Source organism: Diadema antillarum, unplaced genomic scaffold (genome assembly GCF_040938485.1).
Source record: "Diadema antillarum isolate AM-2024a unplaced genomic scaffold, OU_Dant_1.0 seq00001584_RagTag, whole genome shotgun sequence".
Lineage (NCBI taxonomy): Eukaryota > Metazoa > Echinodermata > Echinoidea > Diadematoida > Diadematidae > Diadema > Diadema antillarum.
Window position 1 is genome coordinate 878,132 of NW_027272302.1, and position 64,469 is coordinate 942,600.

The window sequence follows — 64,469 nt, forward strand, 5'->3', positions numbered from 1 at the left end:
GAATATGTGCTGTTTGACTTTGATCACTTGGGGCAATATTTGCCAGCAAAGTTTACTTCACAAGATTAAGTAGCTTGCGACATTTCGATTCAAGTCTTTTATTTTGTCTTTTTACCACAACTTCAAGAGTCAACAGCTTATCAGGTGTGCAAACTGATAAAGGATTCACTGGTTTGTCTGAACTTCGGACACCAAGTTTTCAATTTTCGGAGCACATTACAGTTACCATTTTCTCACAGCGTCTATAACGACTTGGGTTATTACTTACTCACAGCATCTAGAGGAAATTATCTTCTTCGTTCGGGGCCCATCAATCAATATCGAACAGCATTTGAACAACCTTTACATTTCCAATGTTCTTTCAAACGTTCCTTACGGAATCTGTCGATCTTGCTTGATACTGAAAAGGCGAAGTGAGAATAAATATTTATTTTGCTCTCAGATGTTTTCCCTCACAATCATCATTATATGCAAAAGATGAATCGTGGAAAATAAATCGTCATAGTAAGATTTGTTTCTGACTTTGAATAAAAATGTCATCCAGACTTTTTCTCGTGATATTTATTTGAAGAGCAATGATGAAAAAACAAAAGGTAGCAACTAAATTAGCATTAGCAATGTATGTAACGCCATTTTCATAATTAACAATATCAATTACAACAACCCGGGATTTGTAATAAATGTTTGAAAAGAGGCATATACAATCCCCATGTGAATATACATGCCGTTCAATAATTACATGATTGCATTGTCTATTTTTTCATATTTGTATTTATTACAGTTTTCATTGCATTGTTCCGTGACAGCGATGCGTAAGTCATTTCAGATGCACTAAGCAGAATCTCCTGATTTTTTTTTATAACGGTGTAGAAAAATAGTAGACCTAGGTAGCTGTACTAAGACAGGCCTTTTCAATCGCTATAGGAGGGAGGACGTGTGTGTGTGTGTGTGTGTGTATGTGTGTGTGTGTGTGTGTGTGTGCTTGTATGTGAAATAGAAAGAGAGATAGAAAGATAAAGAGAACTGATTGCATAACCCAATTTTTCGGACACTCCATGCCACTAATACGACAGTAAAATCGTCACAATATTACAAATTAGTTTAGATCATTTTTTAATGAATGAATTTGGAAAAAAAAATAGGCCTTGAAAAACCAAGCGCACAGTTACAAATTGTACAAGAACATAGTTCCAGGCACTAACCTATCCACCACGATGAATCCGGAACCCCTTCTGTACTCATTACTTTGATGAGCCAGTCGAGCTCGTCCTGGTCATCGATGACGACGAGGTCGGATCCGACGGTTTCGGCACACAGACTCCGTGCCGCCTGCCACGACGAACCCTGTGTTGAAGTGGAGACAACCCTGTAACAATGACCGGCGGGCCCTTCAATGTAAGGACTGTCGTCTGGACATGCTATTATAAAGAAGAAGAACATTTGAATTTGATCATGATTACAATATAAGATTACGATTTTAATCATGATCATGATTATGATTATAATCAAGATTATTATGAAGATCATAATATTAATCATGGTTATGATTATGATTTGGCTAACATTGGAATAATGGTTGATTTCATTTTTTCCAATGTACCATTATTGCTGCAGTTACTATCATTGTTTTTGTTGTCATTGCCAATAATCATTATAGACCGTGCATTAGTATTGTTAGCTTTATACTATCGTATCGTGCTTTGTCGAGGATATAACTTTTGCTGTTCTTAGTAGTTATACAAGATAAAGTGAAGTTTCGGTTGTGGTAGACAAATAGAATAGCAAGCCTGTAATATAACACGTGCGTGGTGAATCATCGATGTTTGATAGTATGAGCTCTTTTAGTATGTATACATATTACCTTATTTCTCGCTAATTAATAAAGGATTCAACGGAGATGGAAATAGAAAACATGCCTCCAAAGTATTTTAAACATCAAACACAAACATTACAAATAAGCAAGTAGCACACTTCTCGTATAAAGTGAACTATTCAATTCAATTCAATTCAATTCAATTCAAAACTATTAATACAAATGCACCTAAACACTATAAAGGTATATACGTGGTACAATGCTACGTGGTATGCCACACACAATCAGTAAAGAAGAAGAAAATATATCATTGTTTATGCGAAAGAAATTTAAGAAATGTCGATGAATACAATTTTGGTAGCAGTGCAACTGAACAGAAATGAAACGAAATATTTCGTATTCGATAAGCAAAGGAAGGAAATGAAGGACTTTCTTCAAAACGTATTTTCTTTTCTTCCTTTTACTTCGTTTTCTACCACTGTGACTACAGCAGGGAAGCTGAAGAAGAACCCAAAACAAGAGTTTGAGGCAAACGAGTATTATGTAATTCGTTGGGCGTAACATATGGGTTTCACTAAACTTGTTGTGCTTGAGCCTATGCTTAGAGGGTAGTGATTGCAATATCGTCGCGATACCCATTAACTTACCTGCCTGACTTGCAACAAATACCAGGCAAATAACGGCCAAACTCTTTAATACAGCCATCCTTTGCTCAAATTAAATCCATGCCGTCCGTTGTTGATAAAGGCGAGGCGTGCAACTAGCAAAGCCAATGGCGCACGTTTAAGATCGCCGCTCTACACAGGTAATGGGCGAGCTACAACAAAGTCAATATTCCACGCAATCCTGACAGCGCCATAAAGTTTATCTCTCACTGAGAACGACGTTACCACTGAGTGATACTCTTTGATATGTGTCTATCAGGTATGTCTACCTGATGGCACGCATTGATCAAATCTTGGAGGACTTCATGGACAAAATAGCACTTCTTGAATGTGACATGATCATAGTCTGGCCTCTCTAGGAGTATGCATATAATTATCTCAAAAATCCAAGCGTATATCGCAGGAATATGTAAAGTTTAGAGCATTGAACAACGTCTATAATGATAATCGAAGTTCATCTCCAAAATCTTCAGTACGGTAACAAACTTCCTCCAGGAGGTCGTAGGTTCGAATCCTGCTCGAGTATGTACGCCCATGATTTTTTTATCATGGCTACTACTAAACACTGATCAATTCAGTGCTTATTTACGTCGATGTAGGGCAAGTTGTCAATCAGTTGCAATGAAAACATCTCGACGGAAGAATTTCATGAATTTGAATAACAAAGCAGTACCCGCTGCATGCTATAAGGATTAGAACCAACACTTGCTGTCGGGCGAAAGCTCGGTGGTCTAGTGGAGATGACGCCTGTACGGTGATCAGGAGGTCGTAGGTTCGAATCCTGCTCGAGTATGTACGCCCATGATTTTTTATCATGGCTACTACTAAACACTGATCAATTCAGTGCTTATTTACGTCGATGTAGGGCAAGTTGTCAATCAGTTGCAAACTTCCTCCAGTCGTAAAAACCAAGGGGTGTACTAAAATCATCCTCTAGAAATGATATAATATTCTTCTTCCAATCGTCTTCTTTCACTGAGTGGATACCACAAGAGACGATTAATCGTATGAACAATATAGCTGAAATAAAATGTAAAAAAAAAGAGTTGATAAGTTCTCACACAGAATGATAGCGTTTTCTGGTAGTCTTCTGCCAAGGCATACTTGACTTATCGATAATAAGATACTCAGTGGAGAACATATTCCCGATTTTAGATGATATCGTAAGACCCTACATTATAAACAGTAGGATTTCAGGAAAACACATTTGCTAGCTGCAGTCTCCGGTAGATATCATACTCATCAAACTTAATCATATAATTGAAGCATTGTTGCAGCCCCCCCCCCCCCCCCACACACACACACACACCATGTCAACAATCCTCCTCGCCTTCCTATCGGGGTACCACCCAGTGGGGATTCATCGTGAACAGCTCCCTCTAGCACTGCGAAGTAAACATGTTGGCAACGAACCACGCCTTGCAGAGAGCGATACACTTATTGATAACGCAACGAGCAGACTCAGAGGTTGATGGAAAATGAAGAATCTTTTTATGCTTTTTTTTTGGGGGGGGGGGGGAGGAGATTGTCCGTTTGTCTGCCTATGCTTGTACATTTCTATTTTACGTTTACTATTACTTTAACTATATTTATTTATCTATCTATCTATCTCTGCTTGATTGATCCTGATATTTGTTTAGTTTACGTTAAATATACTGCGGGCGTCCCAGGTTTGGGGGGGGGGGGGGTAGTAGGCAACAACAGTGTCCAACACCCGCTCTTCATGCAACTCTGTTTAAACAAGTGTTTTATTGGCCGAGCTTTTGGTCCGTTGGTGGACCTTCATGCGATTAAATCATCTCACTATATAATATTCAAGTTATGTACTGCTTCCATATCTAAACCTGCCTATTTTATATGTAAATCTGCCAAACAGATTATCACCCCCTCGTGAATAGCTAATTGATTGCATTACTTGCAGAAGGAAATGACGGTTTTGTGTGTCCCCGTTTGTGCTCTATGGAAAAAAAATCTATAAAAATATATTTATATATCACCCACATCCTTTCCCAGCATCGATTGACATCAAGTATTCTTTACTATGATTATCTGGTGTCTTGCAGTGTCACCCATTTAATCCCATAATCGGATCTAATCTCTGTAATGTGTACTTATCTTATCGTTCTGGAGAGGTGATAATCAATATATTTCCACACATACTCTACCATCTTGAACTGTACTCTAGACATTGAGAACGGTCAAGTATCATCACGCAGAGTGTAAGGGACTTGAACTTGCATGACCTAGCTAAAGATAACGATGTTATGTCACATGTCTAATGCGTCAAAATTCTTACCATTTTCGTTAATTGATTTCGATGTGTTCACGTGTGAGTGTGTGTTTCTGCTTTTTTTAAATATAGTTTTTGCAAGTGAGAAATTTAGTTTGTTGGTTCGCTTTATTTTCAGTTCTATAGTCTTGGTGATAGCACGCTTGGTTATGCTAGACAAGATTCAAGATTCAAAATTCAAGATTCAAATTTATTTTCACTTCCATCAAATAAACAAAGAAATTATATACATTGAATACGTACAGGATATTTGTAATAATTGCAGAATGTGATTTGACAAAGTAGGGGCAAGCATGGTATTACCGGACGCATGGTATTACCGGACACGCACATTTTTGCGTACTAATGACATTCTGTACGCGCGACTTCGTAGAGTAGCCTCACAGAACTTTGTGTGGACCGAAATCGCAAAAAAACACCACATAAGAATGTGAAAACACGAAAAAAAATCACATTTTACCTCAAATTTATAGTTGAGTGACCCGCACCTCGTATATAGTTAATATTCATGCATGTTTGAATCACATTTCACGACTGAAATTCTATGAAATCCCACTCATATACAGGAAAAATGCTGAAGATTCCAATATAGAACCAAAATTTCGCTGATCGATATCGGAAATTTGTAGCTATCGTCCTCAAACGCGAACGATGCGGAATAGTTGTGCGCTAAGGGCCCCGCAACTCATCACCCGCGCGTGCAGCTCCCATAGACAAAGCACGTAAACTCAAGTAGAGTCTATAACCAGTTGTCGATTTTCTCACAAGGTTTTATTGCGTGAACTGTTCGAAATGTTCGAGACAGACATTTTACCGTAAAATACGAAATTTGAGCCTCATTTGCCGATTTTTTCTTTGTCATCCGCTCGGTGAGAATGTGTACGGTGATTTTTGGGATGAATTGTGATTCTCGTGCAAGGACTAGGTGCGAAAGACCTCGATTACTCGATTACGAAAATCGCGTCCGGTAATACAATGCGATTTAGCACCGCGCAAAAAACAACTATTTTAAAAGGGGAACGTTTGAAGCATATTTTCTAAAAACTGGAACGAAGAATTGACATAAGTTGGCTGAATTCGTAATTTCCAGGAGTCTGTGAATAAGTGGTGTTATTTTTAGCCGAAATTTCATCCTCTGAGTACAGAATTCAAAGCTACGAAAAAAAGCGTCCGATAATAGGATGTACCACCCTACATATGAAAATGAGAAGGAGATGAAGAAAAAAAAAACGCAATTATATCTTAGTGAATATATGCATAAAGCGTGTAATACAAGTCAACTAATGATGAGGATGAAAGTGGGGGGGGGGGTCCCACTATAAGGAGCAGAGCTTGTACGATATGGGACCCTCAGAAAATACACAAGACAGCAATATAAAACAAAATAAAACGAACCGATGTCAACTGACATCAAAATAATTGCGAAGGGAAAAAGAAAGAAAAGAAAGAAAAGAAAAAAGGGGAAAAACTACAGACAACATTTCTTTTCTTTTCAGGATTCACTGATAGATGAAAACAAACAATCATAGAGGTGTATACGAATGTACCAGAGCCACAGATCACAGTATGCTTCAACGCTTATGAGAGACGGTTAAAAAACGTAGAATTGGCTCACATTCGACTGTATACTGTTGTACTTATGTAAGTACAAAATATATTTTTATACATATTAAAATATTGCAGTTCTACCTTCGATGAAACACATTTTTTGAGTGCCGTGCACATATTGACGATTCTACAACACAGCGCAATTTTATATTACAAATATAAAATGTTAACGGATACGCTCTATACATTTTTGTAAACTACACAACTTTTTAAAGAAAGGTTACACCTAATTGGAAAATAATCATTTAGAGTATCCCCCCCCGTTAACCCCCCCCCCCACCCACACAAAAAAAAAAGAAAATGAAGGAGAAATCATTGAAGTTGTCTCTTGCGCAAGGTGATGGTGATAACCATTTACAAAATTGGGGACACAGCCAGAATAAAAGAACAACAACGTCAACGCGACACCGTTTTTTAGTGTTGTTGAGTCTGTCCTCTATCACATTCTGTATTGTAGCTTCATGATGATCAATCACAATTGCTGCACACATTTTCTATGCTGAGGGGATCTGGGATTGGGGCAAGTCAGTGCCACCTGTGCATGGACACGATAGAATGCGTACAGAACGTCTGGCTCTGGGACCGCGTAATTATTCTTTTATACTGCCCTCTATCGACAATATTACACAGCTCTGATGAAGAATAAACCCCTCCGTTGCTAGTTGATGCACAGTAAGTCCCTAACACCATCAAAATTTTAGTAATCTCCCATATGATATAAAATCGATAAAAAATATATAATTATATCATTTACACAAGATTCAAGGGGTTTACATAGTTCGATATCCAAATAATGAATATTATCAATTTGTTTAATTTCGATAATTGAATTTGTCTCATGCCTTGTATTAACGCAATCTCTGCACTGGATTTCCTTAAATTGAATTTAGAATAATTGACGAGGCACTTTAAACTGACCCTCATTAGAGTACCTGCATTCACGCAAACAATGGAGAAAAAAAAACCCGTATTTATCTCCATATGTTTGGGAGTACTCCTTCATCTCCTACAACCAAAATCTTTTTCCAAAAAAAACTAGACATTATCTCTTTTTGAATAATTTGAATTGTGTTCTTAGGGGGATAGTTCATTCTGGAGGTACGACATTGCGCAGAGGCCAGAGAGGTTCCATTACACTCCCGGCATTTCATTTCATTTCATTTCATTTCATTTCATTTCATTTCATTTCATTTCATTTCATTTCATTTCATTTCATTTCATTTCATTTCATTTCATTTCATTTCATTTCATTTCATTTCATTTCATTTCATTTCATTTCATTTCATTTCATTTCATTTCATTTCATTTCATTTCATTTCATTTCATTTCATTTCATTTCATTTCATTTCATTTCATTTCATTTCATTTCATTTCATTTCATTTCATTTCACTCTTACAGGTGTGAGACCAGCGAAGATTTCTACACACTTGCAACATTACAGTTACTTGAAGGAAATGGTAATTTCGATTTCCGAACACACGTGCAGTAGGCCTATACCTTTTACAAATCTTTATTCATCTCGATACCATCTCTTATGTCGTTACTTCCTTTTACGATGTGCTCGATTTCACTCAAACTAATTTCTCTTAACCATCGCGTTGATGTGAGTTGTGTGTGTGTGTGTGTGTGTGTGTGCATGTGTGTGTGTGTGTGGGTGTACGTGTGTGTGTGCCCGCGCGTGTGTGTTTATGTGTGTGTGGTTTCTCCTTGAGTGAGTCAGTTTAAGTTAAATACACGATGAATGTTGCTTGAATGAAATATTGTATCACATTTGCAATGCCGCCCTCTTGTGGTTGATGAAATTAGTGATTTCTACGGTTGAATAAGCTGGGAGCTCAGATTGTAATGACGATTAGTATGATGACATTCAAATCCAGACGTAAATATAATTATTACCTCTAATAGAATTAACGTTGTTATTGACGGTTATAAAAATAATCTAAAGTGCTGGTAATGATTGTCATGATGAAAGCAATTACTGTGATGCTTGTAATTCATCATCTTCTTCATAATATTGAATATTTTCCATCAATTTAGTACCTTTTGTAGCTTGCGCATGATTCTGCTATGGTCACGGTGATGGGGCTTTATGAAAGCCACAGATGAGAAAGAAAATAGCCCAAGAGTGCTAAATGATTATACTCATTCACTGATAAGGGCCACATTTCGCTCTCTCGTCGGTCGCTCGGCGGTCTCTGCTAAATTAATTTTGGCACATTTTGTTAGTGGATGTCATAGTAACGTTTGCTCTCTCGGATACATAATAGGCAATTAAGTAGACAACAATGTGAAAATAGCAACTGACATTCTCATAACAATAAAGCTTGACACTTTCACAAAGTCTGTATACATTTGCTTCATTGAGTAATAAAGTGGGTCGTCATAACTACCCTTGTCATGTACATCTAGCAACGTTCAGAACAGATGGACAGTTCAATTCACTTTTCTAGCAAAATGAAAAAGCACTTGACAAATCGATTTCAGAAAGCAGGGGGAATAATCACTGAATACTACCCTTAAGATTATGTCAGTTACAAATTGATGGAATGTGAAAAATGATTTTTTTTTTTTTTGGGGGGGGGGGGGGGTAGAATTCCCTTCATATTTTCTTTATATTGTTGTCCGCACATGACGACATAACCTCTAGTAGTCTTCTCATCCAGCGGTTCCAACAAATATATTTTGAAAATTCATAACTTTTGCATCGATTGTCTGATTTTCCTAAAACTTTCACTGATGTGTTCTATTAATGTTTCTGCTTTCACTCAATCCACATTTCTCTTTGGATTTCGATTTCAAGTCAGAAACTAGGAGACGTGTACAAGTTCCCATCGCATTCGTGAGCAGAATTGTGCTCTCGGTTACATTTGCTGCTGCAACTGGCAGAAGGCTCTACAAAATGGATGTATTTTGGCCCCTATGATTTCGTGTCCTAGATTTAACTCTGTAGGCCTAGTAAGTTTGGTGCTCTCTGCGGGACTCTCTCAAACTCGGCAATACGAAAATAAGCAGATCACCGATACGAAAAACAAAAGAATGACGTTTCGCTCGGAAAGTTATACCTGGCCCCGTTTTATCAAAAGATAAAATCGATTTTAGATGTCCTTATCGCACAGGCTGCCATAGATTTATAGTTGAAATCAACTATTATAATCAATTATAACTCTTCATAAAACAGGGCCCTGGGCCCTGTTTTATGAAGAGTTATAATCTATTATAATCATCATAGTTGATTTCTATCATAAGTCAATGGCAGCCTGTGTGGTAAGGAAATTTATTATCGATTATATCTTTTGACAAAACGGGATCCCCGTTATACACAATTACCTATATCTGGCTCCCACATGCACTGCGTAAACCATTCACTTGCAATGTATTTCCGCAAAATGTCTACTTTCACCCCAAAATAGAAAGAAAGGGGTTGTTATTTGTAAGTTTGTGCTATAGAGTCACGAGGACATTTGACGCTATTATTTGCGGTATGCATGCATGGAGAGGCTCGACTGCACAGAGCAGAGCATCTTTTCAGTCCAATCCGATGGTTCTTTGTTAGTGTTCTCTGGTGTGATACTAACAAGCTCTCAAACTAGTCTTCTTAAGAAGTCGGACCAATACAAGCGAGTGCCTTTGCAGTTTTCGCGACGGATGGTGAAAAATGCGGCATTTATAATGATTACCCTTTTAACTATCAATTATATCTATTTTCTCTTATTGCATATGCGCGTATATCATTGTATTTCTGTAAACTCTGTATATTTGCAAAGTCATTGCATTTGTATTTTTTAAGATGGAAAATAAAAACAAATAAACAAAAAACCCTTTCTCTTTGTGTGTGTGTGTGTGTGTGTTATGACTGTTATGACACCCCTTGCTTTCAAGCCTTCAGAAACTTTCCTCGAGGAATCATAGGCCATGAATCTAGTCTGGACACAAAAACATTAAAAAAGCAAGTCTGTCAGGTTTGGTAGTCATAGGCACCCTTTCGAAACGCAAATTAATGACACTGAACATTATCTCCAGGATTATCACGAATGACTGCAGTGCAAAGTTCGTGCATACTTTGTGAATGATCGTCGGTTACACCTGTCATGCGCATGCGCAATAGATTTAGCGGCTGCTGCAGTACAACGCAAATCCACTTTCAGGCGGTCTTTATTGACAGACTACTTGGGAGAGGCCTAGACACACTTGTGGCCTCGTACGTTTGTACCGTACCGCGCTGACACATCAAGTGACAGTGCTGTACCGAATTTCCAGGCGGTACGTGACGAACGTGCTTCGTTCCCAACCCGATTCGAGGCGGCTCAGCTGGACTTGGCTTGGCAACTATCGAGTTCAGTGCTCGTCGTGAAGCCTCGCCAGCGATGTCGGCGGATTCGAAAGGGACGTGTCGGCCCGGTGAGCTCCGTGGTGTGCACGAAGACCGCATCGTCCGTGACCGAAAGCCTGACGGCGGCTGGGGTTGGGCTGTCACCTTCGGTGTCTTCATCGTCTACGTGATCACCACGGGCTCCAGCTGGGCGTTTGGCGTGCTCTACATTGCCTTCCTCGATGCTTTCGGGGAGAGTAAGGCTATTACAGGTGAACTAACCTTAGAAACTTATCTTGAAAACATTTGCAAGATGTCATTTCCTTCTTGTAGACACACGCATCAAAGTTGACTCCAAAAAGAGAATCGTAACAGCAATCTTTTTTTTTTGAAAAACATTAATTTGGACCACACTGATTGATTAACGAACAAGTGCCAGAATGTTCATATAGCAGCTTTTCATCGGCAGGCTTTCCCATTTCTTTCTTTCTTTCTTTCTTTCTTTCTTTCTTTCTTTTTTTTTTTTTTTTTTTTGCTTTTTTTTGCGTGAAATTTAGCGCCAGATCTATTGTCAGGATTAAAGATTGGTCTTTGGCCAGTATCGTTATCAATGGTCGACACTTTCATTACTGTAATCGCATTATATGTTTCATCATCATTTCCAACTTGTTTTTTCTTCTCATCATGAAGTTATAAATCAAGAGTAATCTGTAGTGCAATCATTTTGCTGTGTACGTGGAATTGTAGATCTAACTGTCACATTGGTTCTCTAGTCTATTCCAATGTAGTAACTTAAAAGTAAGGCAGCTCTAGTCTGCCATGTATGACAGTTCCAGGGCCAAAAATAACCACAAGTGACCAGTGCTCACGAGAAACGCCGAGGATGATGAAAGTGCCTGACAGGTTGTGTGCGAGAAACACCTTTATTAGCCGGCGATTAGGGGGATTCTTTACAGAGATCATAGTCTGAAAACTAGGGCTCATTGTTCAGTTAGCTGTACCCTGAGTGGCCAATATTTACACAAACTGAAGATGTAGGGCACGATATCCCAATTACGCTGTACGTATATCCTGCGAAGCGTCTGATTAGAACATGAATAAAGGTGAAGAGTAGCAAATAGTCGGGACGAAATGCACTATATAGTCGCAATTATGGTATTTGTCGCTATCATACGGTGATATTTCTAATGATAGCCAGGTAGAGGACATCAGTTGTCAAGGCTGTCCATGATTGCTGATTTTGTTTTCTTTTAAGATCATTCAGATTTATTCCAAAATAATCATGGTTTCAAAGATGACCGCTGTTATTCATGGAATCAATAAAATAAATTTGATAAATATTGTATATCTTAGTTTTCAACACATTTGATAAAGATTTATGAAACATGCTGCAGATTTGAATCCTTATACAGAGCATCATAAAGGGACAATTTCTAAAAATTTGCTCGTATTTGGTATTGCTGAACCAATGGCTACTGTTTTATATGTCCTTTTGTTTCATCTTCAAAAAACATTATCAGCTGATAATTAGACCGAGATGAGAAAAACTTGCCGAGGTATATATGGAGGAGTTACATATAATCCTTCAAATCATTGGAAAAGATTTGTTTTTCAATAATTGTTATGCTGTTTAACCTTTTAAAATGCCACTAGTACTACCGTTAGTTGGATTATGGACGTCAGATGAGAGTTGTAACCATAGAAATTATTCCATCATTTGAATTCCAACATTCCAGCAGCCTTGTTTGAAGCTCGACGAGCATTATTAGTTTTAAGTTGACGGAAGTGCCCGTCGCGCAATTCAATTGCTGGTACCTGGATAGCGCGATAATCTGGTGGTAAAATTGCGATAAAATGGTTTAAGAGCAAAGAATGTATTGCTGCCATGCATGCATACCACATATATTATGGAAATGTTGTTCCCATGGTAAGTATGAATACGTCTTCATATTATTGTAAGATAAAGATATGCCGAGAATTCACGACATGAAAGTCCCGTTCATACGTACCACAGTGTGACTGTACTTGACTTCCTGTTTTTATCTTATTTACACCATTGCTGACACAGAACAGATGGTTCAGAAGCCAAAACATGCTGACCAAACCATGTCGTTTACTACCAGGCAGTCTCAGCTGCTTTGTGTGCTTGTATGGAAAAAAAAATAGAACGAGAAAGATGAAACATTTCAGTTCGGGTTATTGATATGTATGCTCATCTGTGCCCTATGGTTGTCGAGTTTCCCTGCGCAAATTCCCAGTTACAATATCTACCGCTTGTTTTCTTGCAAAGCTAGAAATGTGATATCTATCAATTCATACGTACTGTAATATTCGCCCCACATCATGTTGTGAAACCTCTTCTTTTTTTTTTTTTTTTGCTTTGTTTTCTGTCTCGACAAAATTAATATAGATATACACGGAACAGAAGAACAGAACAGCAAAGGGTTAATCTGGTGTCTCACAGTATTTCTAATACATTCCTAAAGTTGGCACAACTGAGGGAAAATGATTCGCGAATTTTGTGCTTTCCTGGACAAGTGAACGTTACTTCTACTACTCATTGTAGCATTCTCTTACGAACACTTACAATTACACTCTCTGCTGTTTTCAAACACATAGTCCATGGGCCAGGCCAGATATTGGTACCATCTGAGGTGGCAAACCTTTTTGGTGTCGTTTTGTTTGTCGGGCATAGATATGCTTATCAAGCTATGATAGCATTTCCAAATGAGTAGCTTAGTCATAGTAAATGAATTTTTAACCAATTTGGTCTCGTTGTTATATCCCTATACTTCTGAATCGAAACTAACCGCCATACAAAGAAGAGCACAGTCTTCTGTATGTTCCATAGAGCTGTAAAATGCAGCTCTATGGTATGTTCACAGGTGTTCTGTTGTAAACGCGGTGCGCTTAGTCTTTATTCAAGGCAGCGAAGGGAATATCCAAAGGTTATGATGTCCACAGCGCTTAGTCTTTATTCTAGACGGCGAAGGGAATATCCAAAGCGTGTGATACAGTGTATATCCTTTTATCTAAAAACAACAACAACAACAAAAGCAATTCCTAGTGAATTTTACCGTATTTTTCAATCATTTATCATTTTCCTGTGAAAACGCTACGGTGAATATGCTAATACCACGCCAATGTCGCTTTATTTCCCTCCAACAATATAAGATAATGCAAAAACAATGTACCGGTACACTACGATACATTATAATGAATGATATTGTAAATGAACAGAGTGATTTTTGTTTAAAACTGATGTATTTGTTGATAGGGTAGTATAAAAACAGTATAGATAATCCCTTTTATGAGGAACTTTAGATATGATAACGGTACATTGGTCTAGATAAAGAACTAAGCGCACCGCGTGACAGCTGTGGACATCATAACCCTTTGGATATTCCCTTCGCTGCCTTGAATAAAGACTAAGCGCACCGCGTTTACAACAGAACACCTGTGGACATACAGAAGGCAGTGCTCTTCTTTGTATAGCGGTTTAGTTTCGATTCAGAAGAATAGGAATATAAATACGAGACCAAATTGGTTAAAAATTCATTTATTATGACTAAGCTACTCACTTGGAAATGCTATCATAGCTTGATAAGCATATCTATGCCCGACAAACAAAATGACACCAAAAAGGTTGTGCCACCTCAGATGGTACCAACAACCCATTTTTCGGGCCTTGGCCCATGGACTAACAGTGTTCTGCAAAATCGGTCTTCGCTATTGTCTGCTTTGGTATTTTGACTAGCATTGCTTGCATAGACCGATTCAGAAACCAGGCGAAAATGTTGTGCATTTCATAGAACCATTGATGCATACATCTTGCCAACAAAAGCTTGTCGTACAACTCAGTGGTACTTTACAACCTGTAAATGCCTGCATGCCAGCTGGATTCCAGCTGCTGAAATGACTTGTTTGTAACGGAACAGGTGGACTGTAAATCATGTTGTTGTTCCTCACAGGGGGAAAAGTGCACGCATGTTAATACATATCATACATTATTATGCATACCTTCATACCAAATGTATTCATGACAAATAAGGCTGTTTAATCACAGTCAGTAATGCGTGCACGCCAGCTGGATTTGAGCTGTTGAAATGCACATTAAACAGGTGACCTGCATAATTCGTTGTTTCTCGAAGAAAGCAGTTCATACATATTTACGCATTGTTGAAGAATGCCTGTTGCGTTCGATCCGCTGGCAGCATTTGTATCACGCATAAACATTCTAGGACGATCGAAGAGTTAAATGGCGCTTTAGGCAACTTGCTTGATAGGTGAAATTGGCAATATGCTTCTACCGTGGACAGGCCGTTATGTCAGAATCACAGTTTTATCAGTGATAACAAACACAGAAATTAAAGAATGGATGCTAGCTTAGCTCTGATTTGAGGTGAAACATGGAGGTCTGACAAGTTTGACTCAAAGGTATTAAACATGATAGGAACATCGTTCACCTTAGAAAACTAGGTAGTAATTGCTATAGGTTTGAATTATTTTGCAAAGTCGACTTCAATCATCGAGCCTTGAATGTTTTATCGTAGATTTCGTTCCACATAGCGGTTACAGTCACTCTAGTGAATGCATTTCAGTAAAATTACAGAATCATATCTGGGTAGCATGATCACTACATCACGTAACAATTCTTTTGTTTCAAAAGGGATGAAAATACTCTCAGGGGGAACAGGTGAATTGGATCAATAGATTCATGTAAAGGCCTATTGAAATATATACAGTGTCCTCACCTAATGTCATCCCTGAGAGTAGCTGAATCATTTTGCTACAAAGAAGTATGTTGTTATAGGTCTGTATGGATTCTTAAAAACAACAACATGCACAGGAAATTCCAACTTTGGGGTGAGAAGATTTGCTTTGATGTGACGAGTTTTATATACAATTGAATATGCACTACACACACACACACACACACACACACATACACACACACACACTCAAATATGTATATATATATATATATATATATATATATATATATATATATATGATATACATGTACATCTATAGATGTGTGTGTAGGTGTAGATAGATAGATAGGTAGATAGATAGATAGAATGATAGATAGATAGATGAGAGAATACCTCGAATTAGTAGATTGGCCTATTGGCCATATATGATTGTGAAGCCAATACACTAGTACAGACATAATGACGGACTAAGAAAGCATTGTAATTGAAGTGTTGCGTGACAATAAATGCGTCAGATCATCTATGCCGGTATATCATCACATTGCAAGCGAGTATCGCACTCGTTTGATGAGCACTTATAAATTGACGGGTAGCTTATGAGTTTCAAATGGATTGCCATGTTGACCTACAGGAGACGGGTTGGATTTCATTCAGGGAAATTCGACATTTATGAAAAACGTTTTGATCATTTTTTGTTGTTATATAGTTTAAGAAATATGTCAGAATATGACGGCCAAATCAAAAAGATCTTGGGTCCATTTAGGGGGAAAGTCCCCCCCCCCCCCTCAAGCTCGAATCGAAGACGTTCCCCGTATAAGATTATATGACGTATAGAATCGCGAAAGATATATATGAGATGACTTACGTTATCGAATAAAGAATGTCTGCTGAAAGGTAAAGATTCAGGTGATAGTAATCTCCAATTTGTTTCAACTGAATTTCCAATTCCCTGTAGCTGTTTCATTGCTGTCTCTTGATCACTCATGCAGAGTCCTACGAGAACCTGACATATCCCGTAGGAGAGTGGGTTAAAGCTGGTTTCCCATCCCATGTTCGATTAGCTTTTGAAGAGGTGAAGAGGTGAAGAAACATTTATATCATTCCTTCTGTCATGGTGTCATTTATCGTTTGACAACAAAAATGATGTGTTCGATTTTTTTTAAATATTTTTAGTAGTGCTTTTTGTTTTGTTTTGTTCGTTTGTTTATGTAGTTGTTTGGTATAGGTTTACCATGATCAGACAGGCTTTTTTTTTAGCAGACATTGGGAAGCCTTGTGCAGAGGTTTACACCATGCAATCTGAGTCAAGACTATATTTTCCTCGTTTCTATTCTGGTTTTGTAATAGACGTTCTTCCACGATCACAAGGTGAGTTGTAACCACAGGTGTACGGCTCTCAGCAAAGCCCCTCTCTCAGATCGTAATTACATAATTGCACTCCTTACCCATGTTAGCATCACGGTATTGAATAGCATTGTAAAACAAGTTTGTTAGAGGGTGAAGCGAGGTACTGCAGTAGTAAGAGAGATAATAATATATTTCATGCGGGTGGGAAAACAGACATTATATACTCACAATAATTACAGGTGGACTAATCATGCATTGTCGATAATCATTTGAGGTCAAATTTGAGATTATCTTATGTTGTAATTGACACAATCCTCCATCAACGCCATGGTCAGTGGTCAAACACAAAGGGCTGTGCTATAAAAAAAAATGTTAGGTCAAACCATAATGGTCTTTAGTCAAACGTCAGTGTTTTCATAACCCCTTATGGCCAATGCTTTACCACCAAGATCTATTACCGAAACATAATCTGTGGTTAATTTCATGGTCATGATTGCATAACTAGATTTGATGATTATCCGTCGTCAGTTCTTAACAATAGATCGAAATGGCAGAGCTGTGCTGTTCTTCGTGGCTTGCCAAGGGGCCTATACGGTAAAAATCGTTTCTTCGGTTACGCCAAGAGAAAAAAAAAATGTGAAACAAAATCCCGGAAACATATCTCTATAATTAGAAGATGTGTTGTAATGTTCTCTCACGAACAACGATTTTATGGACAATCTGGTGTTATAATCTTGCAAATCTGTCACTCAGTTTCATACTTGCCAAACTGGTTACATAAGTAGGTAAACTCGAACGCTAATGACGAAAGTTTCCCTCGGAGGGAAGTGATCACAGTGATCAGGAGTTCAAAGTAAAATATTGATATCATCAATAGAGTCATGAGGAAACTTGCAAATAATCAAACAGCTGGTCGCGTTTGTATGATATTATACATGCAAGGGCAGGGGCGGATCTGGGAATCCGTAAAGGACGGGGACGCCTTTACTAAATTACTAGTACCCCCTCCTCCATTTTTTTTTTCATTTTGTTTCTTTTGCTTTAACCAAAAAAAAAAAAAAAAAAAAAAGAAATGAAGCGCGAGCCCGGTGCGCCCGCGCGTGGATCCACCACTGCATAATAATATAATAATTGTTTGGATATAAACTCCAAATTTTATTGTCCGAAAATGGAAATTCTTTGTGCCCAATTGATCGTGGGCCCAGCAGCCACTGAGCAGCGCCAGATCGATGTTGCTCTATAACCTGTTAAACTGTTGAACGGCAAACAAGGTAGCAGCAACTCCATCTTTTAACGTATTTTGGTATGACGCGGCCGGGGTTCGAACCCACGACCTCCCGACTGTGAGGCAGCCGCTCTACTTACTGAGCCAATATATCGGCATGGGGGTATGTTGTGTTGGAAGATTTGATTTGATTTGATTTGATTTATTTCTGCATTTTTCACGAAGTATATACAACATAAGAAACAATTTCCCAGTTCTATAACATATTGTATCCAACGAAAGATGAATAGAAATACAGTTATAATGTACCAATAATGAAATATTTTAGGTGAATTATAATCATACAAAAACAATTAAACAATCATTGATTATTCAATATCGAGTTCAACATACAAAATGCAGGAGACCGTCATCTTAAGCTGAAGCTTGAGTTTGATGGCGATGATGAAGAATGAAGATGAAGGCTTATGGTTCATGAGTAATATCTAACTCTTCAACCAGCTATTGATAGACATTTATGTTCAGTGATAAGACATGAAATTACATCCGTCATTGTAATCAAACCACCCACCTTTTTTTTTTCAATTGCAATAACACGCAACAATCTGCCACAACGCTGCCGTAACCGTTATATTAAAGTTCATTACCTACTGCAGCTCTTCATGTGTACTTTTACGCTTTTGTTTCATGTAGTCGAGATTTCTTCTTTATCTATTTCCAAAAAGAGCTTTGGTTATCAGATAATTATTAGGGTATCGATGTTAGACAATTATGTTATAATGATATAACGCTGTGGCCAAAAGCCATTGTCAAATTTCTCCTGACCTGGGAAACATTTCCCCATGGGAAAAATTACAACAACAGGACGTGCTCTATTCGATCCCGATGGGGAAACTGCCTACTTCCGATATCATCGCTTGTTCTTTTCATTGCTTTGTTCTTATTACCGTATAAGGAGGTCTCAAACGGGAATAGGTCCGATGCTCCTTAGAATTTTGCCCAATATAATTAAGTCACAATCTCTTGTAATGGAAATTTATATAAGCCATGGAACACTGGAATGTGCTGATGTTTAAAAAGAAGGAATAACAGAAGCCAGTAAAACATTTAGTTATAAACTCTGGCAAGCAATAGAACGTTTTAAAAAAAAGATGATTGCAAGACATTTTGAGAGCATTTCCAGGCAACCAATGGGTATCAATTCAAGTGTTTAAACATGAAATTCTTATAGCAAAATATAACATTCAAACAAACTTTCGTTCGGCTTGTACGGCAAGCCATATTGAGAAAGTCCGACTGCTTTGATAGGAAGTTACCGCGCGGCATACAGATTCATTCTGCTGATTGCCTCCGTACCCAAAAATTGCGACGTAGATATTGTAGACGTGTCACACATTCTGGTCGAAGGCAACCCCAAATTCTGTCCAGACTGCAATATATCTGACCAAGATGCATTCATTATTCAGGATCCAGGTATTATGGGTATAATAGATTTTTTTTTTTCTGGGACCCATCAGACTTTGGCAGTGTTCAGGGAGATTGATTAACCTGTATTGCCATTGAATGTTATTGCGTTGGACTTGGGCAACTAGCTACTTGCACTCATTGCAGTTATTTTTTCCTTTTTGTTTTTGTTGTTGTGTTTCTTTTTTTTTTGTAAATGGCAGTCTGCGATGTTTAGCTTAATTCGAATATTAGTGGCCACTAATATGAAGGTCTTTAGCTGTTTTTTTTAGCGTGTGATATGAGTATAGCCCATTGTATTTTTTCTCTTCTTTTTGTCATGTGGTGCATAACTTTCTAAGAGTATTACAGCGTTGGAGGTAAAGGCATGTTAAAACTAATTTAGAATTCGGAACATTGATTTGTAGCAAAGGTGATATAAAGGCTGCATGAATATCACTTTTCGAACAATATCTGGAAGCAGAGACGAGAACCTAGTCCCATTTTCTTTGCTCATTTTTCCACTAATAAGTTACTATTTCACTACAATACATATTTTAAAGAGTCAAGGAGACGATCCGTCTAAATAGCTTCTTCAAAGTACTGTCACCGTATACGAAACGTTTACAGAATAAAGAGATAAAGAGATAAATTGATAGAAATAGGATTTATTGATTTATTGATAGATAGATGGATGGATAGATAGATAGATAGATAGATGGAAAAAGATGAGAGAGAAAGAGAAAGTGAACATTGTTCTTCTTTTCTTAAATTCCTGGCTATGATGATGTTGATAGCTTCATCCATCCACACATAAATCTTCGTCTGTGTATCAAACCCTTCTTCTGTGTCTGCGCAGATTTGAATTTGACTGTTATCAGTATCAACCGGTATATTATACGCATATAATCCATACACTTGTATTATGATATGTTTGTGTTGGAAAAACATACATTATACAAGTATTATACTTCGAGATACAGAGGCTGAAGTGAGAGAAGGCCCCGAGCAAAACCACCGTAAATACACATCATCTTGCAATATCACAACTCCCGTATATTATGCATAACGGTTTTCAACCTCCCCCCCCCCACGTAATGGAGATATCATGCCAACCAATTATTATTTTTTGTCCTCATAACTGTCGACAGCCTAAGGTGATTTCTTCGAATAAGGTGGATGCGCCTTATAAAGACATGCAAATTGAAGAGAGAGAGAGAAAAAAAAATGTTTTGTGCCATATCAGCTCTCCCCAGTTTGTCGGTATCGCTGGTTCGGCGCAAAACATCATACTCTTGTCCGGGGATCAATGGGACGGCCGAAAGAGAACGTCCATTTATGTGGAGAGCGAAACATTGCCTTGAGCTAAGATATTCCATGACTATTACAGTACTTCGGCAGCGCCGAGAATGCATAATTTTGCAAAGTCTCCGAAGAAAAGAATGAAATGGAGTAAATATGCCTTTTCCATGCAGGTTATTCGAATACGTGTTTAAAAAAATGCAAAAGCTCATCAGCTGTCTTTATCTTCGTCTCTTTTTTCCCCGCTTTTTTTAATGTGCTTAAAATTTATCTCCTACACAATATCTGTTTCTTGATATTTGTAATTAAAACAGTCACTAACCGTCTTTTAAACAATTATGACCGATACATATTATGCAAAAATCCCAACTACTGAGTGTAATTTAATAAGACCAAAGTTCCAGCCGTTTTGACCTTGAAATGTAATTGACCTTGATATACAAACACTGCTTCCAAAATCTAGAATCTGTTATGAAAGAATGAAAGAGGAAAGAGGAAGAAAAAACTGGTTTAGACAGGTTGCGGAACACTGTAAAAATGTCAACAACTTATTTGCTGCCACAGGCACTGCAGGACGAAATAGGAGTTATGAACTTTTTAATGAGGTAAACTCTCTCTACGTAATGATTCAGATGTATACGTCTTGATCAAATTTTAAGCGCCAAAGCCCCCCGACATTGCACGCTGCGTGCATTGTGCTGGTTTGTGGAACCACCGGATGAGAACCTGAACTTATTTACATTATCAGATTTAAAGGGGAAAAAGGAAAACCCCAAATTGTATTCTGAAATGTTTTGTTCTCGACACGTAGGGATGAGCTAGGGCAGGTCAGGGAGGTGGAATCCACCTCCCTGGGCAGGTTGAACCACCAATGAACTACTTAGTATCTGACTTCTTCCTCGAAAATATGACAGACGATATCCCCATTAAACAATACTACTCCAGTCCGTAGTCATCTGGTTGTACTATAGACTCAATGACCCATATTTCCTTAAAATCTCCCTCCACTGGAAAAAAAAAATTATTGTAAGGACGTCTGAAAACAACATCATTTGCCTATTTTTTGTTGTGGTGGTTCATTCTGTCAGTTTAAGGCTTTTAAAGGCAGGTAAGTTATACACCTAGACATTATTCTGTAAGATTGATTTTGTGAACCTTTGATTCAAACAGGTAAGACATTGTTACGTACACTATTTACTCCACCTCTGTCTGAGCAGATATACCACTCAGTTGACCTCTAACAGAAACCGAGTCTCTAATTTCTCGAGGTACTGTATAATCTATTGTTATCGTGTAGTATTTTTCTTCTGTGTTCAAGGTAGTGTTATCGTTTTTCTTTTCGGGTTATGTTATTGTTTTGACTCCGGCTTTTGCTCGAACAGGCATAGTATCAGTTGGACTAAATTCCGGGTATGATTCCAATGCTTTCTCCCCACGTACAACCACTGAAATATTCTTTGGATTTATCATAGAATTGCATATATGCGATGTGTACTGATCTAGCACCTGAAGCTATATCATGTACTACACCGATAGGCTCTTGTCGTTCTTGGCCCCCACAAATCTACTCTGTATATAATCTTCAGTGTTATACAGAAATACCCTATTCTGCGCAGCACTAAGTTTTGCTAGAAACTGATGTTTTCGGATTATCTTCTCTCCCGCAACGGCTTTTTACATCAAAGTGTTGTGATGTCAACTTTGGGGATATCTGGGCTAGATATGGGAGAAGAAATCAATTGGTGACAACCTGCCGTCATTATCTTTTACCAAGATATAAAAATCACACTATCATAATGAATAAGCCCTTAATAGGTCTTCTTAACAGAGGTTAAAGGACCAGTCCTCCATCGCTACCTACTGTCTAGTATAATCATGGCCAAAAGTTCATTCAGTCCTTTCATTATTGAGCTCAGATCTATTCCAAATGAAATGACAGTGGGGCGAAAATTGCCTAAAATATAAAGATCTGAAAGAATGCAAGGATTATAATCGTTTCACTATACCTCGCTTCGATCTATAAAACATACTCTGCTGCATTCGCATGCGAAAAAAATTGAAAAAAAAAAAGTTGTGTACCGGTATTATATGGGTGGAACAAAAGAGTTACACAACCATAACGACTGGACGATAGTGCGCCACAATTCACTGTTCATGATTTTTGTACCTTCCGTATGGACGCTGCGGGATCAATGAAAGGGCGTAACCTCTCATATTTTGTTTAATCCAAGGAGGCTATTTATACAGACCATTTGGACTTTGGTCAGTGTGCGAGGTCCCGTTGACGGTTAGCGTGACCCGTGCTAAAATATATTGGGAATATTTAGTTTTCACTGTGAGTTCCTGAATGACTTTCAGGTGTCTCGTACGTGATAAAATGTCTGGACTATTGTACTTTCTGAAAAACTTCAGGCAGAGAGATTTAAAGGGATCGTATAGTTTTGGTTGAGACCTAATTTCAGGTTTCTAACATTTTTTGGTGAGATAATGAGAAACCTCTTATGAAATATGAAAGAGCATGTAATTCCACGAGGAATTCAACGTTTATTTGATGAAAATTGGTTTTGAAATGGCTGAGATATCCAAAACAGAGCGATTCAATAAAGTGTAGGACCCACATTTTATTACGATCGCTTTGTTTCACTTTGTTTTTGGATGTTTCAGTCATTCCAAACCCGATTTTCATCAAATAAAGTTTGAATTCCTGTTAAAATGGTATGCTCTGTACTATTTCATTAGTGTTTTCTTGGTATCTCCCAAAAAGTTAAAAGCCCAATTCTCGTTTCCACCAATACTGTACTATTCCTTTAATACCCCATACTTAGCTATATAGGCCTAGTTTTCTGACGCGAAACGTAGTGTAAAAAAAAAATAGCTGCCACTGTTTTATAATTTTGCCGTTATCATGACGTCATCCGCACCAATTTCTCTAATTTCACAAATTCATCTTTTTACCACAGTATTATTGTTACGAGTCGGGCAGTACGTCATCCATCCAACGGTCACCCATCATCAATGAAAACCACAGGCTTAGGCGGATTAGCAAAGTTGATCAAAGTGAATGCAACTTGCAATTATTAAATACAACAGCTAACCTTTACAAGTTTCAGCAAAATAATAAGAAGACATCTCACCAAGCTGTGCTCTGTGCAATGAATTGGAAAAAAAACAAGATAAAGAGAACTCCATAGCAACCATAATGAAGAGATTATCAGATTAGGCTAACATTTTGCCCCCTCTAGTTGCACATTTTATTCATGACTAACACTATCTGTCAACGCATCATCCGAAGAAAAGTTTTTAGAGTCAAAAGTGAAGTGTGTGAAAAGGATTTTTTTTTTAAATGGTAAGGGGCCTCTAAGACATACATAATCACACTATTCTATCTACAGTACAAACAGCTGCTTGTTTTGTTTAAAAGAAAAAAAAACCACCATTTCCAATTAGTTTTATGATCGTAAATTTTATGTGGACGGAGAATTGCTCTTCCAGAACCTATGAAAAATTAAAGATTGACTACGTTGACCCATTTCATCTATTTTGAATCTTCATGTAAAATCGGGTTGTACGACGTTGTGTTTGTTTTGTGATGCACGGTCACATAATAATAGTCACTTCATTAAACCTAACAATCACTATTTGAACAAATACAATCATACCATGTGTTTGTTGTTTGTTTGTTTTTTCCACACCGCGATGCATTATGGGATTACACAGTGAAGCCCTCGCTGTTCATGGGAATCCATTTGGCTGTGCTTGTTTTTGTTTTGTTTTTGTTTCTTTTTCTTTCATCTTTGGACATTGAGTCTTCAAATATGGCATTCCTTTCTACGATAAAAGAAAATAGTTATCTTTCAGATTCACCACGTTTTTAAACTGGGCTTACATGACCTACATTTGTCAGCCTAGTGATGTGGTGGACGATTTTGTTTCCAGTCAGAACCGCTTTTCTATTCGCCTTGTAGAATGCCTTCACGATTTAAGGATTGCTCATCACTCAATGCTGAAACCCCAGACTGAACTTTACCTGTGATTACCTGGTGAACGAGAAATGCCTATTCATCTTCCGGCCACTTCATCTTCGACGCAATCCTCTTAAAGCATGAGGAAGAAAGAATCTAAATCATTCTCACTTAACTTGGGAACAAGTTTCAACCTGACTGACAAAGTCATTTCCTTTGGATTTGCCATCCTTCTGCACAGACGACCTAGCCTGTGAATCAATTTCTTCATATCTCATCATTTAGAACACAAGCCGCTTTCTTTCCATCTCTCTCTCTCTCTCTCTCTCTCTTCCTCCCTTTCTCTAATGTTCATTTACATTCAGTCTGTCCCTACTTTCATCCAACTTAGCAAACTCTGCTTTCAATTCATAGTTGACATTCGCTTCATTTCTTTTACTACCACGACTATCGCTAGCATCATCATCATCCAACGCTGTAGGCGGGGCATCTCAGACGTATTTACCCCTTTGTGTTTTGCCATTGCATCGAATATTTTCTGCTTCAGAGCGCAATCGGTCAAATCAACGGTTGGCTTATATCAGCTACACTCTTAAGGGCCGGCGCTGCGTTTTTAAAAGTGGGGAGGGGGGGGGGGGGGGTCGGGCAGTTTATATTTCTGGTGAAACTTCCGGGTTTCATCAGCTGACAAGCAAGAGAAAAACAAGAAACAAACAAACAAATAAAAAAGGCCTTACCTGCACTTTTGAGGGCCCAAAGTGGTCGGATCCTATATGTGTTCCTTTGCATTATCCAAGAAACCCTGGTAGCAGAGACACGTCAGAATGACGTCTATTTCACGTCAGCGCTGTTGTCAGAAAGACGTCGTAAACTGTCGACAAAAGTCATTTTTCTCAAAGGGAAGACGTAAAAAAGACGTCATTTTTAGACGTAAGAAAAGGCGTCGTGATATGTCATCTTAACGACGTAAATGAACAAAGATTTAGGACGTCATTTAGACGTCTTAAACTGACGTCAAAACGTCGTATCTTTGCTCAAATGGACGACGTAAAGAAGACGTCATATTTGTGACGTCTGTCTGACGTTTAGGTGGTCATACAAAGACGTCTTAATGACGTTTAGATTACTTCTTAAAAGACAAAATATCACGTCAGAATAACGTCATAAACATGTTGTTTACACGTCAATTTAAAACCTTTCTACGTAAAAGACGTCTAAAAGACGTATTTTGACGAAAAGAAAAAAGACGTAAGTTTGACGTCGTTTTTAAGCCGAGATAGATTAATTACTACGTTAATTACAAAGTCTAATGAAGGTGTGGGTATTTTCAGCTACTCTCCTAAGAATCTAACCTATCTACCACTAAAGTCCTAATCCTTATGCCTCTGCCTTTGCCTGTGCCTATGCCTATGCCTATGCTTATGCCTATGCCAATGCCTACCACCTATTCCTAGTTACTGGATTGATGTAGCACGTTTCTATGGGCGAAAAGTTCTAATGCTTCATGGCATGGTTACTAAACTAGGCCATAATTTTGTGAGAAACCCAATTAATTATGAAAATATGTCTCCATAACACAAGTTAGGATTAGTTCGAATAAGATAAGAATAAAATGTACAATTTCTGGCACAGTTTAAGTCTAAACCCAGCATAAATACTGTAATTATCAATGCTTTCCATATTTTCACTAGTTTTTGCATATTAGATTCAATGTTATGAATATTCATGATCGATACTGTAACGAATCGTATGACGTCGTTCTGACGTCGTTACGACCAGTCACAAGCATTAAGACTGGTAAAAATCATGTCATATCAATTTGATTGTGAAGAGATTATTGATCTAGGCAACTGTGACATATTCAATTTTAACTTCATAAGTATTTTGATGTCTTTTATCTATTTCCACTATTTTCCAAATTATAGATTCTCTTTTATGTTGTTTTATAAAATTCATTTCGATTCCATCATTCATATACTCGATTACAAATTGAGTATGTCGTTATTGTTTGCTAGCTGCGTGATTTTTCAAACATCTTACAAAATACACCTAGTACAAAATAGATATTGGGACTATCATTGTGTTTAATTCCTATACATTAAGATACACTTCAGAAATATCATACACGATAATTGCATGCATATACTCGTCCGGTGTTTTTTTCTTTTTTTAATTCATGATCAATATAGAAACCAACAGAAGACAAGTTCCAGCGTTTACTGGTTTCAGATTTCCAGTTATAGGTTAATGAGTTTAAATGTGTACAAACTATTTGTCGTCGACTGACACTCAAGGAAGTGATGCATGATTTCTTGTTTCGAAGTCGTGCAGTATCGTACTTAAACACACACAAAAGAATAGTGTATACACATAGAAAGTGATGATATAATGGGGCTATGACAGCACTTCACCCGTATGAACTTTATTATAGCAGAACTATATGTCTACAGTGTGAGAGAAAAAGAAATGCAACCCATAGCTACGATTCTCAAGTAATATACACATTTGTTGAAGCGATGTGAAAATATCGTTTTATTATGTGTTGTCATTTGGCAAAAGATAATTTCATTTTTGAATGGTACATAACAAAACATTAAAGAAAGCTACTTTACCCGATATTAGCCAAATTCAAGATGTTTTCATTAAGTTGGAGCATCGAGCATCACATCAGAGTCACAAACGCTACTGACGAGTTTTATGATATGCATTCATAGGAAACTGACATATCACTGCACGTTTAAATGATGATATTTTAGTCAGAGTGTTCTAGCTTCATTCAAAGCGTGGACAAAAGTATGGAATCTACACTGTAACATGAGCAATGTTGCAGCCTTTTTTTTTGTACCCAAAACTTGACGGGCGCCTGACAGCGCAGTGATTGCACCTTCCATACACTTAGTGTGTGTGTGTGTGTGTGTGTGTGTGTGTGTGTGTGTGTGTTCGTGTGGGTGTTATGTGTTTGTGCGTTTATGTGCTTGTGTGTTTTGGGTGTGGTAGGTGTGCAGTATATCGTTACTTGCAAAAGTCTTGCGCAATAACACCCAACATAATCAAGATTTATTCTGAAAGAAAATGAAAGCGAGGTCAAAGCTGGTCATTGTTCATGTCTGAAAAAGTAAACATTCTGGTCATAATCATAAACTTGTCAGACATTGTACACTCTATTGTTACGTTACTCAAACATTCAACTTGTGTTATGAACACGTATTTTATATTTCTATTGAGCCTATATATTGTGACCTAGTTTGGTAACTATGTCAAAAGCATTACAACTTTTTGCCCGTACACACAAAAACCGTGATACAACAGTGTTGCAACTATATAGGAATATGTGGTAGACATAGATATAGGATTTAAGACATTAGGAGTACGTAAGTACGTCGCAAAACTGACGTAAACTTTACATTATCAATTAGTCGCTAATATAAAGTCATAAATATGCCTACGTTGCAAAGCAACGTACATTTTACGTCAGTTATACGTCGTTGATATGACGTGAAGAATACACGCAAAACTGACTTAAATGTTACGTCTTTTATACGTCGGTTATATGACGTCATAAATACGTCGCAAAACTAACGTAAATTTCACTTTATCAATACGTCGCTCATATGACGCCAGGAATTCGTCGCAAAACAAAGTGAATTTGACGTAATTATTACGTCGTTTTCATGACGTGCTAAATACGTCGTAAAGCAACTTAGATCTTACGTCATTAATACGTCGTTAATAGGACGTGAAAAATACGTAGCAAAATTGACGTAAATTTTACGTCATTAATACGTCACTAACAATTGGTAAAACATATGACGGAAAACTGACGTAAACTTTACGTCATTACGAGGTCCCTAACATGACGTGACAAATACGTTGCCAAAAGACGTTAAAATCACGTCATTTGTGGTCATTCTATGACCTGCGACGAGTTTGACCAGTTGCGACCAAATTAAGACGTCTTTTCGACGTCAGTCCTGCTATGTGGGAAGTGGCGGGACCCCCCCCCCCCCCCCCCGGTTACAAACGCCCTGCTCTTTCAAATCAGCCTTAACCAGGCTTTTCAACCTGTCGATTGGCAGTCCCTCGTTACAAAGAGTAATGCCTCCACATTACACTCTGTCATGATTACCGTGCAATTGCAACAACAATCAGGTGCAATCAAACTATAGTCCTATACCCCTTTCATATTGGCAACTCTTCATCAAAAACCTTGCTTTTAAAGACTCGGTAGCGTGAGGTAGAGTTGGAAGACTGGCCCAGCTCGGATAAATTAGAGAATTCCCGTTACGAATGGTGTACGATCTCTATGCAAGTCATACACAGCCAAAAAATCTCGACTGGAGTTGACCGTTACCGAGAGCGTACGCGTCGATACACATAATTCGCTGACCATGCTGACGAGAACTATTCGTGGTTTCGAATGTACCCCAGTGGGCGGCGAAGAAAGATCAATTCAATCAGACCACCCATTGTTTCCCCACGTTACAGGGTCATTCATCAACGCATTTATAGCCTCTACACCTACAACCAAAATGAGTGTATGGGACTACGCTCGCGTCTCGACATGGAATCGTTGACGATATCATCAAAATTCACAACATGCGGCTGGATGTGTCCTTCCCGGACAAGCCCCCAATTGTTACGGGCCGGGCTGTTATCCATCCCGCAGTCACTAGCCAACCAATCAGTTGATGAACACCACAGATGCAGTCGGATTTGCAAAGTTGATCAAATTCAATGCCAGCTCGTGGATGTACTTTGCTATTGTTTGGAACCCTCTCTACACCCACGTGACAATGATTTGTATATTCATAACATGATTTCTATCAAGATACCAATCAAGATGTGTCAATGGGTACTAGCTAGTGCGTAGGCGAGATTTACTCCATGGACAAAAATCTGAAAGGGCAGTGCCATATGAAGGGGCACACTCTCTCTGCCAGAGAACTCGAACGAGAGACCTTGTGACTGAGAGTCCATGTCCACTGAGCCACAATGGCTCCTCATGATAATACATTGTAGTTCTCTTGATACCAAGTCATGTTGCTCAAAGCGCATGACAACATTGCATCTAGACCAAATGCTTTGGCCCTAGAGCAACTGTCATTTAATCAAGATAACATTTCCTTCTATTCCGATTGGCAAACTCTTCTCATGTCTCATTTCCTTTACCAATTCATGGAAACTGTTACCGAATTTTGAAGGATATTAGGCATTACTCGTTTTAGATTAGGACTAAAAAGCAGTTTCCCAACAAAGTGCAACAATAGCCCACAGACTTATGTGAATGAACAAGGAGAGACATTTTGCTGCGCAACGACAGTTCCCCTGATTATCAAATCTTTCTTATCGCGTTTCCTTTCGGAAGTTTCCGATATTTCTAGAACATTTTCCTGCTTGCCTTCAACATTATCTGTCACATTTTTTCACTCATTTTTGTTTTCTTCTTTCAGCCGTACCGGGGTCGCTCATTTTCATGACTATGGTGGTGACGAACCCGTACGCTGGACTTCTGGCCGAGAAGTTCGGCAACCGCCCTGTGATCTTCGCCGGTGGGGTCCTCTCCTCCCTGGCCATCTTTGCGAGTTCCTTCGCAACCGATTTCACCACGCTGACCATTATGTATGGCCTCGTTGGCGGTAGGTATCATGCAAACACAAGGAGTTCATAACTCATGCTAGATCACACGATACCACCCCACACTATTATTGCAACATTATTGTCCCGTGTGTGTGTTTTGTTTTGTTTTGTTTGTTTGTTTGTTTGTTTTTGCCGGCAGTTTTGCCGTAAGCAAAATATGACCGACATTGATCAAGAAACATATGATAACCATTATGATTGCAGATCGCGTTATTGAATAACTCGATATGCCACATATTCCTTATTGGAAAGAACACAGTGTCCCACAGTGTGTTCATAGTGTGTTCATATAGTCGACTATATGAAAACGCTCGAATTTAACAGGGTGAAGATGATTTCCCACTGTGGTCTGGTTTTCACAGAGCGTTCATATAGTAATGCTTTGTTTCATACTGCAAATTGATGAATCACACTGTTAAAACGCTCGAATTTAACAATGTGAAGAGATTTCTCACTGTGTTCACAATGTGTTCACACTGTGTTTCTCATACTGTGTTACGGGACACTGTGTTCTTTCAGCAGGGTTTTCTCGGAACGTTTGTGTGTGTGGGGGGGGGGGGGTAAAGTATAAATCACACCACCCATCTCTTTAAAAAAGTCTTGTTGACTCCATTTTCCATTTCTCATTGTTACTGGCAATCAGTTGAACTTATGTGAATTAATGATAACAAGTGTTCAGACCTCACCTCTAGACCTGCTCAGTTTGAGCTCCATACTTGTTGGAAGCTTCAGTATGCCTATACCGATAGTGGATTTCTGCACTGACGACACAGCAATGTACCTAACTTGCTTCATTACCCATTGAAGCATTTTTGGAAGACCCCCCCCCCCCCCCCACCAGCTGTGACTATCTTAGACCCGGATAAGTCTGTAGCACACGATCTTGAATAGAAAACTCGAGTTTTGGTTCTCTTGGAATGTGCTTCGTAATACACCTGTACTGCAGGCAGCAGTACCTCACGGAAGAGCCGTCATAAAGAACATCCGAAGAGCATAATGCTTTTCTATACCCTACAGAATCTACAACGAAATGATGATGAGGTGGTAAGATACGTTGATTCTATATTTTGCGACCTTGCACTAGCTGCCAGAGTAAACGACCCGGAGATAACACTGGCAAAGAACAAACACATGTCAACGTTCCACCTCCAAAAAGTCACGTACAGGTCAATTATCGTGTACGATACATGAACATATGGATGAGATAAGTGCACAAGGGTGTTACCGGTATCGTATGGCTAACAGGAAAATACAATATCTAATTTGTTTAAAAGAACCCGAATATGTCGATATGTACACCGAAAATTATGAGACAAAGTATTTCAACCACCTACATCTGAAAGGAAATGGGAAGAAATATTTAACCCAAATTTAGACTGGATTAATATATACAATGTTCCTTACAGATCTACCCTGAATCAAAGACTTCGTTGTTTTCAATATAGAATTCTTCACAGAAATATTGTGTTAATAAATTACTTTTTGCAATGAGATTCTCTAGCACAGATCTCTGTGCGTTTTGTTCGAGCTCCACAGAAACAATTGTCTGGGAATGCGCTGTTACACAAAAATTTATTTATCAAATACAGGAAATTATGTTACAGAATCAAACTCAAATTACTAGAAGTACTTTTATACTTGGTTCTACAGAAAACCTAAAGTGTTACAATGTGGTTTATGTGTAATATAAAAAGTTTGTGTGATTTGCCAAAGTAAGTTAGTCATAGCTGCTGTTACATTTAACCGGACCAGTCAACAAGAATGCTGGTTTGTTTATCGTAGTAGCTGACACCCTTTTGCATCTATAGATAACTAACGGTTTTACTCCTTTATGGTATTTTGAGTAAATATTGAATGACACGCGTAATGTCTATTAAAAGCGATATGATTCCCTCATCAATCATATACATCCTCAATTGCAAGACTACTTTTGACAGAGACAATATTTGCTGGAGAACAATCACTATGAATGCGGTTCTCGACGTAAGCATATCATGGTAACAATCTGTAATGCTGAACCATAGACCTCTAATCTCATGGTTTTTTTTTTTTTTTTGCGAGTTTGCTGCCAAAGTAGAATTGCCTAACGATCTTGTGCGGCTCCCCCCCTTGAGTGCCACAGTGACCTGGGTCTATGATGTCACCATGCGATGCCCCCTTGTTCATTTCGGGAACTTTTCACTTCAAAGGTCGAGACGTGACTTTGATTGACTTTTAATCACTGATGAATAAATTCAAGAGATCAGCAAAAAGGTTTGTGAAGTGAAACGAGTGTTGGGAAAGTTAGGAAACTAATACCGGAGTCATCTCACAAGACCGACGCCTACGAGTCATACGGCCCAAGAATTCGACATTGAAGAAAAAAGGTCCACGAGTCATACAGTGCCACGAGTCTCACAGCCTGTGAGTTCGGCACTAGGTAAAACAGCCCACTAGTTCGACAGATACAACACAAGGCTTAATGTGTCGGTCTCGTGGGCCATGTTTGCGTAGTGTTGAAGTCATGGCTATATGACTCGTGGGCTGTATGACTCGTGGGTGTCTGTCTCGTAATGTAGCCCCTAAATAACTGTTTCTGTTATAGTCTTCCCTGCGAAGAGCGAATCTTCCATACAGCTTCTATTGCAAAGCGGTTACTATCCGGAAAGAGAATATCACGTGTGAGATCCGTAAATAGCGTATAGCCCTTAAAATATCTACATTAGAAGAATTCAATTAATACACTATATGAGGTAAACATGAAAAACGGACCGAAATGGACTCACAAATTAATGATTTGGTCAAATAAGAATAAAAGTTGTATTAACTGGTAAATCAATAGATCATTATGTAAATATTTATGGAACAAGAAGATGACTAAATGCGAAACCATTATCATTCTGTTAACATGATTCACTTTAGGTTTTGGCTTTGGACTGAGCCACCTGCCCGCCGTGGTGATGCTCAGCGACTACTTCGACGAGAGGGTCGGGACGGCCACAGGACTGGCCATGTCGGGAACGGGACTAGGCACCATCTTCATGTCGATGGTCACGCAGATGCTGGTGAACGAGTACGGGTGGCGCGGAACGATGCTGGTGCTTAGCGCCATCAACTTCAACCTCTGCGTGGCGGCGGCCATCATGCGTCCTGTCAAACTGCTGCCGAGAAAATGCCACCGTGCAACAGCGGCAGGCGACGACTCGGTGGCGTACAAACCCGTGAGCACCAAAGACACAGAGGCCATATCTCCTTGTGTGGATGATGCGATAAGCAATGGAGTTAGTAAACGGAAGAATATCGCGGTGGGGCCATTTCACACGGACAATGTATCGTCTCAAAATGGCAGAACTAATCATACACGCAAATGCGAGACGATTATCCAAATGAGAACTAGCGATAAAGAATGCTCAAAAGCAATCGAGGCACAGACTGAAAATAATCACTCTCGTACTGCTCAAGCAAGTATAAAGAATGGGACCACGAGAGGCTGCGAGGCAAGCGGGGAGCAAAGCGGTTGGGTCTGCCGTAGGGCCTGCCAACCGTGCATTTCGTTCTTTGACTCTGTCTATGGTTTCAGTGTATGGAAAAACCCGATGTTCATATCCTTTCTACTCGGCATCAACCTAGCTTTCTTCGGAATGACAATTATTTCAGCTCACGTGGTAAGAATATTAAGAACTTCTTTTTCCTTCCCCATCATTTGCCCATGCGTCAACTAAGCCTTCCAATGCCGGGAACTGACTTTATCACTATCAACAGTTATCAAAATAAGTTAATGAAATTTCATGATCTCTCCAAGGGGTATACCAGGATGCATCCATGTTGGTCTCCAAAAAACTGCTACAGTATTCCAATTGCTACATACCAATAACAATAATCATGAAAACAATGATATCAATAGTAGTAGTAGTACATGTAGTATAGTAATAGTAGTAGTAGGAATAGTAGTATAGTAGTAGCAGCAGTAGTAGTAGTAGTAGTAGTAACAGTAGTATAGTAGTAGCAGTAGTAGTAGTAGTTTAATGATGATAGAGATAATGATGATGGTATATAAGTCTTTGTAAAACGAAGACAAAGTGCTGTCATTTGATTGCTCCACATTTTATGAGGGAAAAGGTCATTCACCTGTCCCAGGGAGTTCAAGGTAGCGTTAACCCGCTTCCCGTCATTCAACTAATCACGTGACACATTCAAGGTTTGCCACACAGCTTGCTTAGAGCTGATTAAGAATGGGTATACCAATTCTCGACCAGTGACCTTTGCATGTCTGTTTAGCAAAGGTTTGTTGGGTTCCATATGTAAACAGTTTCGTTCAGTGTACAAATATGACCAGTTACTGCACATGGCGTTTCAATCTAGTTCAATGTCGCCGTTGTTATGATTAAACCCATCTCCTCTAAACCGAATCTCTGATTGCAGTGGCTGATCCAGGGTGGAGCACACCGGGCGCCCCCTTTATTTTTTGTTGAAAGAAAAGAAATAAAAAGAAAAAAAGTGGGGAGAGGCACGTACATTGTACCCCCTCCCCTTGATTTTGAAAGGCACCCCCTCTTTACGGAATTCCTGGATCCGCCCCTTGATTGAATAGGAAAATCATATTGTCCTTGAATCTTCTCATGCTACATTAATATTCACAATTTTAATAGTAGTGTCATAACTATACCAATGATAATCAGCAAGCCTGAAAGCCAGCATGATAATCAGAAAGCCTGTTAGGATGGGAATTTGGAGCAGACTGACCAACCCTTCCCTGCATGAGTTACAAAAAAAAAAGATAGCAGACAGATTACGTTGCTAGCTTGTTTGAAGGTTATGATTCATGCTTATCGTAAAGTGCCTACAATTCTGGCGGTATCGAATAATGCACTGTGTTAGATGCGATTAAGCATTGCTTTTGTGGACCTCGTAGAGATTTTATCAACCGATACAGATTGAGAATCACCCTCTCCCGAACACGTCACTGCTTGAGGAGGGTGATGGTAAATTATGATATGAGCAAGTTATGATTGTATCGTGACGTCACGATAGTTTTATGAATTCCTTATTTCACAGCTCTATTGTGTAACTTTTCTCTTTTTTCATTTAAAAAAATGATAAAATTTAGGCAAAGAGAGCGCTTGAATTTGGAATGGCAGAGTTTCAGAGCTCGTCTTTGGTAGCTATCATCGGGGGTAGCCAAGCCATAGGACGGGCCGTGTCGGGCCCACTGGTGGACCGATGTCACCTCAACCCGCTCCGACTCTACCAGGCCATGACTTCTCTCTGTGGTGTGTGCGTAGTGATCAGCATATATCTGCCTTCGTACGCAGGTGGGTGCTCGTAGCGACGTGCAGTCATCAATAAGTGTGATTTGAATCTTCCATCCATTGTTCATATCAAACTGCAATTTGACACCATACATAATTTAGTTTTTATAAAAATCAGAGGAAACAGCTAGAATATCAAATCTTTCATCAAAATCGCTCATTGAACGTGAAAGTTGTTGAAATTTATGAAAGTTTCACATGTTATATAAATCTTACTTTCTTCATGACCGATATTGATGAAGCATTTTTAACGTTGTTCGTCTGATATCATACTTTTTATACTTTTTATATTCTAAGACAACTTGAACTTTTTTTGAGGAATTACACTCTATACGTCTGCCCGTGTCATTGGCAACGTGTATAAACACAAATTGATTGTTACACAATGGCAGTTTCAAATGATCTCACCATCACTTGTAATTGGTAATAACACTGTAGAAGGAGAAAGAGACAGGGGGAATTACGTCATCTTAAATTGATAGAGTCTCCGAACATCGATTTCCTGGGATGGGTGTATTCTCCGGGCTTGTTGCTTGCGAGTGATGTGCAGTATATGTGTCACTCTGTGACCACGCACAGAACTTGAACAGAAAATATTATTGATGAGAAAGTCATCCATTTGAAATTATGCATAAATGAGATCATGAGATTATGCAATTAGGATTAAAACACAGAAGATCAATACAAAACACCTCACTAACATTAGAAACCGCATTATTCACTTTTCTAGATATTCCGAAACTCTGACATTCAAATTATTTGAAATTTGGGGTAATACAAAGTAACATATTTTTAAACAATGTCAATTTCATTTTTTTTTTGTCTGCCAAATTACATTATTTTGCAATTTTCACGCCCTTGATGTCTGCGGCTTTATCAGCAGATTTTCTACCAATTCTCATACAAAATAATAACTCCCTCTCCTCCTCCTTTGTAAAGGGATTTCATGGATAGGCCATGAGAAAACGAAACTTTAGGAAAGGAGAACAGAGAAAAACACAAACACTCAAACTTTCACCGCAGAACATAAAGTAAGCCTATAGGTGCCTACCCTTTGTGCGGATGTGGTTAAGTGGGACAATAAAATGTAGGCGAGGCTGTCCTTTGTCTTGAGGAGAAAGTATGACAAAGAAAATGTGTGAGGGTTGATAAACAAATTGTTTGGTCGTAAGTCATTGGTTATCGGATCAGGGAGTGCCATGTATTGACTCTATAGGGCATTCATGTCTCGAATTTAAGGGGTTTAATTCCTAATTCTCCGCCCAGCCCAGACTACTTATTTCAGCATGAATGTGAAACGTGTGTCCCTTTATCAGGCTGTTCCGTCAAATTTTGCATGAAGTGACGAATGAGTCATGCTTCAATTGCGCTGGATGCCGTTTTCAGCAAATCAAGGATGTCTTGATGATCTTGCTGTAACCACTGTAACATCGCGTTAAGCTCTTGTGTGCTGAAACACGACGAGCTCTCTGAACAGAAAAGAAAAAGGTAGAGAAATTGTTCATGATGAAAGTAGGAAAGGGGCGATGCAAGTTTGTCGGACCTAAAACATCGGGGGGGGGGGGGTTCTTGCGGCGTGGTAGCGGGAAAAAACCCAAACTCCCTTTCTTTTTGCTAGCATGACTCCCGAACGATAATACAATTTATTTTTAGTATTAAATTAAAGGGCTCAAAGTTTAACAAAATTCACACAGTATTTCGACTCCTACTTAATGGACACTATACATTGAAACTCAAAAGTCGAAAGGAAACAGTAATTGTATTGTATGTGTGTGTACAAGGGGAGGCTAAACAGAGTTGCGTCTGACGAAGAGCATGCGATACACCTGTTCCGAGATTTTCGTTCTCATCACTTTCCTCGCAACATTCGAGTTCCCCACGCCATGCTCCGTTGTGTCTGATGTATAAGTAAGATGAAAACTACTGACCAAATAGAACGATGAAAGTTCTAATCATAACACCTATAACATGTCGCGCAATTCTAGCAAGAAAATTGTGTGATTTGAAAGATCTCCATGTTTGTTAATCTTTTGAGCTAGCAAATATGTCGGTCATAATCACATTCACAAAAAAAAAGATTACTTAATGACGTCGTCTCAAGAGCAATTCGGCTTGTATACTATTATCGTAATTATGTTAACTATTATGCCACTGAGTGATGGGAGTTGCTTCTTTTTGTCGGTACTGCAGTCAATTTGTACTTTTTATTTAAAAAAAGAAATTTTATCCACATTATAGACATCCAGGTAAAAATAAATGTCACTCTACATCGTGCTTTCTCATACATGGGCCTAAAACTTTGGAATAGCCTTCCAAAATCTCTTCGACAAGCATCTTCTATTGATGCTTTTGAAATAACCTCAAGACCTACCTCTTCAATTTAAATCGACGAATGTTTACCTGTATATATTATACAAATATCGACTGCTGCAGAGGGAGATGGTAAAACTATTTGCACCGAGGTGATGTCTCAACAGTGCTATGTCCCGAGACGAAGTCGAGGGACATGGCACTGTTGAGACATCACCGAGGTCAAATAGTTTTACCATCGCCCGAAAGAAAGCAGTCGATATTTGTTTTATATCCCTCTCGAGCATTTTACTAGAGTAATGACGGTTCCCTTTTGGAAAAGTGTGCAGGTTTCGTGAACGATAAATCTAACGTTAGGCTGTAGCAGTGCAGCAGCAGTGCGTGCAGCGCGTAGCGAACGACACCGCTGCGCTGTTGTTGATTCCTACACACGAGCTACACTACAGCGTGCAAAACTCCGAAAGATCGAGGTCCAGGACTACGTTAGAAGTAGGCCTAAAGCGGCTTCGTTACCCAAATTCGTACCTGATATGGTGTCCTCCTGCGATCATTCTTCCGTTACTGGAAGCAGTCACTTTGTCAATTGAGCTGAATGCATTGATCACGTATCACACGTCCACGTAACACGTTACACACCGACCGACGCGGCCACGCCATCGCACCACACAGATTTCTGTAATGCTGTCGCACATCACACCGCGCGCTCTCTTAGCGCTAGCTAGCTAGCTACAAGCCACAGGACTGTCGCTCAAAAGTATCGCTACTACGCGCACTGCGTACATTCTTAAGTGAGAAATGTAGATATCGATCACACGATCACGATGGGTGCAAATCGTGGATTCCCAAAAGTACTATATCACGATGGCTAGTAACCAATTGCACCGCATCCAGCTGCTCGTAGCTAGCTAGTAAAACTACACCATGTTCGTGCTCTGTACAATCCTATGGCAAGAAGCTTTACATGAGGGATATAAATATATACGTATATTGTTTGTTTTTTGTTCTTATATCTTCTGTGATACTCTGTTGTAACGTGATACATAAATCATGTACTACTCTATTCTGTAAGCGCCTGTCTTTTAGGTACAATGAGCGCTTTATAAGGGTCTCCCTATTATCATTATTATTATTATTATTGTTATTGTTATTATTATTATTATTATTATTATTATTGTATCGTGGACTAATGCGATTTTTTTTATACAGGATGTAACGATTCAATGTGGAGACAAATTTACAGTAAATGTAAGATAAAATATCAACCATAACACTTTGGGGCTCATGATCTCTGTGACCAGACAATGACCTGTACATAACCTTGATTACCCCCCCCCCCCCCCAACACCCACCTCTCTCTCTCTCTCTCTCTCTCTCTTTCTTCCTATCTCTGTGTGTCTTCTCTTCTGTCCTCCTCATTTGTGATTTTATAGAAATTCAAGCACGTTGTCCGTTTACTCCTCAAATATTTAGCTTTTCTCACATTAAAACGTCAGTCAGAGGTTGCTGGGGAGGATTTGCCAAAATGTCGATAAGGGTTTTACAGAACCTGCAGAGGATACGTGAGAGATTTAATGTTGCTTTTACGTAAACTGATTGTGTGAAGATCTTTGAAGCATGCTTAATTTAAAAATCAAACGGTCGTTAATTGTGCCTCCATGCTTTCAATGTTAGGTATACAATAATTGGTCGTTAATCAACATTTTGGCTGGTATGTAGAATCTACATGTTCCGCAGGTGGCTGCTGTCGGGAAGTAATAATTTATTATGGTATGAAACACGAAATTGTCATAATTATATACTCAAATACTCGTCGCTATGATGAAGGCCCCCCACATTTCGGGGTGAACAGAGCAATGGATGATATCATTACTGTTTACCTTACTAATAAAATAACATGACATAACATACCATTACGTAACATAACATGATATAGCTTAACGTACAACGTAACGTATTGTATCATGACAAAATGGGTAATATTCGTCATTCGGAAGGTTAATCGTTATTCAGAAACACACAAAATCTGTACACCTAAGAGATCCGTTAATCCGAACATTTGTGATGTAAGAATCTGAAGAATCATTATTCTGAAGGTTTATAATTCCGAAAATGAAATCAGTTCGTTACTCCGAAGGTTCATTAATCAGAAAATTTGTGTTCTAACGAATCATCGGAATACCGAACCTTATTTTATTTTCGGATTTTACGAACCTTCGGAATAAGAACCTTTGGATTAACGAACTGTTATAACCTGACAAAAAAAAACTGTACTATTTACTATTATCTATTACAGAACTCATTTTTGTCTCTTGTTACATAGCGCTGTAACATATACGTGCACAAACATAACATACACGCAATATAAATGAAAAAAAAATCGAAATACATGTAGAGTTGACGTTAACAGAAAACAAATCAAAATATTTACTGTAACAGATAGTATTTGAGACGCTTCCAACTGTTGATTACATCCATAAAGTATTTAACTCTGCCAGGACACGATTCTAGAGTATGGGTGAAATTAAGACAACGATCCCCAAAAGATGTGCGTGTTCGGCTTAAGAACTAGATGGTCACGAACGAGTGATGGTAATAATGAGGAGGAGCGTCATTAGAAAGAAAAAAAGAAAAGTTGAATAAGTAACGTGGTTTGTTAATTTTTAATTTGTCTCTCCGGCGTAGTGGAAGCGAGACGTAGACGACATCGTCGTCGTCATCGTCATTGTCGTCGTTGTCGTCAACAACTTGATATACTCTCATACTATAACTTCCATAGCTTTGAGCTATGACTCCCAAACTCACACCACAGATACATAACCTAAAACTGCAGGTCAAGCTCAAATTTGGGTGAAGTCCGACAAGGTCAAAGGTCAGAAAGTCAATGAACTTTACCTGATAAGTACTATACTCACAGTAGTTTGATGTACGCTCAACAACTTTTCACAGATTTTAGGTATGACCATGCACAGGTACATAACCTTAAAATGCTGGTCAAGTTCGAATATGGGTGAATTCCTCCGAAGTCAAATGGCCAATGAACTTTACCTGATAAGCTTGTACAGATAGCATTGTGGTGTATTATCAATAACTTTCCATCCACATTCCACCAAATTCACATCACAGGTAACTCACCTAAAGATATCCGTCAAATTCGAATACGTGTATTGGTGAATTTTAAGAAGGTCAAGGGTCAAAATGTCAATGACCTTTCCATTATATTAGCGCCATGTATTTCAACAGCTGTGAGCTGTATGGCCACAAAACTCACACCACACGCGTGTACATCACCTATAAAGAAGTCGGTCAAGTTCAAATATTGGTTAAGTCGGACAAAGTCAAAGGTCAAAAGGTCAATGAATTGACAAACACTACTCTAGTAATCACAAATGTCGATATGTATGCGGGTGAGAGATCGCTTGGCGTATGCCTTTTTTATTTTGTTTAAGACAATTGATATCTACCCTGACTTGCCTGATAAGAGGCTACCCTGGATAATTCTCTGGCTCTTTTAAGCAATTATTCACCTGCAAATTTGGTGCTGTATTTCGTGAAGAGGCACGATCAAGAAACACTCACATAAACTCACACACACACACACACACACACACAAATCGCCATACAGGCAGTGGTAAGATCTGATGTTATATTCAAGCAAAAAAAAAAATACATACTCGCGATGATAGTCGGAAAAGATAATGATACATTTTCATCCTTGAATTGGAAATAAACACGTGATGGATAACATTATCATCATATTTGATTGCATTATTATCATGACATTATCATAATAGGCCTATTCTTTCCCTTTTAACAGGGGCAAGAAAAAAAGGGCATATTTTAGAGGATACTAAACAGAAATGGCGAGAGGGCCCTACGTATCTCGTATTTGCGCTTTTGAGTACTTCAATAGATTTTATTATGCGATACAGTATAGATTATGTCAATTTCGCTCTTCCTATAAAGAGGTCTGATAGTTGTCTGGCACTAACTAGGATTCAGTGTATATAAATTGTTTTATTAACTCTATTTTCTACCGTCCTTGACCATGTAGACCTGCAATGTCGAAATGAAAAGTGGGGAAACACATTCGCCCGTGCAATGTATTATCATACGGATATGAGTACAAATCTAAATGGGACATGCACAATTGTTTGTTTGATGTTGTTTTTTTTTTAATCTACAAGCAAGACGAATTCTGTTACACTACCTGGTGTATTTGAAACTATGTCGCTTAAAGTCAGAGTTGGATGGCTCGTTCGGAAGAGTAGGAGGACCACGTGATCTCCAATTATTCCTGAACAGTTTTGTCGCGCTTTGAGAACAATGGGTTCCCTACCGGACAAGATCGGATTTGTTGTGAGAAAATATTCGTATTTCCGTGTATTCCCTCCAAAGTTCAGCTGCCCTCCGTATAGCATTCTCGCTTGTTGCATTGCCTGTGCATCCTGTGGGTGTAGACTTTCACATGTTTTTCAACAGCTACAGCTGAGAAAATGGCAAGAAGAAAAAAATAGGCCAGAGAACATCGAGTGGGAACACGCCTTACGCCAATTGAGGACGTCCGGACAGAAGTATAACGGACGTTGTTGCCACTTGAAAGTTTGTTGAAAGTCATTCAATTTTGTTGACAATGGTTAGAGACTGCGCTGTCCTACTTTGGCTGAAAGGAAGCACCATATGAAAGATGTATAATGGATAGGACTCTGGATTTGTAAACAGAAGGTTTGGGGTTCAAATCCCTCACGTTGTGTTCACCTTTGGACAAGATGATTTACCCGCTATGTCCTTCTAGACTTGTGTGTGTAATGAGCATCTGGTTTAATTAATGCTTTGGATTGGAAAAACTGGCAGGACCTCTGGGAGAGCAGAGCTCGTCCGGACGCGATGTCATGACATACCATGTTGATACTAATATGAAGACTTTGATTGCAAAATGAGTTAACTCTCTTCTCGTAAGTTTGAGATAGTTTTAAACAAACCTGCTAATAATCATCCAAAATGATTGATAGAATAATATTCTTTACCATATTTCAAGTGATATTCTTAATTGTGAATTTAAAAATATTGTAATGTATAAGTGATCTATAGGTATCACTTTAAAGGTTAATTTTGTTCTTTCTCATAATGAACTTACTTTGAAATGTTAAAAACATGACACTTATCCCCTACTGCGATCAAACTTCGCATGATATTAAGTCCCGTTATTCATTTTGTTCGTTTTTTTGTCCTTTCGATAAAAAGTAATTGGAGAGTATCACATATTATTTGAATGTGTTCAGCGTGCTTGTGGATTTCTCTAAATGTGCTATTCAAATAAAAAAGTGCAATCTGCAATTTATCGTGGGTATTATTTATTTCATTATGTTTGAAGATTGAAGTTTTGAAGTTTGAAGTTTTATTAGCAACAACAATTGAGCATGTACATTTTCAATCATAACATTATTGTATAATTACATACATATGTGAAAAAAATACTTATCTATTACTCCTTTACAATACATAATTAAAGGATGACATTTGAGATTTATATTTAAATATGATACGTGTAGCATAATTCTACAAAGTTGTTGTTAACAAGGGAACCAAAAGTTAGCACAAGTGCTAGTCGAGATTGGTCACCTTGATCTTCATACTAAAAAGCTAAACACAAAAGAAAAAATTATTTCATGGTTAGTTGAAATGGCTGTTAATATTTATACAATGTACATCATTCATTTTCTAACACAGAAAACTAATCATATTTGTTACAGTATAATATCTATCAGAGTAGGAAATCTACAAGGCATTTACGAAATGTAGATCTTTTGCTTTGTTCACGCATTTCTCGTGGCAATGTGTTCCAAAGTTTTGGTCCTAAGTAAGAAATCGAAAATTGTCCCTGTGTGGTTCTAGATTTTGGTAAGTACAACATTCCTTTTTCATTTGTTCTTGTCCTGTAAGTATGATGCACAATTTGGCAATATTCATACAGTGGGTGCGGAAAAGTTCCATTGCAGAGATCGTACATAAATGTTAAAACTGAAAACTTATGTAACCTAACAACATCTAGAAGTTTGAATCGTTGGAACAATGGCTCTGAATGCGTTCGTAAAGTCGAAAATGTTATAGCTCTCAGAGCCATTTTTTGAGAAATATGTATACAATTTAGGTGAGATTTATAAGTACTGCCCCATACCTCAATACCGTATAATATGTGTGGTTGTATAAAAGATTTATACAAAAGCACAAGCATGCGCTGCGGAACATACTGTCTTAATTTATACAATACACCTACTTTCCTTCGAACACATTTATTTACCAATTGAATGTGAGGTTTCCAAGTAAGATGACAGTCAATCTGAGTTCCGATGAAGGATGCAGCACTCACTTCATCAATGTCTGTGTCAGATAGTTTTATTGCACCCCTCATCGCAACTATCTGGCGTTTTCTTCTTATTACCATATAATTTGTTGTATTTAAATTGATTGTAATTTTATTGGCATTACACCAAGTTTGAACTTTGTGCAGGTTTTCATTTACTTCATTCACATCTATTTCTTTTTGGCGAGCAGCATAAGTATGAAAAATATTTGAGTCGTCAGCAAACAATCTGAATTTAAAGAAAGAGCAAGAGCGTGGCAAATCATTTATAAATATCAAAAAGAGTGTAGGCCCCAAAACTGACCCTTGCGGGACACCACAAGTTATAGTCTTCGGTGTCGAGACCATTCCTCTATAAGATAGCAGTTGAGATCTGTTGGACAGATAATCAGCAAACCATTGAAGTGGAATTCCACGAATACCATAATGGCCCAGTTTACATAGAAGAATATCATGATTTATCGTATCAAAAGCCTTTTTAAAATCTATAAAGATACCAAGTGTTACTTTTCCTTCATCAAGTGATGTCATTAGTGTATTTACACTAGGTCTGTACATTCCTACATAACTACAATCTCCAGGTCTAGGTCTAAGTGGAACTTTTGTCGATTCCGCTGTGATTTTCTTTATACTTATGGCTAATCCAACATTTGTTTTCAACTCTGTGAACGATGATGAATTTTATGATACAGTTGGGCGCTCTTTTACGTCCGCGCAGGAAAACAAAACTTCCACCTTATATGAAGCATACATATCGAACAAACTTAATGCTTCAGCACAAGAATTTGAATATAATTTTGATCCTGAAGATCCTGTGCAAAGTTCATCATGTGTTTATCTGACTGTAAATCAGTATGAACAATATGTTATGAATAGTGATGATGACAATCTTTTGTTAGCTCATTTGAATATACGAAGCATAAGTAGAAATTTTGATAAGTTGCGATTATTTTTAGAAAACTCTGGTAATAACTGTTCTGTTATAGGTCTGACCGAAACATGGTTGACTCCCAATATAAGTCATTTATTTTCTATATCCGGCTTTGATTTCGTGTACAGAAATAGAAAAGAAAGAATGGGTGGTGGCGTGGGTTTATACATCCCCAACAAATTTGAATATTCTATCCACGAAGAATTGAATGTCATGACTGATGTAGTTGAATCTCTTTTTGTTGAAATGGTAAACCCGAATGGGAAAAACATACTGATTGGAGTTGTTTACAGACCCCCTGGATCGAATCCGAATGATTTTTTGTTGTATGTACAAAATTTAATGCAGAACTCTATTTTTACAAATAAACATGTATATTTAATGGGTGATTTCAATATTGATCTTATGAAATGTAACTCCCAACATATTTCGCAAGAATTTGTAGAAACCTTAATGTCTGTTTCTTTATTACCGTTAATTTCTAAGCCGACCCGTGTTACTGACCGATCTGCCACTTTGATTGATAATATTTTTTTGTAATATTCTCCCAATTCCCGAGTCTGGTATTGTTTTATCTGACATCTCTGATCATTATCCAATCTTTACACAAGTGCCAATTAAGTTATCTCCTAGGCAAAATAATTACCAGAGACGTCGTAAGATTACGGTCAATAATCTTATTAATTTGCAAAATAGTTTAAAAGATATTGATTGGTTTTTTGTATACAACAATACCGATCTTGATTTGTGTTATGATTATTTTATGAAAACTATCACTTCTAAAATTGATGAACATATTCCGTTTTGCACAAGGAAAAGTTCTTATAAAAGAACTCCAAGACTCCCGTGGATAACCCAATCACTTTTAAGATTGATTAATAGAAAAAATAATTTGTTTTATAAATACAGGAGTAACCCTACGGATAAAAACAGACAAAAATATGTGACTTACAAAAACACGCTTACTAATTTATTGCGTTTACAAAAGAGAACATTTTATGTCAACCAGATAATGAAATATAAAAATGATATTAAGAATACTTGGAAAACAATAAAAGATGTTATGAATACATCTAATGATGCATCTAGTATTTCAGAAGTACGATGGGGTAATACCTCAAGCAATGTACCTGCTGGTATGGCCGAAATTTTTAATGATTTTTTTGCATCGATTGGGAAAAAATTTATCACAAAGTATCCCTTCATCTAATAATGTGTTTTTTGATTTTTTAGATATACCTAATCCTAAAACTATATTTTTGGACCCTACGTATAATGAAGAAGTTATTGATATTATTAATAATTTGAAAGAAGGGAAAAGCCCAGGTTGTGATGGAATCCATAATTATTTGTTGAAAAATATAATTCTTCAAATAATAGATCCTTTAGTATATATTATTAATCTATCACTTAGTACTGGGCTTGTACCAAGTCAAATGAAGACTGCCAAAGTTATACCTATATATAAGAAAGGGGAGAAAAATGATGTCAATAATTACAGACCAATATCGTTATTAACTTCAATTTCTAAAATTTTGGAAAGAATAGTACATATCCGAACTGTAAAATTTTTCAATATGAGTAATATATTTACGAATTTTCAATTTGGATTCAGAGAAAATCACAACACCACCCACGCTTTACTTACCTTTGTGGAAAAGATTACACATGCACTTGATACATTTTCGCATACAATAGGCATCTTCCTGGACTTCTCAAAGGCTTTTGATACGATTAATCACGGTATACTTCTTTCTAAGTTATCCCATTATGGTATTCGCGGAAAAGCCTTGCAATGGTTTACGAGTTATTTATCTGACAAATTTCAATATGTACATGTGAACAGTTTTGATTCTTCTATGAAGAAAATAGAATGTGGTGTTCCGCAAGGAAGTTTGTTAGGCCCACTGTTATTTATAGTTTACATTAATGATTTTTATAGATCTTCAGATAAACTCTCTTTCATATTATTCGCGGATGATTCCAATCTTTTTTATTCCCACCCTGACCCTAATACTTTGATTAGTACAGTGAATGATGAATTGAAGAATGTCTCACAATGGATATATGCAAATAAATTGTCACTGAATATTGAGAAGACAAAGTATATGTTTTTCAGTAATTCTTTAGATAGATTACCAGGTAATGTTATATTTGACACTACTCCCCTAGAAGAGGTTTCGTCTATTAAATTCTTAGGTGTTTGTGTTGATAATAAGTTATCATGGAAGTGTCACATAAACAATATTTGTAAAGTAATTGCACGTAACATAGGCATAATGAATAGATTGAAATATTATCTTCCTTCTTCGGCTTTGATTACGCTTTATTCAAGTTTGGTATTGCCGTACTTGAACTACGGAATTCTTGCTTGGGGGAATACATATTCGACATTGTTAGATAAACTTTTTCTTCTGCAAAAGATGGCGCTCAGAATCGTTTTTAACCTTCATATCCGAGCACATACTGACAAGCTTTTCCTTGAGCACAAAATTCTGAAAATAAAAGAGTTGTATTTGTTTCAACTTGGTCAATTTATGTTTAATTACAACTGCAATCATCTGCCCAAAATATTTTATTCTTTATTTCACCGTAACAGCCACGTACATAACTATCCCACTAGACAATCTAAAGAATTTCATCTTCCCTTAGTTAGAACTGTACACACTCAAAATACATTTGTTTATACCGGACCCAGATTTTGGAATAGCTTAGATAATGATCTAAAAGAATCTGTGAAGTTAATTACATTTAAGTATAAACTCAAAAAATATTTGTTTTCTAGATATACCAGTTAATTCTGTTCAATGAAAAAACCCGTCATGTTTCACTTTTCCTTGAGATTTTGTAGTGTGTCCACAGACCTTTTCCATCCCTCTCCTTTTCCTTCTCTATTCTTCCCTGCTCCTTTTTCCTCGTTCTTCGTTGTCCAGTATCTGTCTGAGTGCATTTCCTCAAATTCTGTTGTTTCTGTGTATTGTGTTATTGTTGTTGTTGTTGTCGTCGTTATGTTTTTTTGTGGCCGATTGCATATCTTCCTTTCCGTTCAATTTTCCTGGCACACCTGGCCCCATAGTGTCTGTGCCACAAATGTGATATGTTATATAGTTTATACGTTTGCATCCTAAAATCCTAGTAAGTATTGTTCATAGTATCAACATCATTATATCAATGAGTAAAATGTACAATAGTATATAGAAGAATTTAAAATGAATATGTCTTATTGGTATAACAAATTGGTGCTGTTGTTGTTTTGTTCCAGTGTTCCACGTTTTACAAGCGTGGCTTTTTTAGTGGAACACTGTTTTCCATCATTGTGATTATTTACTATTTTTGTTGCCATGACAAAGTGCATTGTTTCTTTTTTACGACATCATTCGTGTATGATTTATATTGTATTGAAAAAAAAATCCTTTATCGGACGAGTGTAAGAGAAATGAAAAAAAATTGTATCACTTTGGATTATGTCAACTTTTTCTTTTCTTTTCTTTGTGATGATGGAAATAAATAAACTATTGAACTATTGAACTATTGAACAAGATCAATTAAAGACAATTTCGTACTGTATCTTTTACGAAAGCCATACTGGTGTTTATAAAAAATATCATTGGACTAAAAAAAATCAACCAGTCGATCATTAACAATTTTCTCTAAAACCTTCCTAATTATTGGTAGAACGGAGATAGGTCGGTAATTTCCAGGGTCCGATTTCGGTCCTTTTTTATATATTGGTGTTACTTTGGCCATCTTTAAAGCTTGAGGATAGATTCCAGTTTCTAAGGACAAATTAAAAATGTAAAGCAATGGCTTACAAGCAAAACTTGCTGCATCCTTTAATAATTTTACTGGTAAATTATCATATCCATGTGATTTCTTAGAGTGTAATGTGAATAAAATATCGAACACTTCTTGCTCTGTAACTGGCCTCCAAAATAACGATTCATTATTCTTTTCCCCCAAGAATTCTTTTAGATTAATTTGTGTTTCAGGAATCTTAGTGGCCAGCTTTGGTCCTACAGTAACAAAATAGTCATTAAGCTCTTCTGCTATTTCTTTTGCAGAAAAAAAAGATTTGACTTCATCAACTTTACTCACCACCAACTCTTCAATTTCTAAACTTGCAGTGTGTTCTTTACCAGGATTTAACAACTCATTGACTATTTTCCATGTTTTACCCGAATCTTGCTTATTATCATTAAACATATTACTATAATAAACCCGTTTGGCATTTTTCAAAACAGTAGTTAAAATATTTCGATATACCTTGTACTCCCTTTCATATTTTTGATCAAAATTTGATGACCTATACCTTTTATACAATTTGTATTTCTTTTTAATCGATTTTAAAATCGCCTTTGTTACCCATGGATTCTTAGGGAAGCATTTTGAATGACTAGTACTATTGTTCTTTTTCAATGGAGCATGTTTATCACATATTTACCGAAATATACCATAAAATACAGAATATGCATCATTCACATCTTTGCACTTATACACATAATCCCACCTTGCATTCGCTAAATCTAAACAATATAAATCGACATCATAATGTTTAGGGCGATCGTACAACTTTCCCCAAAGTTTGAATGATACTTTTAAAACAAAACATACTTTCAAAGACAGTAAAGATTGGAAGATGGTCTGAAACGTCAGCCTCAATAACACCTGCATGTATATTAAACATGTCCATATTTGTATACAAATGATCAATCAAGGAAGCAGAATTTCGTGTTAATCTAGTTGGAAAAGAGATTACTTGAGACAATCCAATACAATGCATGACGGTTAGAAAGTTTTCTGAATCTTTTCCAATATCAATAAGATCGATGTTAAAATCACCCATAATCAAACAATTATATCTATCCAATTTCAAAGAATGCAATACATTCAAGAAAGATTCTTGGAATTCTGTAATGTTGGTATTGGGTTTACGATAAACAACACCAACAATGACTTTCTTTTTATCACATAAAAGCTCAAGCCACAGGGATTCTGCATGTGCTATTTCAGTGAAACCAAGCCGTTTGTATTTCAATGATGAGTGAATGTAAGCCCCTACACCTCCACCCCTAACATTTCCGTGACGGCATTCAGTCTCAAGATTATAGCCCTTCATGCCCAGCAAAGATGTGTTACTCACATTCCACACTTCCAATAAACCAATAATATCAAAATTTGAACTTAAACTACATTCATACAAGTTTCTTAGCTCATCAACATTTTTATTTAAAGAACGAATATTAACATGTGTTACTGAAAAAGATTTTGCCATATGTCCCTGTAAAACATTATCAAAATTATTAGCAGTTAAACGGTATGATTTAACATTCAGATTACTTTCGTGGTCAATGGGAGGGTTATCGGCCATGTTAACATATGTGTATTCTTCGTAAAAATACAGTGTTAATGTGCTTTCTCAGGCAAGAACACACTTGTAACTTTATAGTGGATCTGTAATGAATTTCTGTGACTGATTTCAAAGAGAGAGATAGACGGGAGGGAGAGAGAAAATGATATATTCATTTGCCTGGTGACCTCATTCAGGTCAGTCATAGTATAGTATCGTAAAATCTGTTTCTCCCTGTATCTCAAAAAGCAGTCTGATTTGAATCGATTAGGAACCGACATGATTACGCAGTCTGCACCATTATTTGCCCTAGCAGAGGCAACAATATCATAATGACGTTTACATTTCATTATATTGCACGGTGGGTCGATATGACGAGCGCAAAGTCCGATCATGAATCTGATTCGATGTAGTAATGATGATATAATCACTAGACCATCATAACACCCTGTATTATTGTACTCTCAGTTGATATTTGCCCGTGTCTTTAAGTTGGTCCGCATTAGCGTTCTTCAGACCGACTAATATTGACCTTAACGTAAACTCTGGATTATTAAACTGTACTTAACAGATTTGATTGCCTTCATCACAAAATCATATAATTTGCGAAATGGAGCCATAGCAAATTCTATCTAGGTGATATTACTCATTAAGTAGCGCCATCAAAAGACAATGACATAGGACCTATAGGCCTACTGCCTCATAGTGCCCGCAAGTTTGCTTCCATGGATTTCATTGTGACACCGAGAATGATATGCAAATTTTACAGAAACGACTGCTTGGTTGTTTGTATAATGGGGCTTAGATGTTCTAATCGTAAAATATTGTACAGGTATCACTCGACGATGTGAAGTTGACGTGACTATTTTCTGTCTGTGTCCTCACGCGTGCACGTGTGTCTGCATGCGTGTATTAACGAGCCGACGTAGTCTATGTCGAAGTCCGGGTTTCTGTGCAGTCTTACCTATGGGGGGGGGGGGGGAGTGGCAGGTGCGTCTATACGAGAGAAGCCTGTCACCTATTAGGTCTTACGTGACAATCGTTCGAGTTGATACCAGGCAGACGATACATGTATGATATGGTGCAAATGCCACTCCATAATTATTGTTTTAGCAACATTTGATTAGGACCTACAGGGGATTTATTGAAGTAACGACAGTTTACCAAGTCGCATACCTTTCAATCACGTCCTGATCAATTCTAACGTCACTGAAGCCATAATTAAGAAATAAAAACGATGGTAGTTAACGTGATGATTATGGTGTTATGGTGATAAACTGATGTTATTGTGGTCGACGTTTGGTTGCAGCACCATTCAGCTCGTCGCATGAGCCGAGCGCTTCATCACATATCACTGCTTTAATGTACTTTAAATCCTGTCTTTGACACGTACGTTATTATTATCATCATTTCCTAATCGCATTACTCACAGGTCAGATCGCGTTCTGCGCCCTGGCAGGCTACACGACGGGCGCATGCGCGACGCTGCAGACGGTCATGTGTGTCTCCCTCTTCGGCAAAGGTCAGATGAAGTACACATACCCCGCGGTGATACTCGCTGTTGGCATTGCGATGCTGTCGAGCCCACCAATCGCAGGTAACATTAGTAATGCAGTGATGAATGGACTGATTGAGTGACTGCCGAACCATAAGTCGCTCACAATAACTATACAATTCATGGATGTCTCTGTTTCTTAAGCCTACATTTCATAGACCTCCCCCCCCCCCCCATTAAGTTCCATAAAGAAGAAATCAACTTAGTTGTTGCTAGTTAGGGCAAGCCTCCGGCAAGTTTTGTTGTTGCTAAGGGCAACTTTTGTGAACAAAGTCAGCATAGAATCTGAATACATTAACAGAACTGGTCTATTGACTTCAAGCCCAATGGCCTACAACGAATGTGTGTTGTAAAGCTCAAAGTTCGTGCGATTTTACATTGAATAACCAAGGCTCCGTTGTGTGTGATTTTTGTGCTCGCATGTGTGCGTATGTATATGTATGTCCCTGTCATCATTTGTAATGTCATTAAGCAGTGTCCGCAAGAGTACCGGTACAAACATGACACAGACAACATGCAGACGCTATAAATGATGGTTATAATATGTAATGATAATAAATTGAGGATTTATGGGATTGTGACAGTTTCATGTCAAAATCATTGCAATTCGATATTTTGGGTTTAAAAGAAAAATATGATAGTGAGCTTACAAAATTTTGTATTGAAATTGATGTTTTTGTTTCTATTCATTTTGGCTTTCCAAGAGACGACGTTTATATATTTGATATTGATGATGAAAATGATGACAATGAAAAATATAATGACTGTTGTGATGACATAGGAATTCAGATACCGCGACGATTACTGCTGCTACTTCAATAATGATAACAAGATATACAGCCTATGGGGTAAAACGTGGAATATAATTCTATTCGATGAACTGTCACTTATTGTGTTTTGTCTTTCATGTTTCTTACTTATTTCTACATATATTTCATTGGTTTCCTTTTTAAAGGGCTGTGTCGGGACCTCCAGGGGGACTACAAAGCAGCTTTTCTGATGGCAGCCGTTGCCTGCTTCTCGTCGGTGGTGGCGCACATGCCCCTGAGCTGCGCGATCAAGTCGAACAAGAAAGGCTCGCACGTGACTCTTGCCAAGAAAGACCATCATCTACCTCTCAGTGAAGACGTGGACGGCACGGCAGTATGATCTTACGGGAGCTTTCGAGTTGCAGGACAGATTTAGTCGATGACGCAGAGTCAATTACTACAGGTCTCCTGACAAACTACTGTACGTTAGTCATCACTTGCTAGTGGCTTGTAAATGCTGAAAGAATGTGACTTGCTGACGCTCTGGTAGGCGCCTTGCAGTGCGCGAAAATTTGAGGAGGCGACTTGTTAAAACGTGTCTAGGTTCCTTGTTGAGGGTGAGAAAAGCTAGTTGTTAGAACTCGCCTACCGGAGTCTTAATCAGGGCGAGAAAACTTCGTTAAACTCGCCCAGGCGCTTTATTTGAGACAAAAGCTTTCTATTCCGTTGGGTTTTGCAGAGGTTGAGAAAGTCGCCTTCTCACCTCCGTTCAGAAAACAAGGCAAATTTTGGCAGTTTGCCATCTCGCTTTACTTTTGTCATTCCGTCGGCTTTATCAAGTTGTCCTTTAGATTCAGGAGAATCTGCGATGATTTTATGCAGAAAATGTGATTCTTGACTCCGTAGAGATTGGAAAAAGCAACACAAAGAAGAGGTTGGAAAGGGTCTAAGATATTTCGTATTTCATTTGAGCAGAAATGCAAATCTGTTATTTAAACCACATGAGTAGTCGTACAGTAATCAAACTGTAAGCACACAGGACACCTCATACGAGTTTGATGCGTTTGCTCCTTCTGCAGGATGCGGAAAGAATGACTATGTTTCTGAAAATTTTTAACACCACCTCCCCCCATACTATTTCTTATCTAACTAGTGGGTGGACTAGCGGGTGTGACGCCTCAGCGATCAGGAGGTCGTTGGTTTGAATCCCATCTGAGTATATTATGCCAATGATTTTTATCATGGCTATTACTAAAACACTGAAAATCGGTGTTTATTCACGTCGATGAGGGCAATCTGCAAACTAGTTGCAATAGTTCACCCTGAATTTAGCATTTTGAAAACTGTAAAAATGTGGCAATCGACGATTCCGAGCAACCAAGAGTACTGTGCAATTGTCATTAGTGATTATGCGTCTCCATCAGTATTAATCGACTTATGATTGTATTTGACAAAATAGCTGCATTCACACGTACAAAATAGCGGGATTACAATCGCGCTCCAAATCTCATTTTTTTGTTCAAGCGTTCACACGTTCAGAAATACAATACCGGGATAGCGATCGTGCTCCAAATCCCGAGATTTTTTGCTAGCCTTCACATGCCCGCTAATTGCCGATCGATAAATATTGTTGTTCCTGCTCCTAAGAGTGGGCTGGTGCGGACGCTGTTGTGATGTGCCCTTTGAATGATGGGATACAAAATTTCGAGATTATTTGGTCCAGTGTTTACATCGTCACCGCGGGTCAAATTAGCGCGCTAATGTAGAATAAGCGCAAAATTTCTTGGGATTAGCATCGCGATGCTGATCGCACTAATTTGAGGGATTTTTATATCCACATGTGCATAAACCTCGAGACTGCAATCGAGATGCAAATCTAGAGATTTGTATCCCCCTAATTTTTGTACGTGTGAATCCTACTATCGTTTTGTGCGGAGATGGTATCAATCCGTTGTGGAAGTAGAGTATGCCAAGAATTTGGAAAATGATTTCGGCGCAATGTTATCAAACAGCACAGGGGTATTAGTGATGATATATTGAAATATAATATACATATCTATGCTTTTTCTCGTTGGCTTGGAGGTTTAGTAACATTATGTATTTCAACTCAGAATCTTTATTCATTGTGAAATAAAAATTGTCGTTGGCATCAGAGTAAAAGAAGACAGTACAAGTTTGATATTGTGACCAGAAAGAACGTAAAACTGATGAAAACTCCGATCATTGACTTTCTGGGGTTCGCACTGAAATTTTGCAGGCTCTTAACTTTTCGATGATGCGCAATTTTGACCACACTATTTCCATGATTTCCCTTGATTAGAAAATAAATAGTAATTAAAGGCCACGAGCAGCACTGCTGAGGGTTAATCGGCCTGCCATTCCGAAAACCAGATTTTGAATAAGATATTTCTCATTTTACGGACTGACTAAAAGACATTTGCATGATCCATGAGGTGTCACGTGACAAGTTAGAGTGCCCTTTTGCTCTCGAACTCTCACGAATAGCGCCACCTGTCGACTTTTTCTTGTAGACTGCGAGGGTGCTGATGATAATGCACTCAAGAATTGATATTGTGCTTTATAAAATGGGTTCAAGAATGTAGCCAATAGGAAGCGCTGAAATGAGACACACGTCCTTCCTTTACTTTGGTACAATTGCACTGCCTGTAATCCTATGGTAGATTGCCAATCGTCTGTGCGCGCGGCGGCTCCTTTGATGAATTGCATGCATACGCGCTGTCATTCCTGTAAACAACTTCTAGTTCGGGCTGCCGGCCGGCCGGCCTGTCTTCCCTTGTGCATAACATGTGTGGCGTACGTACGTATACTCTACATAGAGATATATACTAAGAACACTAGAGGGCGGACTCCGTAAAATCCCTGTGACCGATAGAAGGAGGCGTTCGCCATTTTGGTCCGGGCAAATTTCGACTAGCGACCGTACCGATAACGTGTAGCGCTAGCGGAGCATGCAGGGAGATCGACGACGGGATGCAACGGCAGTAGGCTAGCATCTATGCCAAGGTCTCCATCGGAGTTTGGAAATCGAAAATGTTCTTAAATTCGCAAATTCTACTTAAAGTAGCATAGATCTATGTTGCAAAATGCCTGGTTCATGCGCTGCTTTTGGATGTAGAAACAGGAGAAAAGAAGGGGAGCGGAGTTTCCTTTCACAAGTAACTAAAATTACATTTATAGTGTGTGTTAAACAGATTGATTCAAGACAAAAAAAAAAGAAAAAGAAAAGAAAAGGTCTTGCAAAATTCTTCGTCAGGGGCACTCCGCCCTCCCTCAGCTATTCTCGATCTATTGCTACTATATACTGTTGTAGATAGCTACTACAGTACATAACTATATGCACCACCGGGTCGGCGGAACGGGGGGGGGGGGGGGCATTTGCCCCATTTCCAAAATAAAAGAACTCCCCTTCTAAGTGCCCTATTTGGCCCTTGAGCCCCCCCCCCCCCCCCCCAAAAAAAAAAAAAAAAAAAAAAAAAAAAGAAAATCGTTCCTCCACCCTTTGCTATAGTTCACGATGGTGATAGTGTGAGAAAAGCTCAGAATACGTATATGCCTGGTGACAGGACATATTATGCTCCGGCATTGATATCTTTCTGAAAATAGAATTTAGCATCATGGGTGTGATTGGGCGTTTGGTTCAAGGCAGGGTGAGGATTAGGATTAGGGTTAGGTGTTATGATTTGGGTTAGGGTTTATGTAAGCTTCAACATTAGCATTTCGAGCTTGGAACAAATAAATTGAATTGAATTGAACATAATATGTCATGGAACCAATATGCCTACACGTACTTATAAAAAAAAATGAAATACAATGAAACACTCGTATACACAGATACGAATGCAGTCCCCTCATACAGAAAAAATATAATTGCAAAAAAAAAAAAATGAAAAAAAAAAATGACGCAGTATACTGTATCACAAGGGGCATCCGGCTGTCTAGAGACCAAGAGAACCCTTTGTATTGCATGGACCATGGTCGTGTTGGTCGGCTTGAAAGTATTACCTCGTTGGGAATAAAGTAAAATTTTGTTTGATTTTCATTTTCCTTACCACTCATAATAAGAGATTGCTAGCAACTTAAATTTTTGAGTTGTTTCCTTCTCTCATCTCCGACCCCCTCATCTTCTTGCTGAAAGCCAATACGTGTTTGAACGCTTGTTGTATACGTGTTCACGTGTCCACCACTACTGCGCTGCCCGGACGCGATGTTTGTTTTTGCCCGGACAAAGATGGCGCGCGGCCTCTTCATCTCGGCACACGAGCACTGCGTACGCGCCACACGCAGTCCGCGCTCTAGTATATTATTATACATCTCTATGATACTCTACTATACGTACACTGCGCACTTTGTACAGTACAGTAGACCAAGCGTTATGGGACCGGACGCGTACATGGAGTCACTTTGAAGAGCAAATCCAACGATTTAGCAGGTTAATTCTCACGCCGTTTTCAGAGTATGTTGTCTAGTAGGCCTATATGAGGAGTCTATATCAAGTCTTTAAGGTAAAGGGTGCATATTCTATGTAAAATAAGTAAGTTTTCATGCAGGAACTTAAGTGTCCGGAAACCCAACCCCCCATTATACTTATACTGTATGTGCGGGACTTCCGCGAGTGCGACGTGCGTAAATGTTTGGGACGAACATCTTCGGACGTCTTGACCCACAAAGGTACGTGAAAAACGCTGAAAAATGATGTTAGTTTTCGAATTTTCGACCCATTTTATAAAACAAAATGATGCACAGGATTATTTCGTGGCGTTAGTGGAGGCGTAGCTCACTCTCGGGTATTTACAATGTAGTGCAACATGCACTCGGCTTCGCCTCGTGCATGTTTCACAATTGTAAATACCCTCGAGTGCACCACGCCTACACTAACACACTCTATCCTGTGCATCATTTGTATATTATGTTTATCAACAGACTAACGTCTTTCATTCGATAGAGATACAAATTTCATTAATACATCGAACTTGCGCTGTTTATGTCAACGTTGTGCTTGTTATCAGAATAATTCTCATCGGGTTGACGTATTCCGCCATTTGATATTGACATTTTGTTGTCTGCTTGTTTGTTGTTATTTTCTATTTGCAATTCATCTGGATACACCACTGATGCTATTGAAAAACTGGTGCTTAACTTAATCTGCAGTCACATCCTTTCAACTATGCACGTTTAAAATCCAGGTTGGGATTCTAAGCAGACATGCTGCTACTTACTGTATTACACTTGTGTATTTTTGTCTTTTAATATCTGCTGCAACTTAACGCATCATTTCCCATCTTGACGTTTTCGAGCAACCCTGTCCTGAGTTTGACTTACACAGCGGTGTATATTCGTATCGAGAAACTTCCTACAGAAGTGCCTGTACGATTTTGCGTCTAATCATATACGTGTAGATGGGAGAATTCGCTAATTGGAATCCATGCAAGGTTGTTAGTGACGATATTTATTCCTCATTGTAGACTTCAGAAATATCTAAATCGTATGTCCATGTCATTTATTAAATACAAATACAGCGTATATACAGAATTATCTTGGTCTTATTTTCATATTATTTGTTAAATACAAATATAGGTATATTATGTATTCATTATATCCATTCTGTCTGATCTGTCAATGCAGTTGGTAATTTGTTATCAATTATGTTCGAGACATGGTCGTCATTCTTTTTTCTCATATACTACATGCCACTAATTATGACAATATTCAACGGGTAAATGTTACGATGAAATGCGCTTTAATACATTTTGTATAATATGTCGGGGTTTTTTTTCGCATCATATGCAATCAAAGAATATGGATTCAATGATAAAAAAATTATAAGAGGATAAATTAGAAATACATTTACAATAGCAAAACGGGAGGAAGTACTAATCACTCGTTTTGATTAAACCTAACTTTTCAAGTATGTTAACGTCCTCATCAAAGGTTCAAACGCATAGATTGTGATGTAGCTATGTTTTTCTAATGGTTCATTTAATAAAGAATGGAAAAATGGAAAGAGAATTTGTTCGTCCAAGGAAAAAGATGCAGAATATTGATTAAAGGAAAAGTGGTGCTGAGAGTGCCGACAATTAATGCTTTAATACATATTTAGAAAAAAAAAGTAATCCCACTGGAAAAAAAAAAACAACAGATCGAAGTCAAATTAACCAATTTGTACTTCATTATTAGATTTACTTATTCGTGTACTGATATTTTTGATGCTGTCGTTCGTATGATATCCTTAGTGCAATCATGCTGGATTAGTCTTGAGGTATATAATATATTTCTTTTTCAGTTTTTGTTGCTTTGGTATAGGCTGCAGCCTCCATTTGTATTTTTTTTTTTCGTACTTGAGGGATTGCATCCGCACTTTGCATTCCACAAGATATTCTTCTCAGTTGTGTGTATGTAGATACAAAAGTATAAAGTACTTTTACATGAGATTTTTGTAAGACTCGTGTATGTCTATGTCTGGAGATTTCTAAAAATCGATATAAATGATGATGTGTGTGTTAATCAATATCCTCGCATATTTTGTGCAATTCTTTTTTTCAAGACATCGCACTCCTCATTGGACTAATAAAAGAATAGTAAGTTACTTTCAGATATCACTATAATTGTAAGCTTGCTTCTTAATTTTTTTCGACGAAACATACAAATTCCCTGAAATTATTATCTGTACCTCAAGCAAAGATTTTTTTTTTTCTGAGAAATGCTCTTAAACTTTATCTGGGTTATTTCTATTTCATTTTTATTCGAGTCAGTTTATATTATGTTGTGTGTGTGTGTGTGTGTGTGTGTGTGTGTATGTGTTAGGGTGCGTGTGTGTATACGGTGTACTCCCACACACTTATTGCTAGTTTGTGTGTGTGTGCGTGCGCAAAAGTGTATGTGAGAGAGAGAGAGAGAGAGAGAGAGAAAGAGAAAGAGATAGACAAAGGGAGATGTAAAGACATAAAAGACAGACAGACAGAGAAAGAAAGAGAGAGAGAGAGAAAAAGAAAGAATTTGTTGGAATGATAAAAAAAAATGTTCAATTTTCTGATCATTTAAAGTCGATGCAAAAGTTATGAATTTTTGAAGGTTTGGTACTGGAACCGCTGGATGAAGAGACTACTAGAGTTGATGGTGTCATGTGTTGGCAACAATATAAAGAAGATACGATGGAAATTCCACAAAAATTCATTTTTCGTGAAAATTACACATTCCATCCACTTGGTACTGACAAATGTTAAGGGTAGCAATTATTCCCCGTGCGATGCTTTCTGAAAGCGGTTAGTCGAGTGCAATTTCATTATGCTAGAGAAGTTAATTTTTGTTGAGTTCCCTTTATATTTTCTTTACATTGTTGTCCACACATACGCCACAATCTCTAGTCGTCTCCTCATCCTGCGATCCAGCAACACCAAAACTTTAAAAATGCATAATTTTTGCATCATTTACTGTCCGATTTTCCTCAAATTTTCACTGATGTGTTCTACTAATGTTGCTGCTTTCACTCAATCCACATTTCTCTGTGGGTTTTGGTTTCCTTTTATCAGCCCTAAATTTAGATATTCGAGAAATGGCATGAGGATATTAATTCTATCAAATTGTCTTCGATACTTTAAAAAGAGTAAATCAAACTGCGTGATCACGTAACGTCACTCAAATTGGCGAGTTATACTTAGAGCTAACTTTAACATGTGTTTAAAGGTCCTGTTTACCTTTGGGAGCAGTGATTTAAAAATGTTCAAGATATCACATATGATGCATATGTGTAGGTCAGTTGTATCACAAAACATCCTACCATATAAATTTTTTGCAACAAAGCCTAAAATATAAGAAGATATAGCCAGTATTTTTCTCATTAAACCGTATCTGCAGACTGTTAGTCTGGAAACATTTTTATCATAACTATTGTTCACATTTTGTGTATTTAACAATACTTAACATCGATTATACGGATTCAGTTTTTTTTTTATAGTGGTTGTTTCTATCCCTAACTCACATTTTAGAATTATTATTTTAAAGCACTAATGTTGGGTTTTTGTTTCTTCTGCAAATGGTAAATTATGCCTTTAAAGAGTATGTCTTTGTCAACCAACCATACCCTCTAAGTATTTCACTTAAAAACACCCAAGTATGCTCAAATAATACCGGAACGCAAGCACGTTATAAACGTTATAGTGACAAAGGGAATGTTGAATAATGAACTCCAAAGGTGCTATGAGGGAAATTGAATTCGTGTGTCCATATAAGGCACTTTATGTCCTAGTAAATGAAATCTGGAGTTGTGCAACTACGACACTATTAATCTTAATGTTTCTACATCTCTCTCCTGATTACTCCTTATTGTATTGGTACTACAGCTGTAGTTCACAAATAAACTTAAGACATGAACAACAAAAGTATTGCAAATACAAAACGAAAAAAAAAAAAGAGTCCTGATTTCGCCTTTACACTGAAATGTAGGAAACATAAACCGCGTTCATTCCTATGCCGTCAACGACATGATTGGATGTTGAGCCTGTGGCAGTCCGTTTGTCTGTCGCCCTCTGTCGTCATGGCTGTTGAGGATTCACTTTAAAACCTCCTCTAGCTCATCGTCTATTTAAAAAGCGAGGGTCTTAGACATCAACATCGTCTATACTAAGCATGGGTAATTGCTACAGGGATTATGAATTTACTACAACTTATTAACGTTCCGTAGTTGATGCTGTTATTTTTGTTGATGGGTAATGCGTAATTTTGCTATTTTACTTCATTTTGTAAAGCGATAAATATAACCTAGATAATTAAATTCCGTTACTTCTAATGCCTTTATCTGGGGGAATATTGATAACCGAATAATTACTGTAGGTGTCATTGCTTCTTCCTAACAATTACAGCGTCTTGCATGACTGCTTAGTATTCGTCATAATCCCGAAGAAATATACAGTAGGTTGCCTACATGAGGCCTGGAGGTGGCAAACCATCGACAATTAGAGAACATGTTCAAGTAGACCCCTCCCTCTCCCCCTGGGCTGGCAAAAACAAAAATAAGAAATAAACTTTTACCTTGAAGAGATACTCTTGATTTCCCCACTTTAGGTAAGAGAACGCGAGAGAGATGGGAGGATTTAAAAGAGGCCTACATAACTATGTTGTCATTGAAACAAACAAACAAAAACTTTTACAGCTTTGTAACAAGCCAAACATGTAGCGTATCATATTTTGTAATCATATCCTGTGTTATTGTGATGTTTATTTACATAATCATCTCACAATACAATCATGTTTACTGTGTGTGTCATTGACGCTATCAAATGTGATCGCACGTTACATAATATTTCAATTGTGCTGTTCAGACATCTATAACCGGCCGCTAGAAAACCACGGTCATCCAGGAAAAAGATCAGAGAGAATATAAAATATCTCTTTCAAAGAGACGCACCATCTCTCATTGTCTTCAGCTCAGACATTGTTATCTACCGCCCTCTGTAAACAGTTACTGTAAACGCAAATCAAATAGAGGTTTACTTATTAATACGTCATGTACGTTGGCGTTAATTTTGATTGCACAGAAGCAATACCTATTTAGCATTTACGGATACCATGTTAGATACAGAGACGCCTATATTTCTGTGGACATGACGACATAGATAAGAGGCAGCTTACTGCGCAGTTTCAGCGCAAGACTTGCAAACTTTTTGCTGCGTTGTAGGGCTCACACCCATAAATATTTCCCCATAGGGATGTGTGTTAAAAATCAAATTTCAAAAAATTCTGTAAGATAGCTGGGAGAAATGAGGTGTTTCAGCTTCACTAACCTGGATAAGTTAGATGTACCCTTTCATCCATCAAATTCTCAGGGTGGATAATTCAGTTCAAATTCTGTCCAGGGGTCCGAAAAGCCAGACTACGAGTTCTTGTCACTCAAAAAATCACCCATTTTCCGTACACGTACCTAATGAAATATAGTCCCCTCAAATTCCATCAGAAAAGCCTTCGTCTTCTAACCAAAATGCAATTTGTAGAGGAATTCATACTCAATATCTACAGCTATTCATTTTTTTGCCAAACTACATCATTGATTTTTAATTGATTTTTTTCTTCATTTATTTTGGTATCTTTGGTACGAATTTGTGAAGGGGTCTCGGACATTCCATTGTATTTACGGGTGTGAGCCCTATAGTGAAGGTCATATTTCTCATTTGACTTTTAAACATCATAAATGTGTTTTTGATGATATTTGCACCTACATCATATGGGAAATTACACATTCAAGGGTTATAAAGCTTCTCAAAGGGACACTTTTGAAACTCACACCCTTTGAGGTTTTTTAAAAAAATAAAAATGTAGTGTTGATCAGTTCTTCATAAGATGAATACCTAGATGCAGGCAGTAATCTTTGATTATGGGGGTGTCATCATCACATTATTGCCTACAAAATACTTGAAAAGACTTTGTTTTGTCAAACAGACTAACTTTATGAATTTTGACCTGTTTCAGTGGTAGCCAAACAAAGAAATACATTAAGATAACACAGTCATTCAAAGTTGTGTGATACTGATGACTGCTATGTACAAAGATCTATCTATACCACAACAACATAATAAGAAAACAAATTATAGCCAAACAGAGCTGGGGGGGGGGGGGTAGAGGAGAGAGGTGGGGGGGGGGTAGGAAGGGGAAGGGGGAGGGAGGAAGAGATCTGACACAATAGATCAACATAAACCAGCAGAGTTTGTATGGGATGAATACTTCCCATAGACCTGTGTGCATTGCATGCATCCTCTATAGGGCTCACACCCATAAATATTTCCCCATAGGGATGTGTGTTAAAAATCAAATTTCAAAAAATTCTGTAAAATAGCTGGGAGAAATGAGGTGTTTCAGCTTCACTAACCTGGATAAGTTAGATGTACCCTTTCATCCACCAAATTCTCAGGGTGGATAATTCAGTTCAAACTCTGTCCAGGGGTCCGAAAAGCCAGACTACGAGTTCTTGTCACTCAAAAAATCACCCATTTTCCGTACACGTACCCAATAAAATATAGTCCCCTCAAATTCCACCAGAAAAGCTTTCATCTTCTAACCAAAATGCAATTTGTAGAGGAATTCATATCAATATCTACAGCTATTCAGTTTTTTGCCAAACTACATCATTGATTTTTAATTGATTTTTTTCTTCATTTATTTTGGTATATTTGGTACGAATTTGTGAAGGGGTCTCGGACATTCCATTGTATTTACGGGTGTGAGCCCTATAGTGAAGGTCATATTTCTCATTTGACTTTTAAACATCATAAATGTGTTTTTGATGATATTTGCACCTACATCATATGGGAAATTACACATTCAAGGGTTATAAAGCTTCTCAAAGGGACACTTTTGAAACTCACACCCTTTGAGGTTTTTAAAAAAAATAAAAATGTAGTGTTGATCAGTTCTTCATAAGATGAATACCTAGATGCAGGCAGTAATCTTTGATTATGGGGGTGTCATCATCACATTATTGCCTACAAAATACTTGAAAAGACTTTGTTTTGTCAAACAGACTAACTTTATGAATTTTGACCTGTTTCAGTGGTAGCCAAACAAAGAAATACATTAAAATAACACAGTCATTCAAAGTTGTGTG

At 37.9% G+C, this 64,469-nt stretch overlaps 1 protein-coding gene across 1 annotated transcript; it reads left to right on the plus strand.

The window, feature by feature from the left end:
- Nucleotides 1-10,706: 10,706 nt before the first annotated feature.
- On the plus strand, nucleotides 10,707-53,455 carry LOC139710899 (monocarboxylate transporter 12-like). The gene is made up of 6 exons (XM_071622821.1): nucleotides 10,707-10,958; nucleotides 30,131-30,316; nucleotides 33,219-33,961; nucleotides 35,404-35,608; nucleotides 51,987-52,151; nucleotides 53,065-53,455. Exons 1-6 carry the CDS (start codon nucleotides 10,742-10,744, stop codon nucleotides 53,256-53,258), a joined length of 1,710 nt encoding a protein of 569 aa, XP_071478922.1. The 5' UTR covers nucleotides 10,707-10,741; the 3' UTR covers nucleotides 53,259-53,455.
- The last annotated feature ends 11,014 nt before the right edge of the window (nucleotides 53,456-64,469 follow it).

Coding starts and splice junctions, on each gene's coding strand:
- LOC139710899 (XM_071622821.1), top strand. CDS start 10,742: ATGTCGGCGGATTCGAAAGGGACGTGTCGGCCCGGTGAGCTCCGTGGT. Junction 33,962..35,403: donor CAATTATTTCAGCTCACGTG/GTAAGAATATTA, acceptor GATAAAATTTAG/GCAAAGAGAGCGCTTGAATT. Junction 35,609..51,986: donor ATATCTGCCTTCGTACGCAG/GTGGGTGCTCGT, acceptor CATTACTCACAG/GTCAGATCGCGTTCTGCGCC.